The sequence below is a fragment of the Cyprinus carpio genome, chromosome A18 (assembly GCF_018340385.1).
Source record: "Cyprinus carpio isolate SPL01 chromosome A18, ASM1834038v1, whole genome shotgun sequence".
In the NCBI taxonomy this organism is placed as follows: Eukaryota; Metazoa; Chordata; class Actinopteri; order Cypriniformes; family Cyprinidae; genus Cyprinus; species Cyprinus carpio.
This window is the reverse complement of record NC_056589.1, coordinates 7,725,553-7,785,552: the sequence shown is the minus strand read 5'-3', so window position 1 is coordinate 7,785,552 and position 60,000 is coordinate 7,725,553. Positions and strand designations below refer to the sequence as shown.

Here is a 60,000-nt window from a genome sequence, read left to right as displayed (position 1 = left end):
TCTTCAGCTTTTTGAGTGTGTTTTTCATTTTACATGATGAATTCTTCCTTTAAAATAAGAGTTAACCAGTAAATCCTGTCCCCCCCCCGTTGTATTTGGGGTGTGTGTGGTGTAGTGTGTGTGTGTGTCGAGTGTGTCTGTATGAATTCAGAATCGCTCTCGTGTGGGCTGTGTGTGTCTGTGGGTGTGTGTTGTGTGGTGTAAAAAAGTGTAACATGTCGGTGTGTGTGTTTGTGTGTGCGTGTGGTAGAATTATTTATGTGTTGTAAAATGTTAATTTATATATTTGTGTCTGTGTGCGTAAATTAACATTATGTAGTGTGTGTGTGGTGAGAATAAAAACAGAGAATAATATGGTCTATTAGTATTAATAGGAAATTAAAGCAGTAATATTTGTTTTTTTGTTTGACCAAATTTACGAGGAGAGATGTGTGTGTGTGAATTGGTGCGAGTGGTTGTGTGTGGCTTCCCCCATCCCCAATTGTGTGTGTGTTTTTTTAGCATGTGAGTGTGTTTTGTGTGTGGTGTGTGTGTGACAGTGGGTGTGTGTGTAAAATCTGAATGTGATTTTGCCGTGGGAAAAATTAGTGTTTAACATACTTGTCACTGTAACTTGTGTAGTAGGTTCTGTGTGGTCGTAAGTGCAAAATGTGTCTGTGTGCAGGTGCGGGTGAAATGTTAGGAATTTGTGGTCTGGTGTGTGTGGTTGTTTAGTTCCCCCCCCTGTGCTGGTCTTGTGTGTGTGTAAAGTTTCTGTTACATTCCAGACAGTTTTTAAGTGTTTTGTGTTTCCCCATCAGAAAATTCCACCAAAAAAAAGTGTGTTCATAGCTCCCCAAGGTGGTGTTGTCACTCAAAATGTGTGTAGTGCCGTGCCAGTGTCACAAGATGGTTTCTTGAAAGGCCTTTGTTGTGATTTGTGCCAACTCCGTCCAAAGTGTGAGCTTGTGCGTGTCGTGTGTGGTGTGTCTGTTGTCTGTGTGAGTGTGTGTAGTGTGTGTGTTGTGTGTTCAGTGTGTGTGTGTGGTGTGTGTGTGAGCATGTGTGTGTATAGAGTCATGCAGGTTTTTTTTTTTTGAGCTGTGGCTCTGTGGCCTGTTGGCCAGTCTTTTGAAGCAGAGTCACAGGTTTTCACAGGAAGTAGCCTAAAAGGCCTCGCTCCTCTTTACAGAGCCATTACCTAATGATCCTCTCTGTTGGCAAAACTGGGCCTACCTCAGGACGCCAGTCAAATATCGATTCGTGTTACCAAGGACATCGGACTGAAGGAGGGACCGGTTTAGCTGCAGGACATCCAGTCCGCAGCTCCAAAGAGTGCCCTCAAGTCATACTATTTAAGGCAGGGTTAACGCTGCCACAACCAAACCACCTACTTAAACCTGCCACTAACCAACCCACTAACCGCTCAACTACCCACGCAAGTCCTGGGCCGCTCTTGACTCTTTCCTCTCGGACAGCCCTGTGTGGCACAGGGCACCGGCTGGTGGATCTGAAACATTGCAACTACCTCCACAAACACAAGAATTCTGTGGAAGTACCAAAAATAATTGCCAGCCCTTCATGAAAATCATAAACATGAGTATAATTTTATCGTGCCTGATTATTTGCCGATGTTACACGCGACAACGCTTTTTTTTTGAAAGGCACTTGGTTAATATATAAACATGTTTTGCGGCCCAAACTATAACTTTGAAATGCTCCCAGTATTTATTATTATTTTTTTTTATAAGAAGCTATTTTGGAATGAATGAAACTTGAATCTTTCAGTCATAGTGATCTGAATTAATTTGGCCGTTAAAATATTATAATAATTAAAACGCATAAAAATTTCCTTTTTCCTCCCTCCTAATTTTAAAAAAAAATAATAAAAAAAAAAACCAATTTGCCCCTTTATGCTTACAAGGATTTTTTCTCTTTTTAGTTCAGTACAGGCATCTGATGTGAAGCTTGTTCTGATGCATGACTTTTTTCACATAATTCACGAACTTATTCCCCCCCTCGCAGTTAAAAAAAAACAAGCTGACAAAATGTATTTTTTATTAAATATTCCAATAAATTCATACTTTTGCGAGATGTAAACTGGCACTTACAAGTTTTATAACTTAAAATTGCAAGATAATAACAGTTTGAGAAAAAACAATGATTAATTTGCAGAGATCATATAATTCTGATTGTCATAATTATTTTTTTCATTGTGACAGAAAAAAAACACTCAATTATGAAAATACTTATTAAAATTGGGAGGAAAGTCCAGTCAAGGAATCTAGTTTAAAAAACTATATTCTGAGGGGCAAACAAAGAAAGAAATCAGATTTGTAAACATTTGCATTACATTTTATTAGTATTTTATTATTTTTTCAATTACAAGAAACAGCTTCCATTGCATACATTTATCTTTTGCAAAACAAAACAATTGAATAAAAAAATAAAAAAAAAAAAAATCTTTATGAAATACTGATGTGTTTGTAAGCAGGTCAGAAGCTCACACTACCTCACATTACACTGTTACTCACTTCATAGATCTGTGTGAAATCAGTCCAGCTCAGAATTCAGCTTCACTTTGCAGAATTGAACCTGTGGCACTGACAATAGATCCGGTGTGAATACTCAGTTCCAGCTCAGAAAGTCAGCCCCATCACTTTTAACAGAATTGAACCTGTGATATTAAGAACAAAAATACAATGTGTGTACTCATGCACGAATGAATAAATAATGACAAAACATGACCAATTTAAGAAATTATATTTTGCATGAAGCCTCCAAATGCACATTAATTTAATGCTAATGGAAGGGTGTTTTGTAATTCTCATTAAATTGTAATTATTGTAATGCAATAATCTTTAACGAATCTCACTACGAATACTTGTTTGTATTAAAGAGATTTGGAGGGTTGTTTTTTATTTTATTTTACTCAACTTTGTTTGTACCAAATTCTGTAAAGTGTAACATACTGCAGCTGCTCACCTCTGGGCTTTTGTCATTATTCTTCATTTATTATTATTATTTTGTTTTTATTTTGTAATAGTACGTTTGAAATGCATCATTTGTATTGATGTGTTGTAGGCAGCATTTGCCAGATTTTAAGTTTTAGCCGTGTTGTTTTCCTTCGAGATGTTTTAGGTCCACGTTTGGTTTGATGTAAGCGTCATATATGAATTCTGTAAAAAACACTCTAACTAACATATACTCCGCAAAAATTTTAAATCATATTATGGGATTCCCTTAGTTTTTACTATTTTGAAAAAAAAAAAAAAAGGAAAAAAAAAATTACAAATTATTTTGCCCAGACTGCTTATATAATACTCCTCTATTAGCCCCAATACTTTTTTTTATTTTTACATTTCTGGAAATGTTTAAACTAATTCATGCATCTTACGCTTTAAACTCTGGTAATATTCACCAGTGACTCTGGATCTGTTCAATCCTGGGATTCACTGTGAAGCTGACAAACTGCCCAAAACTGACCACTGATGATAAAACAGAATAAAAGACTTCCATAAAATAAATCATTAGTCTCAATAATCAATCATCATAATTAATAATTAAACAATAAAACAGAATAAAAGACTTCCTGAGTCTCAATGAGTCGTCTTTTTAATCAATCAGCAGCCTTTGTTATTGTGTGTCATTATATTTGTGTAAATTATGATGTTCTCAGTCACTGAATGAAACACAACAGCAGAACATTAACATAAGATATCAAATTTATTCAAGTCAAAGTGTAATACAAATCATTAGTGAATTACAAATAAAAAATATACATTATATAAAAATTTAAAGATTTAAGACCGGCCAGGAGAAACCTGTTCCCAGAGCAGCTGCAGCTCAGATTTTCAGCTCAAAATCAAATGACAAAAACTGTATTATACTTTGCTCATGACAAAATGAACAAGTTTTAAAGATTATATATATATAGCTATAAAAAATATATAAATTAAAAAACTGATTCAATAAAAAAAAATAATGATACTAAATATATAGACTACAATTTTAATAGTTTAATATCAAATAAATTAAATTAAATACCACAAACAATATACTGTATTGCAGTAATCACAATTAGAATCAACATATGAGCAAATATATATAGAGAGAGAGAATAGATAAATAAATTAATGTAGAATATAGATAAATACATTTAAAAATAATAATAATAGAAAAATGAAAAAAAATTATCCTAAATGTAAAAATAAATTAAAATAAAATATATAAATATATAAATTGGACCTGAAAAATTTGTTCAATTAACCAACTTAAAACTTCCAGTACTATTGAATATACTAAAGAAAACTTAAAACTGAAAATAAATTATTAAAACTTATAAGAATATCATCAAAAAAATACTACTGAAAAAGAAAAAAAAACTGATGCAATTAAAAAAAAATATGTATGATAAATCTCCTCCTGTCATTGAAAATGTCAAAAATGCCACATTAAACTAAATACCATATATAAAATAAATGATATGAATAGTAAAGAAATAAAATTAAAATAAAAGATCCTAAAAATATATTTTTTAAAAATAGTAAAAAGTATAGGAAATCTTGAAAATGTCTCTGGTCTCCTTCATGCCCTTGACCTGCAATCCCTGCCTGTTGTGTTTCTGGAGGTCCTGCTTCAGCTTCATATAGAATGGTCTGTGTGTGGAGGGGAAACCTCCTGGCACATCAGTCTCCTCCACACAACTGCGCTCCGTCATGTCACAGGACCCTCTGGATCAATCACCTTTCTGCCCCCAGAAGCTTGTTCCTCGGCTTGGTACCGCTTGAAAGAAGTGTGAGAGAAGCGAAGAGACAGAAGTCACCAAGGACGGGTCAAGTCGATGTGAAATTTTAAACCCGCACGTCACAGAAGTGCATTTTCAGTTTTAGATTCAACTCTGAGTCATAGCTAAATGCCTTTTCCACCCGAGTGGCTCGGGCTCCAGCAACAGTACTCATCAACAGTACAGTAACGGTATGGATTCAGGGACACCACTACTACCATGATAATTATCGAAGTAAAACCATGGATAGGTGGGTGTACTTGGAATTCATGTTTCATGACAGGAAAAGGAACAGTAGTGGATCATAGTCATTCTTGCACAACGAGGAATTTAAAATTGCCTTATGGTTACGGTACTGTATTTCTTGAGAAACTGGACTCTCATTGAATCGGGGTTCTTTCTCTGAAACCTTGTGTTTATGGTTTGAATCAGGGTTATTATCATGACTAAATTAAAACCATACAATAAAAAAGTTTAATTACTTAAAACAAGGAGTAAAATAAACATTAAAATTAATTTTAAATATTAATATGATTTAAAAAACTAAAGGAAAAAAATGAGAAGAACTAAAATAACTAAAAACAAAAACCAAAAAAAAAAAAAAAAAAAAAAAACTAATAAATCATAAAAATAAAAAATAAAAAAAACAAAAAAAAAAAAAAAAAAATAAAAAAAAAAATACCTTAAAATAAAAATAAAAAAATTATATAAAAAAGAAATAACAAACTTTTATTTCCAGCTTATTTTATTTCTCTATTTTGGTTTAGTCTAGATTGAGGTACTAAAATTGAAAAACTAAAACATAAATAAAATAAAAAAAAAAACAAAAAACAAAATAAAAAAAAATACAAAAAAATAATAAAAATTATAAAAAATTATAAAAACACACAACAGAATTAGTAAAACTTTAACTAAAATTAAAATGAGAACAGAAAATATAAAATATAAATATATATAAAATAAACCATCTAGCTGAAATAAAATTGTATTACTTGTAAGTAAAATAAACATTAACCAAAAATAAAATATAAAAAAGTGAAAATAAGAAATTGCCTTTGCATCTAGCTGAAATAAGATGAATTATTAAAATAACTAAAATGACAAGAGTAATTACACTTCACGTTGCCAAGACAACATTTTTCTTTTTTTTTCACAAAAAAACAAAAAAAAAAAAAACAAAAAAAAACAAAAAAAATATAAAAAAAATATATAAAAAAAAAAAAAAAAAAATCAAAAACACAACAAGAAAATGACTTGAACAAAACTCACAAACTAAAGTTAAAATGGAAACAGAAAATATAGAAATAAAATCTAATTATGAACACTAGAGTTCAACAGTTTGGGGTGGGTATGATTTTTCTAATGTTTTTGAAAGAAGTCTCTTCTGCTCACTCTGCTGCATTTATTTGATCAAAAATACAGTAAAAATTGTGAATTATTATTATTATTTAAAATATCTGTTTTCTGTGTGAATCTCTGTTAAACTGTAATTTATTTTTGTGATGCACAGCTGTATTTTCAGCATCATTACTCCAGTCTTCAGTGCACATGATCTTCAGAAATCATTCTAATATGATGATCATGCTGCTCAAGAAACATTGCTGATTATTATCATGTTGAACACAGTCGTGCTGCACAATATTTGTGTGGAAACCTTGAATATATTTTATTTTTCATGATGCACAGATGAATAGAAAAGTTCATAAGAAACAGGCATTTATTTAAAATAATAACCTATTTGATTACATTATAAATGCTTTACTGTCACTTTTGAGCAATTTTAACGCATCCGTGATGATTAGAAAGTATTTTAAACAATATTTAAATTAGAGGTTCAGCTTAGTGAAATGAGGGTTGTGGTGGCACGGGGTCGGTGATGGGTTCTGTGTGGACTGTGACATCAAACCAACAGAATTAAAACAGAGATCTAATACAAAGTTAATTTAAATTAAATTAAAATTTAATGTTTATGCATGTTTTATATGTCCGTCATGTTTCCTTAAGATCATGTCTTTAGACTAACTTCATGATTCTTCCTCGTCTCGTGAGTACGAGAGTGTTCAGACAGGAAAAGGATTGTTTTTTTTTTTTCCCCACTAGCAATGATGTGATTCATTTCCCGAGTGAACTCCGCTCTTAAAATGTCCCTATTTATGAATCAATTTAAGTCTCTGAATCATAGCTATGATTTCGTCAACCTTGCATTGCTTGACCACAAATTAACCCCAATAATTGCCTCAAATTCGACAATCAGGGCGGCCCCGAAAAAAACCCTCGTATAATTGCTGGAGTGATTAAAGTGAAAGTTGAAAAAACAAAGTGAATGAAAAAAAAGTGATTATTGCAGAATTATATTTATATCTTGTTGCACAGGAATTTTTTTTGTTTGTTTGTTTTTTTTTTCCGAGTTTTAAGTTATTCACCATTATCAAGTTTATATTGTTACATGAATACTAGCTTTCTGTTAAAACCTTCTGCAGTCTAAAAAATGGCTTTTGTTGAAGATCTGAACCCCAGTTTTGGTCTATCAAGATCCACCCAATCATCCCGGACCCTCGCTGAACGAATCCACTCCCGAGAAGACTCGTCGTTCCGAGCCACATTAAAGATTAGTTCAAATGAACTGAAATACGAATCGTTCAAGATCGACAACCACTACAGGAAACAAACAGGATAGAATAGCTAGATTAATTAGCTAGATAGATAGATAGATGCAGAGTAAGCTTCATGGTTAGACAGCTCTGTGTCTCGGGTTATGTTGACTTATTAAGATAATAATGAATTCGGATCTGAGGAAACTGTCTGACCTTCAGCGCACGTGCAGGAGCCCCGCGGCTCTGAGGGTCTGACAGAGCTTCTGTCGCATCTCATCCGCAGACAAACTCTGCTCTTTACTCACAGGCACGATCGTTCGTGCTGATCGGATCGATCGATATTCGCAGCGTTAATCGATCAGAGACGCGCCGCGGTCCGCTCCTTAGGCAGCGGCGCGCCGCAGCGCTTTAAAAATCCCACACCGACACAACAAACCAACCTGTGTCGATCCGTCCTAATGAACGTAACACTCTCTCACGCTCTCTCATTGGCTGTTGTTGTCCGGCAGCTGGGTCAACCCACCGGAAAACCGGACTCTTTATGATCGCGTTCTGATGCTCCGATGCTCCCGTCGGCTCTAATTCAGGGTTTATTTAGTCATTTCCACAATATTCGCTTTGCGATCTTACAGTATTAGTATTTGTTTTAAACGAGGTATTTTTAGAATGTATATTTTCTGAAAAAAAAAAAGCGCCGACCGAGCGGACGTCATAACCGCGGTGGTGAGATGTGTTTACATGCTCCTCAGTGTTTATGAATATTAATATTCAATAACTGACCGCTCGGAGCTCTGATTATTAACGATGTCGGGGAGTTTTTACTTCGTTATGGTGGGTCATCATGATAACCCCGTGTTTGAGCTGGAGTTTCTCCCTCCGGGAAAGACCGAAGCGAAGGTGAGTCTGATGATGATGATGAAGAAGATGAAGAACATTACAGTTACAGCACTGCGCTGATGCTGACTGTGTGTGTGTGTGTGTGTGGTGTGTGTGTGTGGGTGTGTGTGTGTGTGTGTGTGTGGTGTGTGTCTGTGTGTATGTGTGTGTGTGTGTGTGGTGACAGGGAGGACCACAGACATCTGAACCAGTTCATCGCTCATGCTGCTCTGGATCTGGTGGATGAGAACATGTGGCAGTGGCAGTCCAGCAGCATGTACCTGAAGACCGTGGACAAATTCAACGAGTGGTTCGTGTCCGCCTTCGTCACTGCTGGCCATATCCTCATCAAACACACAATACACAGCCAAATAAATCAGTCTCTTTATTTCCCATTTGAATGTTTGTATACATTTTAATATATTTAATTTGAATATATATATTACATTTTAAATTTTTGTTAAGTACATTGTTTAATTAAATAAAATTAGAAATTTTGCCTTGGTGACTTTTTTTTTTTTTTGCTTGAGTAAAAAAAAAAAAAAAAAAAAAAAAAAATTAAACTATAAAACTGAGAAAATTTTTAGTAAATTCTGCTTTGCAATTTTAATTAAAACTGAAAAAAAAAATTAAAATTGAAAAATTAGATTTTCAATTAATTTTAATTCTAGTTAACTATAATAACTCTGATTTTCTGTAAATATTTTTTAACTCTATAAAACAGAAAATTCTAGGAAATTCTGCTTTACAATTTTAATTAAAACTGAAAAAAAATATTAAAATTGAAAAATTATATTTTCAATTAATTTTCATTTAACTATACTAACTCTGATTTTCTGTAAATATTTTTTAACTATAAAACTGAGAAAATTTTAGGAAAGCCTGCTTTGCAATTTTAATTCAAAGTGAAAAATATATTAAAATTGAAAAATCATATTTTCAATTAATTTTAATTTTAGTTAACTATAATAACTCTGATTTTCTGTAAATATTTTGTACTTTTATAAAACAGAAAATTCTAGGAAATTCTGCTTTGCAATTTTAATTAAAACTGAAAAATTTATTAAAAACAAAAAATATATATTTTCAATTAATTTTAATTAACTATAATAACTCTGATTTTCTGTAAATATTTTTTAACTCTATAAAAACTGAGAATATTCTAGGAAATTTTGCTTTTACAATTTTTATTACAATTTTAAAAATGGTATTTTCCACATTTTTATATTTATTTGCAATTGTTTTGTATAACAGAGTATCCCTGCTAGTCCGCTCATAACCATAAAGATTATTATTATTACAAGGCTAATAAATGTTTAACACAGACAGTACACAGACTCACCCATAATGAACAGATCCGTTTAATTCAGAATTCCTTAACTTTCCCTGCATACATATGAGATTCATTATGCTCCATGACGTCCGGCAAGAGGACGGAATCAAGAACTTCTTTAATGATGTTTATGATCTGTACATCAAGGTAAAAGCACATATTAATCCGTGTAGTGATATTTCAGTACCGTACGAATGCCCTGCATTTATCTAGAAAACATTTTGTGTGTGTTTTTACCCAGTTTGCCATGAATCCCTTCTACGAAGCCAACGCACCGATTCGCTCCACAGCTTTCGAGAGGAAAGTGCAGTTTCTTGGGAAGAAGCATCTGCTCAGTTGATTCATTTTGTACATGTACTCTTGTTTTTGCATTCTTGTCATGCAGAAATATACAGGCGTGTTGATTGTACTGTCAGATACATATTTAACGTTTCAGTTGTTTACGTTCACATTCTCACCTGCTGCTGTACGACAGATGTGTCTGAATAAAGATGTTTAAAGCATCACACAGCAATGCATTCTGCACAAATTACACACTAAACCTTTAAAATACAACATCTATAACCTGTGGTCAACTGCATGATGATTGTGTACATTACCGTCGTCCAGTAATAACCTTGAAACAATTAAACAATCTCATCAAGTATTGTTCAACACTTCTTTAATTTCAATTTAACAATCTACTATATTGAGATCTTAGTGCTTCTTTTCAAAGTACGAGCTTAAACCCTTCACCTCATCCATATTTTTAGTTTAAGTACTGTGTATATATTGGCACTCTCTACATAATTATGTTAATATATATATATTAGAAATGATCACATAGCGTATGAACGCCCCCCCAGAGCCGCCCTGCATAAGTTAATCACAGTTATAGGAAAAGAAAAATCACAAAACGCACACACGTGAGAAAAAAAAAAAAAAACTGCATGTCTTGTTTTTCCAGTTAAAAATATCTAAACATCCTTAAAACGAGATGCATTTACTTAAGAATCAAACAACATGTGATAGACCCGCTTTCACATAATGCATAATATATATATATATTTTTTTTTTTTTTTTTCTTTTTACTTAAAATGAAACTAAATGATTTGCCTATGAGGTAAGACAAATAAATTCAAAATATGTTAGTGGAAAATAAGTGCTACTGTCTTACACAGCTGCACTTCTCAAAAAAACTCCTATCGTTTTAAGGACGTTTAGATATTTTTAATGAAAAAAAAAGGCATGTTTTTGCATTTATTGCATTTGCTCTTCACTATTTAACTGCCATGCAAGACAAAATAATATCCGTCTATGCAGTAACCCGCTCAAATCCCATAAGACACACACACACACACACACACACACACACACACACACACATACATATATATATATAAGACATCTGAATGCACAGAATCATTTAAATTCAAGAAGTTCAGTTCAGATACAAGAAACCACCCAATTGAGAGCAAACCCAGTGTTTAGGAGGAAGTGCATGTATCCCAGTAAGTGCATGTTCAAATAAAACGCAGACGCTTCACTAATGGAGGTCGTTCTGGTCTGTTAACAGCACCGCGTGCTGCTGCGAGGCTTTCTGTGCAGGTTAACGGTGTCTGTTGGAATCAAATGCTCGTGTCGCTCCTCCAAAGCCAGAACTCTTCTGACGGCTTCCTCGAATGCAGCCGCGACGTTGGTGGCGTCTTTGGCGCTGGTCTCGAAGTCCGGGTATCCTCCGCTCTCCCTGCACCACTCCTGCACCTCGTCGCTGGGTCACCTGCCTCTCCGTCACGTCCAACCTTGTTGCCCCAGAACCACGAACGGGAAGCCGTCGGGCTCCTTGACGTCGGCGTAGTAGATGAACTCTTTCCTCCAGTTGTTGAGGTTGTGGAAGCTCTGGCTGTCGTCCACGCTGAAGGTCAGCAGGCAGCAGTCGGAAGCCGCGGCGGTTTAGAAGGGTGTCCGCAAGCTGCGGGGAATCGCTCCTGACCCGCCGTGTCCCAGATCTGCAGCGTGACCGTGCGGCCGTCCACCTGCAGGTCTTTATTGAGGAACTCCACGCCGATGGTGTGAAAGAGATGGGCGTCGAACTTGTTAGTGACGTAGCGGTTCATGAGCGAGCTCTTTCCCACTCCACCGTCGCCCAGGAGGATGACTTTAAGAAGAGATGATTGAGATGACATGGTGTTTGTGTTCCTCGTCCTGTGAACGGAAGTTCAGGGAGATTTTTAACACTATGTCTTTCATATTTCTGAAATAAGTCACGATTCTCCAAAATAAATTGGAAGTCTCTTCTGCTCACCAAAGCAGTTTTCACTTTTATTTAATAAAAAAATACAGCAGAAATTGTGAAAAATTATTACAATTTAAAATAGTCATTTTCTGTTTGAATATGAGTTAAAGTGTAATTTATTTCTGTGATGTGCAGCTGTATTTTCAGCATCATTACTCCAGTCTTCAGTGTCACATGATCTTCAGAAATTCATTCTAATATGATGATTTACCTGCTCAAGAAGAAAACAGGAAAAGTGACGTGATATTCAGCCAAGTATGGTGACCCCATACTCAGAATTCGTGCTCTGCATTTAACCCATCCGAAGTGCACACACACAGAGCAGGGAACACACACACACACTGTGAACACACACCCGGAGCAGTGGGCAGCCATTTTTATGCTGCGGCGCCCGGGTAGCATTTGGGGGTTCGATGCCTTGCTCAAGGGCACCTAAGTCGTGGTATTGAAGGTGGAGAGAGAAACTGTACATGCACTCCCCCCACCCACAATTCCTGCCGGCCCGAGACTCGAACTCACAACACTTCGATTGGGAGTCCGACTCTCTAACCAATTAGGCCACGACTTTCCCACATTTCTGATTATTATCAGTGTTATAAACAGTTGTGCTGCACAATATTTTTTGTGGAAACTGTGATGCATTTTATTTTTCAGGATTCACAGATGAACAGAAAGTTCAAAAGAACAGCATTTATTTGTAATAGAAATCTTTATAACATTATAAATGCCTTTACTGTCACTTTTGCTCAATTTAATGCATCCTTGGTGAATAAAAATTATAATTTTTATTTTTTGTAATCATACAGTCCCTAAACCTTTGAATAAAAATATAATTTTCCACAAAAATATTGTGCAGCACAACTGTTTTCAACACTGATAATAATCAGAAATGTTTCTTGAGCAGTAAATCATCATATTAGAATGATTTCTGAAGATCATGTGACACTGAAGACTGGAGTAATGATGCTGAAAATACAGCTGCGCATCACAGAAATAAATAATATTTTAACACATATTCACACAGAAAATCGTTATATTAAATTTCAATAATATGACAATTTTTTTTTTGGTTGAATAAAAAAAAAAGCCATTTTGGGGCTTTAGCGTTATGAATGTGAGTTACTGCAACATTTAGGAAAACGAGAGAGAAATGAGCTTACCTTTACTGCCTCACGTAATTCATCATTCAAAATCTAGAACAAAAAAAAAAAAAACACTGCTAAATATGAAATATTATCCCAAACATACGAGACCAGTCAAATTAAGATTTGCGCAATAGAGACTTAATATTGTAATGTGTTGTTTGCATAAATTATTCGATTTAATGGACATTTACAGTTTTTTATGCTGAAGTGAGTTGTGTTACAGAAATACTTTACATAGAGCACATTATATCTGTTATTATTATTATTATTGTCATGTAATTTGGAATCAGTAACAGATTACAATTAGTAAGTAATCTGCCCAGCTCTATATATATATAGCATAAGGAAAGCAAAGTATATAAAATACAACCAATATACTCATGTATTAAAATTCTAATTATTATAATATCATATTACTGTTACTGTATTGCTATTATTAATAATATATTATAATTTGTACACATCACGGTAATGATAATTTGTAATAATGGCATATTATATAAGTAACCATTTTGAGATGAAATATGACGTTTTTATGATATTCTGTTTATTTATTTACGGAACTGCACGCAAATGAAAGAGATTTTATGGAAAAACGTGTAACAAACAACGACGACGTCATTTCTAATAATGAAATTAAAATGAAAACCCACCGAAGTCATGAATGAGCGCTGAGTTGATGAACTTGAGACGAAACCGATACAAAGTGAATCAGTCAGAAGGAAATAAACAGATCTGTGTTTGTAATGCTGAGAACTGGAGCTTTAAACCCGAAGATTTGAGCTGAAAGCGACTCAGTCTCACCTGCAGCTGCTTCTGAACACATCGGGCTTCAGCGACCGGAAATCTCGATTCGAGAAAAAGAAACAAAACAAGCAATAAAGAGAAACATGACGAGTTTCGGGACTCTTCCTCTGCTCTCTGATGGAGCCGCACTCCTGCAATCCTATTGGCTGCGGAGTGTCATGTGACCCCGCTGGCTGATAGTCGATCACGTGACGTGTTGCTTCATAAACAGCAGAGTTCAGGTGCTTGAAGCTGATTCATATTCGTACTGTTAAAGTTGAAGACACTTTGAGGTAAGATGAATCCCTGAGAATCGGGACAGAAGTCTGCTGTAATTATTTAAATTAATTATAATTCATTAAGTTATTGACACAACATTTCAAACTTGTTCATTTTAGCCTATATGCCTTTTATTTCTATGATTAAATCTCTTAAATTAAAAATAGAGGCCTGTATATAAATCATAGTGTAATTTAGATCAACTACATTGTTAATGTGCATTTCCATAGAATATTTATTTTAGTATTTGACATTAATTAAACCTTTTTCAGATAAATAAATAATTCCTCCTCCTGAGAAACATCTGAATGCTGAGTAAATCCTTTTTAATCTGATTGTTTATTATTTTTATGACTGTGGTGTTGTAATGAAGTTTCCACTGCTGACAGAGACACGGCTGATTTAAACAAGCAAGTCCATTACATTCATTTATTCATTTATTGAGGAAACAGAAATAATCACTTCTCAGGGTTCACACTCAATGCATTTCCATGATTAAACCCTACTTATCATGACCACACATTTAACCTTTCATTACTAAAATCATATAATCACATTTTCTATTAATCAAAATCACTTTGTTCAGAATCTGAGTCGAACTTTTAAGTGTTTTCAGTGAGTCCCAGAGACTTTGTTCTGAGAATCAGATTTTTATGAACCATTTTAATCAAGTATTTCTATAGTAAGTATTTATATTTCATTCAACACTGATGTGGATTAAACATTTACATCAATGAACAAATGATCATTTAACTGAAATAAACAATTATTCTTTTAGCCTCATGATGAACAAATATTGAAATTGTGATATGGATTGAATATTGGAAACATGATGAGTGTAAAAGATGAAAGCAGGTGGATCCAGAACTACAGGAGTAACATTTACTGACTATTGAACGATAAGATCCTCAGAGAGGAACCACACCAGAAGAAAGGAAAGAGTGTGTGAGTGAAGGTGGTTGTGAATGTGTGTAGATGTGTGTTAGTTACAGGATCAGAGAATGACACTGTTCCTCTGTCATAGTCCAGATACACTCTCACACGCTCAAGCTTCTGATTAACACGAAAACCAAATTGATCAGACCATCCACCGTACCGCACACTCCAGACATCAGTGTTAAAGAAAACACGTCTCTTCCTCTGGTTTGATGCTGTAGTTACTCCAAGACTCCAGAATCGACTCTCTTTAACCTCCACATCCCAGCAGTGTGTTCCTGAGTTAAAACCCTCTGAACCCAGAACACAAGGATAATAGTCAAATCTCTCTGGATTATCAGGAAGAGGTTGATTGTTCCTGCTGTATCTCACACTGGTCAGATCATCAGACAGGATGAGACATGGATCTGCAGTGTTTGGATCCAGAATCACAGGAGCTGATGAGACACAATCAACAGCTGCTTTTATTCTGATGTTCATATAATGATCAAGAGTGAACCACACACAGATTATTATGAATTATGACCAGTGTTCATTTTGACAGGCATTTCTGATTTAGTCTTAGTCTTTATCTTGAGACCAAAATGCTTCATAGTCTTAGTCACATTTTAGTCATTTGAGTCTTTCATATTTTTAGTCGACGAAAAGTCATTGCATTTTTGTCAACTTTTAGTCAAACTGCAGTCACCAATATTTATTTTGGGAGCTATTTTATATGTAGTTTTCAAACAAAACTAGTCATTAATTATTCTCTCTAAGACCAAATCAATTAAGCTTATGAGAAATTTTAATCAAGGATTGAATTTAGAAAAACTTGATGACGATTTTCATTTTTGGATGAACTATTCCTTTAACAGTAGTGAAAAGGGAGAAACTAATAACAATTATAGTATATAATATATAATATAGATTATAAAAAATATAATTTATAAATTTTGAAAAAGAAGCACAATAAGGCAATAAGACAAATACAAAAGAGATACAAATTAAACTCATTTTTCAGATACAGTAGGTTTATTTTTTCTATTTTTTTCTATTTTAATATAGGCTACGATTGCGAACCTGTCGATTGCAATCGGCTGCTAGATCTGAGACTGTTTCTGTAAAATAATAATAAAATACATAGGCTAGAAAAATACATTATGCCTGATTAATGTTCAGTTTTTCAAGCACCTCTCTTCTTTGTTATATTTTACATTTAAAATATACGTTTAAAATAATAAATAATATTATTTTATTATTCATTTTTTTCTCCTTTCTTTTTTAAAACTTTTATTCAGCAATAATGTTAAATTGATAAGATTTCTATATTTTGAATAATAATCTGCCAAGATTCATCAATCAATCCTGTAAAAATATCACAGAATAATATTAAGCAGCACAATTGTTTCCGAGGTTGACAATACATTGAAGCATCATGCGTCAAAGAAGACTGGAGTAATGATGCTGAGAATTCAGAAATAAATATAAGGTATATTAAAATAGAAAACCATTATTTTAAATTGTAATGATATTTCACAATATTAACCAGACCCCACCCCCTTTCCATAAATAAATAAACAAAACCTTATATAAATATGATTCACCAATTTTATTTTATTTATTATTATTTTTTGTCGTGTCCTCAATCATTATCATTGAGAAAACCTAAGATAAGCTTATTTTAAGCTTCATGATCAGTGGATTATGTGTACCAAACAAGCAAAGATGAATCAAACAGGCTATATAAGGGTGTGCGATAGAGACAAAAATGATATCTCGATATTTTCTGGGATTTTTAGCCATAACCATAATCAGAGTATATTTTTCTGAGTGTGTTGCACTGCAGGACTGCCGTGGAGAAGCTGACTCCTAAAGTTATTGATATTCTTCACATTCTGCATAGTCAGTTCACAGCAGTGATAGAAATTCATATTTTCCAACAAAAGTTATTTTTACCCTTCATGGGCATTTTATATTTTTTCTAGAAGTGTGCATTATATTTTGCGTCAAATTGTTAAATTCAATCAATGAAGTGAATTAGAATAATAAGACATTCGGGGCTGTTACCAAACCAATAAACATCATTCTAAACAAAATGTATCTTTGCAATGCAGAGGAAACAAGCTGCATCTGAAGAGGCCTTTAGATGTATTTACACACTGTTTAATGCAGGACATGAATCCTTTAACCTGGAGTTACAAATGCAAAAATAATGTTTTGATATTTTAATCCTAAAACGTTGAATAGCCTACTGATATTTGAAATTATAAAGAAAAAAAATTAAAAGGTACTTTAAATGTGAAATTAAAACCGCCAATAGGTGGCAGCAAGTTACTATTAATAAGTGAGTCATTGATCATATAAACGGTTGATTAATTTGGGAACGAAACACTGTCATGTTCCTCAGAGACGCACAACAGCACCGTGGCTCTGTTTGGAATTAGCTATTTTTTATTGGTGAAATTTTTTTTTTTGGTGAAATAGAGCAAAAATAGACAATATGGTGTCTTAAAAGTCTGTTAATATTAATTTCTTGTTTATTTAACTGTTGTACAAAATCAATATCACATTTTTGATATTTTTCAAGAAAATAAAAATGTCACTCTTTGTGTGATATTAAATAAGTACAGGCTTTAGGCCAGTGGCGTAGCGTCTGGTATGAAGGTGCATAAGGGCCCGGGCAGTTTGGGGCCCGCCGAGCCCAGGGGAACTTTTAGTTGAAACGAGGGAACGAATAGAGCCCTGCACAGCTTATCAGAATTCTAGTCCCGAGTCTGACTGGATCCCCGTCTTTTTCTCTCTCTCTTCCCCATCTGATGTTGCAGCCATTACATTATTGCAGTTTTGTTTTTTAATGGCAAAGTGGTCAATTTTTTTTTTTTATTCTTTATTAAGTTAATTTAGAAATATGTTTGGAACACTCTATGTTTGTTAAATTCTAGTTGTTTTTTTTTTAATAAAAAATATAGAATGAGTATGCATAATAAAGCATGAATCAGTGTATTGGAAATGCAGACAAGACGCAGATGTTATGTTCAGTGAGACGAGTGCATGTTACAATGTCATATTAATGAGCTCGTCTGAACGCCATACAACAGTACCATAGCAGTACACGCATGCCTTCCGTCTTAAAGCAGAGCAGTCTCAAATCTGCCCCTATGGCTCTCAATTAGAGCACGCTGCAGTTCCACCTTTCAACCACAGGTTTTCGTTGCAAAATTGTGGGGCGCTGTTGAGCTCGGGAGCGCTCAGGCACCGTCTGCCCGCTTATATCATGTATACATGCCTGCTAAAGCCATGCGCGGGATTTAAATATATACTGCTTACTTTACGACTTAAAATAGTATAAAAAATCTGAAAAATATTTGTTGCAGAATGCTGAACACGTTTACAATTTATAATTTTTTCAGTTTATGTTGTAGATGAATATAGACGAGCAGCGCCTGATCATATATTAGTTTTAGCTTGTCAACATCTCGTCTTCATTGACGAAATTAACACTGATTATGACACTCGTGCTATTGATAAAACACATCAGACATTCTCCTCTGATCACTGTCAGTGTTTGTTACAGTAAATATTTTAGATTTGCCGATCAATCAAACTGAACTGAGATCTGCTGTATCACTGTAACTGTAAATATCATGTGGACCAAAGTTGTTCTTCTCTTGTTTTGGGCTCATTTTGGTGTAGCAGCTCATCTGGTTATTCACACATAATGCTGAAATCTGTAATATTTCCTCATGCGTCATTTCCAGTGTGTGTGTAACAGCACAGATCTTCTCCAGACTCACTGTTTTGGACGATGTCCTGCATCTTCTTCCAGACTCTGAAGGGCAGGTTGCCCAAGTAACGCGACACATGAATCAAAGCTCCAGAAGGCGTCTGTGGATCCGGCTGTGATGAGATCTGGACTCTGGAAGAACATTCAGGATCAGAAACTGCAGTGGGTTTTTGGATCAGAAGCAGAGAGAGCAGAGACACCAGCAGATCACTCACCTTTCCATCGAGACTGGAAACTCCTGCAGAACAAACACACCATTGATCATCAAGAACTCAATCAATCATCAATCAATCAATCATCAATCAATCAATCAACGGATGATCTGAAATCAGACCTTCAGAAAGCAGACGTGACTGGCTTTCATCATCTCCTCCGTGTCTTTGATTGTGTGTGAAAGAGCTGAGATGTGTCTGTTCATCTCCTCCAGCTTCTCCTTCATCATCTGCTTCTTCTGCTCCTCTTCCTCCCTCAGTGCAGTGATTGTAGCTTCTTCTTCATCTCTGAGAAACTGATGAAGCTTCTCAAACTGCTGTTTAATCTGACGCTCTGTGTGCTCAGCTTGAGATTGAAATCAAATCCACATTCACTTCAATCATCTCCATCAACACCACATCAACACATCACATCATTCAGATCCCAGAGAAACTCAGACACCGACATATAACAGATCCAGAAGCAGACTGCTGCTCGTCATTTACAAAAATAATCAACTGGAATCATTATATTAAATAAAACACATCATAATTGTGTTTAGTGATGCTACAGCTGTACTGAAAATGACTCTTGATTCTGTTTCCTCACCTTGATGTGTTCAACTGTTTTCTCAAACTCTCCTTTAATGTTTTCATTGTGTTTAAGTTTCTTCTGTAAGGACTTCAGTGATTTATTGACCTCCTCCTAGAATTGGACAAAATAAAAATACATAAAACACCAGATTACAGTTAAGAGAAGAGAATACAGTGATCATCATACAGTGCTATGAAAAAGTATACCAGAAATTATGACAAAGAAGGTGATTGGAATACATCAGTCTGGAAGGGTTACAAAGTGAGTTTAAAGGCTCTTGGACTCAAAGAATCACAGTGAGAGCCATTATCTCCAAATGAAAACAACTCAGCACAGTAGCAATCTCTCACAGAAGTGGCTCAGTATGAGGGCAAATACTTTTTTTACACAGCAGAGTTTATGTCATATGAAGTTGATTAAAACAGCAGAGAGAAATACTGAGTGCAGGAATGTGATAATATCGGTGTTTATGATGTTTATTGTTCTTTACATATGAAACAAGAGACATTTGTCCTACCTTATATGAAGGAACAACTTCACTGATGGGTCTGAATGTGTGACTGACGTGTTTCTGTGAAGTAAAGCACACTACACACACCGGCTGTTTGTCCTCCAGACAGAAGAGTGTAAACTGCAGATCTCCTCAGAACATCACCAAAGACCCTCATTAACCACCCTCATTAACCACCCACACAAACTACTCAAACAAATATTGAAATGCAAGGTTAAATACACAGAGGATTATCTTTTGAGGATCTTCTCCTGCAGACAGGACACTCCTGAGTTTCCTTGGTTCTCCAGAACTGTTGAAGACACTCTTTACAGACACTGTGACTACATGATAAAAGAACAGGAGTCTTGAAGATTTCACAGCACACGGGACAATTATAGTCATATTCAGCTGATGAAGCCATTTTCACTGTTTGAGCTCCAGCAACCTAAACTTTACTTTCTCTTTCTGAACGACGGTTTCAAACATGAATAACCTCGAGAATCACAAAGATCTGCTGTCTGTTCTGAAAGACAAAAATAATTCTCAAAGAAGCGTCAGCGTTTTTCTCTTTATTTTTGCTTTTGTCAAAAAAAGAAGAAAATCAGAAAGGAGAAATAAGAAGACAGTCTCTTCCTGGTAAGTGTTGTTAAAGGGTGGAGATTCACCTTTGGTCTGAAGACAACATCAGGATATCTTCAGGTTACATATTAATAAAATGCATTAAAATCTTCACATGCTGAAGTCAGTGATAAACACACGTTTGCTTTTGCTGATTGTCTGTGTTTGGAGAAGCGAGCAAAGGTGGACAGAGCAACCAAAAACTGTACTCAAGTAAAATTACACATATTTACAGTAATAATTATTCAAGTAATTGTATTAATTACTTGGAGTGGGGGTCACATATTTCTTTTGAGAGAAGAAGAAAATCCATATATGCATCACAGAAGTAATAGAACTATGGAACTAATTAAGGGGGTTAATAGCAGCTTTTTTAGTAATATGCTATTTACACTGCAAATAAATAGCTCCATTCCATTTATACACATAGGCATAGTTTGACCTTTGAGCTTGGGGTGGGGGGCATCTAGCTTCATCTGTCTTTATTTTGGTTAGGTTCAGATTCTTCTGCAGGTGTGAATACAGCAATCGAACTCGAGTGTGGACCAAACAACCGCACCAAGACCCCGCTGAAGAGGTGTTCTCAGTCCGGTTCCATACGAACTCCGGTACACTTGAGAATTTCTGGATGACCTTAGTACACGTGGTTCACTTGCAAAAAGGGCAGTGTCAAATTAAACCGACAAAAAAAAAAAAAAAAAAAAAAATCAACATTGTATTTGGTCCAGACCAAAGCAAGTGAACATGTCACTTTAATTCTTAACCACTGTTATGATTACAAAGGTAAAAACTGGCAGAATGGTAAATTCAGGCAAACAAAAAAAAGACAAAATAAGCAGCTAAACATGAAATATAAAAACATAATTCAATCAGGCAAAGCTTTAAGCACAAAAAGTATATAAATAGTATATAAATCATCAATTGATTAAAAACAATTATCAGGAATGTCATGCAAATAGAAATGATTGGTTTTAACATAATAAAAATATATATAAAATATCAATTGATTTTTTTTTTAAATGTCATACAAATACTAAAATATTTATTTAAAAGATTACAAAAAATTACTGATTGATTTTTAAAAATCTTGGAAATATCACACAAATAGGAAAATATCGATCTGAATGATTAACAACAACAACAACAACAACAAAAATAAATAAATAAATAAATAAATAAATAAATAGATTAAAAAAATAGTAAAATATTGATTTAATGTTTTTTGTAACAAAAAAAATATATATAAATTATTGATAAAAAAAATCTTGGAAATGTCATACAAATAGAAAAATGTTGATTAAAAAAATTATAACAGAAAAAAATATATAAATTATTTAAAAAAATAAACTAGAAAATACAAACAGTAAAATATTGATATCATAATCTTTAATTAGTCAGCTAAAATGTATAAATTATAAAAGTTTCAGTAAAAATGTTGATTTTCAGATAGACATGTTGTATATATCTATAATTTGATGTTGGATTTTTTTATTTTATTATTTTCTAGTAAAACACATACTGCAATATTTTGTTTACATACTGAATAAAAGTTTTTTTCAGTATCTATCTGTATATCTATAAATAGATATAAAATGATTTAATATAGTGGTTTAAATTAAATAGTGTGTAAATATATATATAGTTTAAAATAAATGAAATATGGTGTAGACACTTTTCAAAATTTGGTGTAGGATTTACTTTGAAATAATTTTCACTCATAAATTGCAACAAAAACCTCCAAATAAACCGCAAGTAACATATTTAATGTAACATTCTGAAGTAGAAAGACAGATAAAATCATTTCAAATCAGCGTTTATTTATATACTGTTATTATATAAGAGTAAACACACAAACAGTTCCTGTAAGTAAGAGACAGATGGAGAATGTGTGAGCGTGTGAGTGTGTGTGCACGTGTGAGTGTGTGTGTGTTTGCGCATGTGTGTGAGTGTGCGCGTGTGAGGTGTGTGTGCGCGTGTGTGTGAGGTGTGTGCGTGTGTGTGTGTGTGTGAGGTGTGTGTGTGTGTGCGTGTGTGTGAGTGTGTGTGTCTGAGGTGTGTGTGAGTGTGTGTGCGCTCGTGAGTGTGAGTGTGCGTGAGGTGTGTGTGCGCGTGTGTGTGAGGTGTGTGTGCGCGTGTGTGTGAGGTGTGTGTGCACGCTGATCAGATCATAGAGACAGAACAACAACAACCGGACTCTGTTTTAATCATTCTCGGGGACTTTAATAAAGCAAATCTCTCCCATGAACTGCCAAAATACAGACAGCACATCACACGTCCCACCAGAGACAGTAATATATTGGATCGCTGTTACACCACAATAAAGGATGTATATCACTCTGTTCCACGAGCAGCTTTGGGACTCTCTGATCACTGTTTGGTTCATCTTATACCGACCTACAGGCAGAAACTAAAATCAGCTAAACCTGTATTAAGGACTGTAAAAATATGGACTAATGAAGCAGAGCAGGATTTACAATCTTGTTTTGACCTCACTGATTGGAGTGTTTTTGAAACTGCTGCCACCGATCTGGATGAGCTCACAGAGACTGTAACATCTTATATCAGTTTCTGTGAGGATATGTGTATTCCTAGCAGGTTTGAAAGAACACCCCACACCCGCCCTGAACACCTCTCCAAACAACCGTTCACACCCAAACTAACTCAGCTCTCCGTGCCCACCTCCGTCTGTCAGTGGATCAACAGCTTCCTGACAGATAGGCAGCAGCTAGTGAGGCTGGGAAAATACACATCCAGGCGCGCTGGAAGCTGTTTCATGCGGGGGGGCTGAGGGCTGGGTTGGAAAATATGTGACGTCATTATGTTGTGACTGACGACATGAAATTTCTCTACTAGTCTTCTCCCCTGGCGTGATTGTTACTGTTTTATACACAAAAATTGTACTTGATGTACTTGTACTTTGATGTTTAATAAAAATAAATAAATAAAAAAATTAAAAAAAAATCTCTGTACTGTTTAGGCTATGTGTTGTAGCCATTAAAGAAAACATATTTGGTTTCATATTTGTTTAAATATTATAGGCTAATGTAATTTTTTTATTTATTTAATCAATGTTTATTATGAAAGTGAGCATGCAGCATGAGAAAGATATGATACATCATGCGCAATAGCCTATGAGACATGGAGTGGGTAAGACATGATTTTAACCACTTTATTGAGTTTTGTTTTGTAGAAAGACTCTGTTTAAAAGATTTTCGTTTTGTATAAATTGTATCTTAATTTTGATCAATATTTTATCAAACCCATTGCCTGTATTTAATAAACAAGCAAATATATTAGCAGACAATGTAATAAGGTGCCGGCACATCACTTGTATTGCACGTGAACTGGAGGGCGCAGAAACTCAGCTTGTGCCTCACAGACAGTTTTGAGAAATATAGGCTATCTATTATAGAAAGCTTAAAAATGTCTACTTTTAAACGAAAATATTCAAAACGAAAAGAAATAGGCTACTCTCTGAATATGTCGGCCTAATCCATATGAAATGTGCATTTCTCTCTGGCGTTCATGGCGAGTCCGCATCGTCTTTGCAGCGACACAGAAATATTAAAATAATTAATCATTAGTTTATATCTTATACACTATATCTTAATCCCACATTAAACACATTGTTATGTCTGTTTTTTATTTTTTTTATTTTTTTTTTTTTTCACGTTTTTAAGTACAATATTAGGTTAGTCCACAGCCCCCCACCAGGGGGGGCTGATGCTATGACGGGGGGGGGCTGCAGCCCCCGCAGCACCCCCCTTCCCGCGCCATTGTACACATCCATCTCCTGTATAACCAGCACTGGAGCTCCTCAGGGCTGCGTTCTCTCCCCACTGCTCTTCTCCCTGTACACCAACGACTGCACATCTAAAGACCCCTCTGTCAAGCTCCTGAAGTTTGCTGACGACACCACAATCATCACGAGTCTGCTTACAGACAGGCGGTTAAAGAGCTGGTGCCTGGTGCAGTCTTAACAACCTGGAGTTGAACACGCTCAAAATAGTGGAGAAGATCGTACTTCAGGAGAAAGATGAAAAAAAATAAATACCCCCCCCCCTGTTCTCCCCCCACTGCAGTGAAGTCATTCAGGTTCCTGTGAACCACCATCTCTCAGGACCTGAAGTGGGACATTCACATTGACTCCATTGTGAAAAAAGGCCCAGCAGAGGTTGTACTTCCTTCGCCAGCTGAGGAAATTCAACCTACCACAAGAGCTGCTGAAACAGTTCTACTCCGCCATCATTGAATCCATCCTCTGCACTTCAGTAACTGTCTGGTTCAGCTCAGCTTCTAAATCTGACCTCAGAAGACTACAGAGGATAGTCCGGACTGCTGAGAGAATCATTGGTACAACCCTCCCTTCTATTCAAGAGTTTTCTTGGTTCTCCAGAACTGTTGAAGACACTCTTTACAGACACTGTGACTACATGATAAAATAGCAGGAGTCTTGAAGATTTCACAGCACACGGGACAATTATATTCATATTCAGCCGATGAAGCCATTTTCACTGTTTGAGCTCCAGCAACCTAAACTTTACTTTCTCTTTCTGAACAACGATTTCAAACATGAATAACAATGAGAATCACGAAGATCTGCTGTCTGTTCAGAAAGACAAAATAATTCTCAAAAAAAGCGTCAGCGTTTTTCTCTTTATTTTTGCTTTTGTCAAAAAAGAAGAAAATCAGAAAGGAGAAATAAGAAGACAGTCTCTTCCTGGTAAGTGTTGTTAAAGGGTGGAGATTCACCTTTGGTCTGAAGACAACATCAGGATATCTTCAGGTTACATATTAATAAAATGCATTAAAATCTTCACATGCTGAAGTCAGTGATAAACACACGTCTGCTTTTGCTGGTTGTCTGTGTTTGGAGAAGCGAGCAAAGGTGGACAGAGCAACCAAAAACTGTACTCAAGTAAAATTACACATATTCACAATAATAATTATTCAAGTAATTGTATTAATTACTTGGGGTGGGGAGTCACATATTTCTTTTGAGAGAAGTATTATTTTTTTTATGGATTGGCCATTACTGAGCACTATAGACACAGGTAATGTCTGTTTCATTCATACTGGAAGCCGGAGGGTGACCTTGAGCAGAAAATCCATATATGCATCACAGAAGTAATAGAACCAATGACACTCCAGGAAATCCCTAATAAGGACAAATCCACCCAGCTATGCTGTGACTGAATAAAATGATAGAAATGTTTTGAATAATGAAGCATTAAGACAATAAACCATCAACTTCGATATAGGACCACATATGGAAGTGGCACAAATCAGAAAACAAATATCAGATTCTATGTGGTTTGTGTTGTTCACACTGTCATGAAAAACAACAATCTGAGTTTAAAAAATAAAAAAATAAAAAAAAAACACCTTTTGGCCACATTTTCCTGCATTCTGACCATTGCTATTCCTATATTGGACTAGATTGGCCTGTGTGTGTGTCTCTAGGGACTAGGATTCGGACTGCCTTTAGACCCATAATCATCTATTATTCTCTCATGGCTGGACTGCAGAAACATGTAGAAATGGATCTAAACATAGCAGTTTTATTAACTGAAATCAAAACTAAACAAAACACCCAGGAGCAAACTCAAGGCAGGAACAGAACAAACAAGCAACATAACAATAAAAGTCAACTGAACTGAATACATAGAGTTTAAACAGAGCAAACTAATCACTTAGGGTTTATTCATATGGTCTTGTTTGGTTCGACTGAATCAATCTCAAGTTCGTTTCTCCCCTTGGTGCAGATCTTTTGGGCAGGTGTGAATACAGCAATCGCACTCGAGTGTGGACCAAACAACCGCACCAAGACCTCGCTGAAGAGGTGTTCTCAGTCCGGTTCCATTCGAACTCCGGTACGCTTGAGAATTTCTGGATGACCTTAGTACACGTGGTTCACTTGCAAAAAGGGCAGTGTCAAATTAAACCACACCAAAAAAAAAGAAAAATGTAAAAAAAATTAAAAAAATTAACATTGTATTTGGTCCAGACCAAAGCAAGTGAACATGTCACTTTAATTCTTAACCACTGTTATGATTACAAAGGTAAAAACTAGCAGAATGGAAAATTCAGGCAAAAAAAAAGAAAAAAAGAAGACAAAATAAGCAGCTAAACATGAAATATAAAAACATAATTCAATCAGGCAAAGCTTTAAGCACAAATAGTATATAAATATATATAAATCATCAATTGATTAAAAACAATTATCAGGAATGTCATGCAAATAGAAATTATTGATTTTTAACATAATAAAAATATCTAAAAATAATCAATAGATTTTTATTTTTTTTTAATGTCATACAAATTACAAGATTACAAAAAAATTACCGATTGATTTTTAAAAATCTTGGAAATATCACACAAACGCTTAAAAAATTAAAATAATTATTAACAACAACAACAACAAAAATAAATAAATAAATAAATTGATTAAAAAAATATCAAATGTCACACAAGTAGTAAAATATTGATTTTAATGTTTTTTTGTAACACAAAAAAAATTATATATATATATTACTGATTAAAAAATCTTGGAAATGTCATACAAATAGAAAAATGTTGATTTAAAAAACTTATAACAGAAAAAAATAAATTATAAAAAAAACTAGAAAATACAAACAGTAAAATATTAATTTCATACTCTTTAATTAGTCACCTAAAACGTATAAATTATAAAAGTTTCAGTAAAAATGTTGATTTTCAGATAGACATGTTGTATATATCTATAATTTGATGTTTGATTTTTTTATTTTATTTTATTATTTTCTAGTAAAACACGTACTGCAATATTTTTGGTTTTATATATAACTTCAAAAATTATTTTTTTTCAGTATCTGTATATATATAAATATATATAAAATGATTTAAATATAGTGGTTTAAATTAAATAGTCTGTAAATATATACAGTTTAAAATAAATGAAATATGGTGTAGACACTTTTCAAAATTTGGTGTAGGATTTACTTTGAAATAATTTTCACTCATAAATTGCAACAAAAACCTGTCCGAAATCGCTCACTCGTTCACTATATAGTTCACTATGTAGTCCCTATATAGTGTATGGCAGTTGAGTACACTATATCAGAAAGGAGTGAACAAATAAGTGAACGGATTCGGACGGTGACGTATACACTGCCCACAAAACTACTAACATACCCAAAAATATCGCCATATGTACTTTTATATTACATGTACCTTATTTTAGAAAATAATATTAATAGCAGTAATCCTTAAAATGACTTTATATTGCAATTATACATACCTCCGTTTCGCTTTGTGGTTTCATCGATGGTATATCATTCTTTTTTTTTTTTCTTTTTTTTAATGCTTTTATGTTCATAATCATTAAATTATATTAAAATACTGAGAACAAAAATAAACACACATTAACACGTTCATCATTTTTTGTATTTATTATTTTTAGTATCCTGACACTCGCTCAAGCAGCGTTTTGAGCTCAGATAAGATGGTTGTAGAGCGTCGTCAGGCGACCGTTAATTTTACATCAGAACATTTTTAAAGTATCCACCGAATTATCATCATTTTTGTAAGTTAACAACGATGCCACCTCAGTAAATTAGTTATTGTCTACATAACATATTTTAATATAAATAATGTATGAAAAATTTTTGAAACAGAAATAATATAGATGTAAACGGCATCTCTCATTCAAACTTGCTCGCTCCCGCTCTTGCTTCCAGCTCGCCGGTTCTCCGCATTGGATTGTGGGAAATAGTGCTTCAGCCAGTGTACATCGGTTGTACACTCGAAATCAGAATGAATTGTGGGTAAAAAGTAGTGGACGAATGTAGAGAATGAAGTCGTTCACTCAGAATTTGGACAGCACTGCAAAATGGCTGACACCTGATATAGTGCACTATATAGTGGATAGGGAGCGGTTTCGGACACAGCTTTAGTCTTTATCTTGAGACGAAAATGCTTAATAGTCTTAGTCACATTTTAGCCATTTGAGTCTTTCATAGTTTTAGTCGACGGAAAGTCATTGCATTTTTGTCAACTTTTAGTCATTATTTTAGTCAAACTGCAGTTACCAATATTTCTTTTGGTAGCTATTTTTCAAACAAAACTATTCATTAATTCTTCTCTCTTAAGACCAAATCAATTAAGCTTATGAGAAATTTGAGTCAAGGATTGTATTTGGAAAAACTTGAATAAATGTTGACAATTTTCATTTTTGTATGAACTATCCCTTTCACAGTAGTGAAAAGGGAGAAACTAATAAAAAATTATAGTTGTTCATACATAATATAGATTATAAAAAATATAATTTATACATTTTGAAAAAAAGAAGCATAATAGGGCAATGAGACAAATATGAAAGAGATACAAATTAAACTAATTTTTCAGATACAGAAGGTTTACTTAACATTTGTACATTTATTTAACATCTTTTGTTGGTTAACATTAATGAGACGGAGAGGTACTTAACTTAGGAATACTGTCCCTTTAAGACGGAAGGCATGCGTGTACTGCTATGGTACTGACACACGTTCAGTTTTCACCCACCTGTTTAAGTTCACTTAATCGATAACCGACTGTTTTTTCGTGGGATAGTCTACAAGATAGACATTTGCACTGCTGTGTGTGTATTTGAACCCTGAGAACTGATCGCGCGCTGTATATGAGAACTGAAAACGTGGAGCGTGCGCGTGCACGAGAGAGAGAGAGAGCACTTCTATCAGCGCGATTCCGCCTATCCTTTAAGTTCATTTACAAATTGTGACTCCCAGTAAAAACGGGACGTCTGGTCACTTTACCCCTTCGGGTGCTGAGGCCAGGGGCGGACTTACCCAGTAGGCAGGGTAGGCGACTGCCTTGGGCCCCCAAAAGCCAAGGGGCCCCCTAAAATGCTTTTCATATACGAGATGCGCATTAAGCGCGGACACGCGCACGGTTGCTGTTTACGGTGTTTATTACCAGACAACCGTCTGCGTGTCCGAGTTGAACGTGCTTCTTGTGTATCCTGCTTGTAGCAAATGAAAATATGATGCATCTGAATCTAACTGCCGCACGAGCGCGAGGTCTCTCTTTCCCAGCGCGCGCGCACACTTCTCTTTCTCTGCGTCTGCTTTGTTCAGCGCGCGGCTGAAAGGAGCTGCGCTTTCAGTTAAAGCACAGATATGTTGCTTCTCTAATTTGACATACAGAATAGCCGAAATCACAGCACAGCTATTGTCTTTATCTTGTCTGTAGAATATTTGATTTTATCAGACGACGGCACGATTATAAATCAGGACTTCTGTGCAGATTAACATCTCGGAAGGGAGAGCTGGTTAGTCTTAATGGATCGCGTTTCAGTCACTATTTCATATTCATCCCGTTGTCTGACAACAAACAGTCAAATATATCAATGAAAACAGTTTCTAGAATTTAGCTGCATCAAAATACAGAATGTGGCACAGAGAGGCAAACAAATGTAATAATAAATAACAAATGTACATTTTGCATGTTCAGAAGAAGTGAGCTGCCCTGTCTTGCGGAAATACAAACAGGTTGTGTACTGTAAGTAAATTGCTCAGTGCACAGAAAGAGAAGTAATAAGAACGTGGTATTTCTGTTTTTTCTCCATGTGTCTAATAGACATGAACAAGTTCTTTGAAAAACATCTATGACCTATGAAACTACTCTAGTCTACTTCTCATGCTCTGTTAACTATGGTTTCACTAATAATAAAAATATATTACATAAAGCATCCATATATGCCCATGTTGATTAGATTAAAAACTTGGCCTGGTTTCACAAACGGGTCTTATCTTAAGCCAGGACTAGGCCTTAGTTAAATTAAGATATTTAAGCAACTTTTACAAAAATGCCATATAATACAAAATAACATATTTTAATCTTGACACAGAACAAATACACTCACATAATACAAATAAATAAAAAAGAAATATATTTCAATTTGAGAAAAATAAAACATGTATTTTAGTCTGGGACTAGTTTAAGCCTTGTCTGTGAAACCGGGGGGAAAAGTATTAATTTAAGGTACATTTAGAACAGATAAAAATGTTATTAAATTGAGATTATTCACGAGTTAACTCATGATAATCATGCGATAAATCATAATTATATATTTTAATTGATTGACAGCCCTAAGTTAAAATGACTAAAATTAAATGTAGGCTTACGCTGGTAACTCATCAGTGGACTTTCCTCGTCAATATAGGCTATATTTTTTCACACTTTTCTCATTCCTACTAACTCAAGTTTTTATATGAATGAACCTCGGAAGGGAACTGGATGTCTTCATAAAAGTTTTGATCACATTTTCATTTTACCTGATTAAGTGTCATTTATGAGCTGAGCTGCTTTGTTTACAGCCATTAAAGGGGAAACCACTATATTTCCGATGTTCCAAAAGCACCTCCTACTGGCAGAGAATGAATGTGCATTTTCAATTATCCAGTCTGCAGTTTTTGTTCAGAACAATGTGAAAATCCACCCACAGAAATCCGTTTTAAATGATATAATAATTTAGACTTCAGATTCATCCCTTTTCTTAAAAAAGGGGTTAAAGGTTCAGTTGTGAGGTTTATCATTTTATAATTTATTTAGTTTTTTGTTAAAACTTGTATCTCAATGGTAAATCAGTTACTATTCGTGGTCTACAACACAAAATAATAAAAGTGTCTGCTAAATGAATAAATGTAAATGTAAATGAAAGAATCCAATTATAACATGTACATAATTTTTTTTTTAGAAACATTGGACACAACAATGTGGCACTATTGTGCAGCAGCAAGCATCACAACAAAAAAGGAACCTCAAGGTTGATCTAGGTAAATGTGTGCAAATGTATAGGGCCCCTTTCCTATATTTTCCTGGGGCCCCCAATTCACTAAATCCGCCCCTGGCTGAGGCCACTGTTTCAGATAGTTTGTGTTTTGGTCGTCTATCCATCCATACTGAGACTAGATATGCAAACGCCCCTTCTGAAGGACAAGACAGTAACCTTTAGGATGTATTTTGAATGTCCAGTAGTCCTCAGATTACATTACACTCCCGTTTCATCTTATTAGCGAAGACATAATTTTTATCATCAGATACAGTAGCGGCTCCTGACCGTACATTTAGGTGGGGCAGATTTTGGGTCATAGCACTAATACATGAAAAACATTTTGTAAAGTTTATATTCTAATCTCTGAACACATGCAGACAAAATGTTGTCAGAGATGTCCTTGCGTGATCCTGTGGCTGGCACGCTAATGTCAGGCTCGGAGAACACGCATTAAATGCTGTATCATAATTGACTTAATATAGCATTTATCACCTCCAAATATTGATTTAGAATGTTACAAGTTATGGAGCAATTCGGGTGAGGAAAGACGATCACATGTCTATTCTCAGAATAATAATAAAACAAACACAATATAACCATATAAAGGCTATTCGTGTGAGCACATTTAAACTAAAGGATTTATACTTTGTTAATTTGATCCACTACTCCACATAGGAAAAAAAACAGACATGCCAACTAGTTACTGACCTGATGCGGACACAGAGCTGAAGTGAGGTTCACATAAGGTAACGTAACGTAACAAAAATCCGAAAAAAAAATTATCCATAACACAAAACACAACAACAATACAATCTATTCTTTTTTCAGTTTATGTTGTGGATGAATATAGACGAGCCGCGCCTGATCATATATTAGTTTTAGCTTGTCAACATCTCATCTTCATTGATGAAATTAACACTGATTATGACACTCGTGCTATTGATCAAACACATCAGACATTCTCCTCTGATCACTGTCAGTGTTTGTTACAGTAAATATTTTAGATTTGCCGATCAATCAAACTGAACTGAGATCTGCTGTATCACTGTAACTGTAAATATCATGTGGACCAAAGTTGTTCTTCTCTTGTTTTTCGGCTCATTTTGGTGTAGCAGCTCATCTGGTTATTCACACATAATGCTGAAATCTGTAAATATTCCCTCATGCGTCATTTCCAGTGTGTGTGTAACAGCACAGATCTTCTCCAGACTCACTGTTTTGGACGATGTCCTGCATCTTCTTCCAGACTCTGAAGGGCAGGTTGCCCAAGTAACGCGGCACATGAATCAAAGCTCCAGAAGGCGTCTGTGGATCCGGCTGTGATGAGATCTGGACTCTGGAAGAACATTCGGGATCAGAACTGCAGTGGCTTTGGATCAGAAGCAGAGAGAGCAGAGACACCAGCAGATCACTCACCTTTCCATCGTGACTGGAAACTCCTGCAGAACAAACACACCATTTATCATCAAGAACTCAATCAATCATCAATCAATCAATCAATGGATGATCTGAAATCAGACCTCCATAAAGCAGACGTCACTGGCTTTCATCATCTCCTCTGTGTCTTTGATTGTGTGTGAAAGAGCTGAGATGTGTCTGTTCATCTCCTCCAGCTTCTCCTTCATCATCTGCTTCTTCTGCTCCTCTTCCTCCCTCAGTGCAGTGATTGTAGCTTCTTCTTCATCTCTGAGAAACTGATGAAGCTTCTCAAACTGCTGTTTAATCTGACGCTCTGTGTGCTCAGCTTGAGATTGAAATCAAATCACATTCACTTCAATCATCTCAATCAACACACATCAACACATCACATCATTCAGATCCCAGAGAAACTCAGACACCGACATATAACAGATCCAGAAGCAGACTGCTGCTCGTCATTTACAAAAATATTCAACTGGAATCATTATATTAAATATAACGAATCATAATTGTGTTTAGTACCCTTCGTGAAATTAACGTGATTGTCTTTTTCTTTGATATTGTTTTCTGAAAGCACTTTAGACTCTGCTTGGGCTGATTCGAAAATTCTAGAAACAGTTAATGCTCTTTCCAACGTAAGCCCTTCTTCCTGCAAGAGTCTCTTAATCGTCTATGTGCACATTTCTCCACGAGTTGATCTCGTATCATATCATGTTCAAAAGCTCCAAACTCACAAGATTTGGCTGGGTCCCTTAACGCGTTTACAAATGCGTCAATCGTTTCATCTTGTAGTTGAGATCTCAGTCGGAATTTGTGTCTTTCCAGCACAACATTTTTCCATGGAGTAAAGTAAGCATCCAGTGCATTTACAGTCTCCATATGAATCTTTGGGACCCGGGAGATTCGCGAAAATCCTCTGCACTGGAGCACCAATACAATGCAACAAAGTAACGCATCGTACCGAATAGGCAACATAGATAGTTTCACTGGCCAACTCAAAGAAACTGTAAGAGTCTTTCCATGTTTTGTATTCTGCATACAAATCCGAAACTCTAAGGTTCAATGGAAAAGGCGGCGATAACTAAGCCTGTATGACATGTATCGGCGGTGCTCGTGCTATGGCCTCTTCGCCCTCCATGCCAGCTCCATCAGTCTTTCAGATCCAGATGTCGTTTCCAGCAAAAGTGATACGGCAATCCTGATCGTTCTTTTATGTGTTCATCATCGTTGCCATTTATGTTGTGTTGTTTGTCTCAGTAACCAGTCTGTATCGTTGTTATTTCAAGATTATTAACACACTCTCAACTACATGATTGCGCTTTCAACTCTCGCGATCACTTTCCTCTGTTCTGGCGATATCACTAGACTACAAAATCAATAATACAATAATAAGGATTTTAGTGAAAAAACAATGTGTTACATTCAAATTGTATTCACTATAGCGGGGTTTACCCAGTCTAGAAAGATCTAGAATCTGTGGGGAAAAAGCGCGAAAGAAGCAGCAATTGAATTTCTGACTCGTCGTCAGTGACAGACAAGCTCCGTTAATTCTCAGATTTACGTTTCTTTACACACGGCTTTGTCTTGTGGTTGTATTTATTCTGTTTTCGTCTTTGTGTTGATTTCTTTAACTTTTTGCCTGAGAGGAATTCAGCGAAACCGTTTCCGTGAGAGCTCCGACGGAGACGTTTTCACAGCCTTTAACGTTAATGTATTTTTCCCACCCGTGGCCTCTGCCGGAGTTTCCATCTTGGAATCGCAGATCCTTCACCAACTGCTTATCGGGACTTCCAGAAAATCAGTAAGTAACTTTACCATCACTACTAGGAGCAAAAAAAAAAAAAAAGTTAAGTGCCACACCCTTGTCAGGCTGTAGAAAATTTTCATTTTGAGGTGACCTAACTTAATTATTTAATGCACTACTTCGAAGATATGTATGCTCCCTGCCCTGTTTTTACGAAAATCTTTTATAGAATGTATTGCTATGAAATATAATTTTTGTGATGACTCTTGTCTTTACTAAGGAGAGACAATCCTGACTGCAAAAAAATGGATGCTGTCGATCGAGGGGAGGGTCGCATGGCGGACTCCACTGCCTTGGCCGCTCTCTTCGCCTGTTACTATGTATTCAACCTAGAGTATCAGGTGGAAGCCAGCACAACACTGGAGTTTGTTCAGAGGTATTTTTTATCTTAAATAGTTTGATTGCGGTGTAAAAGCAAATTGACAATTGAAAAGCTGTTCAAAATCATCTTCTCCCTTTAAAATTAGGGGTGTGAACTGACACTGGTCTCACGGTTCGGTTCGATTATCATGTCATCGATTCAGTTCAATTCGATATCACAATGCATCGCGATGCACCGCATTCTCAATTTTAAATTTTTCTTCAAAAGTGATGTGTGCGCGCGTGTGTGTGCTCGCCTGTTCAAACAGTGACATTCCAGTTTGTAAAGCTTGTTTATGCCATTAAGAAAAGGAAAATCTGTCATATAAATTGTTTTAAAGAAATGTTCATTTAAGAGCAGCGATCATTAATCAGTGTATTATGTTACCATTAAAGATGTGTGCATCAACCGTCGCCAAATCCGCTGTTGAAGGTTACGATCATCCATTTATAATCACGCATAACAACACAGAATAATTGTAATTTGACCATCGGGTGCGGATACTTAAGTCAGAGAAAATTATTGGGGTGGGTGGATGATTTATTTTTGGCTGTGGATTCGGCGTTGGAGCTCATCTGCGCATCTCTAAAAGCAGTCAGACTCTGCCAGGCATTAACAGCTCGGTGTGAAAACGGCTAACGTGGTTTATCAAGTTAGTGGTATTACCTCCTGCATATTCTATTTGTGCGTGACATGAGCGCACACAGCGCGTCTTCTGCAGGTCGTGCTTACCAGGTTGTTCATAAAAGCCGAAATGTGCCCAGATGTAGGCTTTAAAAGTAGTTTGTATGCCATTGTATGCTACCGCCAAAGCACATACGCGACAAATGACGTCAGAAAAGTGTCAGTACATTATAATCGGTTATGGTCTATTACTGAACTGATACCGAATCGTCCTCGTCTGCATCGTAGAAATGATACATTTTGACACCCTTATTTAAAATGTTATGTAATTGAGCTGGGCGATATGGCTGAAAACTGTATCACGATATAAGTGTTTCATATTGGTCGATATCGATAATTATTTATATTTTTATGACCTATTTAAAATAAGGACCAGGAGAAAAATCTATTACATTTAAACATTTTTATTTTAAACTTAAAGGATTAGTTCACCTCAAAATGAAAATTTCCTAATAATTTACTCACCCCAATGCCATCCAAGATATCCATGTCTTTCTTTCTTCAGTGGAAAAAAAATTAAGTTTTTTGAGGAAACAATAGCAACCAACTGAGTTAGTTGCCATTGAAGTCCATTATATGAAGAAAAAAATCCTGAAATGTTTTCCTCAAAAAACTTAATTTCTTTTCCACTGAAGAAAGAAAGACATGAATATCTTGGGTTGCATTGGGGTGAGTAAATGATTAGGAAATTTTCATTTTGGGGTGAACTAATCCTTTAACCTTCCTCTGATTCATAGGTGTGATTGGCAAAGGACAAAAAAGCAGGAAAATATAAGGCGCTATCATGACACGGCGACAGCAGTGTGATTATCGGGTAGTTAGGATATCGCACAAGATTTGTGTCCACACAGAAAACATTTAATCACTGGATAGGTTTTGTTCGTTTATTTAAAGTGTGCTTTATGTTAGCTGAATGTGCGGCATGCTTTTCAGAGAAGATAAGGCAACGTTATTTTAGTACAATTCACACCCAGCGATAATTCAGGGAAAAAAATCTCCGAATGCTTCACGTGAAACTTCGGTCTTCTGACCTATCATCGTGTCAATTCTCAATTGATTCTGATGGTAATATTAATTTTGATTAATATGCGCGAGGGAGGGAGGGAGAGCAAGACAGTTAATGTGAGAGTGCGCGAGGGAGGAGAGGAATTGGCGCGAGCAGAGCAACGGCAATTCGACAGTTTTCGACGAATTCGTACGACTGTGCCAGTACGTATTTTACGCGCAACATTTCGTATGAATTTGTACGCCGGTCAGGGGTCTAGGCAAATCGGAAAATCGGGCGAGTGAGGTCAGTACAAATTCGTTATCTAGCCACCTCGTAAAATCGTACGAATTGGTCGTGAGATAGCGTTGGTCAGTCTCTTATCTACATCACTCATCGAACAAATAAGGCTTTCCACTTATCACTCCACGCCGGTTCTGTTACTGAAGAATCCATCACGAGACAACGATATGGTGCAACTAAACTGTTACATGATTGGCTGGTAGCGTGTTACTCCCTACGTTGCTAGGTTACCAGAGAGTGAGTCCCTTTGTTCATGCAACCAAACTTGCTTTGCAACCTCTGGTTTCTTCCAACGAAGAAAAAAAAAAAAATATATCGAACGTTTTATCGAACGCATTTTTTATTGATATTGATTACGTTTATCGCGATACATATTGTTAATGTTTTATCGCCCAGCCCTATTATGTAAATTATCTGAGTATCTAAATAGTGTAGGTTGAAGCCTCCTTACAACTTGAATGCTTTAGCAGGACTGTTGGGCATGTACACACTATATTCATTTTTACATAAAACCTTTTGGGAGAAATTAAGCTCTTAATTCGTCATTTTTTTCAGGCCATCTGATGTTAAGAATATGTCTTAGGCAGTGGTTGAAGAATTGTAGCTTGTTCAGGAGGTTCTTTGTTGTTTTCTACGCCTCAGATCTTTAAAGGAGTATGGTATTAATGCTTGAGTCGAATAGCCGTAGTTTGGTCTTGAGTGTGATGTTACGTGCTCTTCATTTGGGCCCCATCATGCCAAATGCAGGTCTTGCCTTTTCTTGTGGTTAACCATCAAGCTGGCCAGTGTCTTTCTGTTTGCACTTTGGTCGTTGTACTAATGTAGAGACCTGTCTCAGCTGACTTCTGTTCTACCCCTCTCAATTTCTCTTGCATTTGTTGGTGTTTTTGGGACAGTAATGTGATATAATCTGCAAAGTCTAGGTTGTCCAGTTATGTAAATGGGTCCATTGGATCCCTTTGCGCCTGTTGTCAGTGGCTTGCCGCATAATCTAGTTGGCCCTTGGCCGCATGATCTAGTCGACCTTCGAAGAGGAATGGTAATCGAGAAAGTAGGCCGCCTTGACTAACTCCTGTTGAGATGTGAAATGCCTCTGTCATCTGGCCTTTATGTATGATTCTACATTGCTCACTGCACTTACAGTTATTCATTAATGTGTACATATTGTCCCATCCCCTAACTCCTATACTCATGTTCATAGGTTTTTAGTCAGGATTAATCCTGACTCCAAAAAGTGCACTGCCAAGGAGCAGATGAGCAAGACGACTGGGAGAGTGGTGAAGCGGAAGACTTCTTACATGAACCCCCATGTAATCTCCTTCATCAGGGACTTCACGGAGTTCTATTTGCTAACTGACTAGATACAGGTGAGGTTCTGATAATAGCTTTAATAATAATTATAATATAATTAATAATATAGGTATATGTGGGTATAATATAATTAATCATAATTTGATAATAATAATAATTATTTGGGATGCACCAATACCGGTATCGATATCGGGCCGATACTGAGCTCAATGTACTCGTACTCGTAAAAATTAGTCTATGAAGTAAATCTATCTTACTAGTGGAATATTAAACGAAATATAGTAAGACAAAATTGCTTTGGTGCGCGAGCTGATAAGAGAAAAACGTGTGATCGATCAACCGTACAGACGCACAGACGCGTGAGCTGGTCGAGCGCATCCGTTTAACCATACGTCATTGGAAAGTTAGTAGTTCAGTCAGATGTAAATGGCAAAGAAAGTCAAACAAGACAATGTAGCTTATCAACGTTAACTGACGAGAGAGAGAGAGACTTGTTGATTGCTCTTGATTGACTAAATCATATATGCAAGTAAAACATAAACTGTTACCTTATTTATTAGGGCTGGGTAAAAAAATATAGATTTTTTTTATTTTAATCGATTCTCATTTTTACAAAACTGATATTGATTCTTAAACATTTTCATCGAGACATCAGTAGCTATATTATTAATATCAGTGATACATGCCTTCATTCATAAAAATATTCCATTAACATATAGGGCTGGGTAGGGGTAGGTACCGAAAGCCGGTATTAAACGGGCCCCGGGGCTGAATTTTGAAAGACCGCTGTAACGGTAAGCTCGGACGTTATCGGTTCTGCTGTCGTTACTTGGAAAAATACACATAATGTTATTATTGCTATAACGACGTTTTATCTTGGCAGCCATTTCTATATACCATAATATTAAACCATTTGTCTGTGATGCATTTTTGCTATTCACAGTCCGAGAGAGAGAGATCTCCACAGCGCGCACAATATGACAGCCCTAATGAGTAACGACAGAGGACAGAACTAAACATTGAAACATAGCCTGGTTACACTTCAGATTTGTGATTAGTCTGATTTTATTTTAGATTTTGGCTTCCAAAGATTATAATAATAATATATCTGAGGTAAACCCATTAAAAACTATAGCTGCATTCTGTATAGGGCAACTTAATTCCCTTTGCAGCAGTAGGCTACGCTCTCATTTTTTCCCTAAAACTCAAACGTAACGAAAGAATCAGATTCAGCATTCAGTGATTGTTGTAAAATGCAGTCTAGCTACTGTTGCTAAATTGCGGGACGCGTTTAATAATAAAAAGAGCTATTAATAGCACAAAAATATGCTCATGAGATGCCGTTCCCAAGGCGGCGCACGCAACGAGATAAGCAAATTATACTTTCAGTTTCATGTGCGCGTCTAAACGATCAAATGTACACAAAAATATGTATAAAATGGAAGTAGTTATGGAAATAGTTGGGAGAAAATATAGTGCATCAGTCGCCTATTAGATCTGCACTTGGTCTTAAAGAGGCAGTGTCTAATAAACATGCTGACGATTGCGCCATTACTGTGAATTAAACAACAAAAGGCAAAGAGGAAATCACTCACAGCTCTTGAATGAATAACTTCAGCTTTAATAAGCATTAATCTATCTATGATAAACTATGCAGCGTTATTTTACATTTGATCACTTTACTAGAATTCTGTTTAGACCATACCTGAACAGTAGTAGACCTTCCTGAAATTAAAAGCACTGTGTAGGCCTATATAATGTGTATCTTTGTTAATTGTTTATCTTTTGAATCAAAAAGTACTGACAAGAATACCGTATATATATTTATATATATATATATATATATATATCAAAAAGTACTGACAAGAATACCGTTAAAGTACCGGATCGATCGATCGAAGTGTCGGTAAGAGTAGTAATGCCATTAAAAACTTAACGATTCAGATGTTCCAATTCGATTTCGATTCGCAAGCTTTCGATTCTCGATTTTAAATTAATAAAAAGAAATCAAGAGCCACAAACCTGTATATTAAACTCTTTTTATTTTAGGTACACTTGGGTACATTAAAACAGAACCCAACTCTATATTTCAAATGAATAGACAGGATTTTTATGAAAGTCAGAACAGTCGCTTGCCTTGATCAAACATGATCAGGTTATTTTATGTTTAAGATTAAATATACATAAAATCTCACAGCATTAGCTGTAACATGGAGGCTGCAAGCCTATGAACAGTGTAGGAAAACTAATACCGGCTTTTGGGTGATAGATAAATATCAGGGCCTGAATTTCTGTGATATTTTTTGTTGATTTTAAAATGAATCAATGTTTGCAGGAATTTACCGCATTATAAGTGGGAGACCAACGGGAATGATTAAAATGATGCGCAAAATACCACGCCGAAATTAGAGCCCTGAATATGGAAAAAATCGATTTGTGGTCCCTAATAATCGATTTTAAATCGACCACATTTTAAAAAACGATTAATTGAAAAATCTATTTTTTTTTGCCCAGCCCTATTAACATACAGCCGTAAAACTTGAAAATCAGTGTTTCCCACACATAGACTAATTCGTGAAATGTGCGCCACAGAATCAACACCGGCTGCCTGCCACATTGCGTTTCGTTATTCATTTAAAAAAAAATAAATAGTGTTAAAAGAAAATGAATAACTCTCCCTCCATTTCTCTCAGCTGCCAAAACAAATTTTTGTCCCGCTACAGCCATTTGAACGCTGTGATGTAGATGACTGCACTTGTGACAGTGCGCATGTTACTGATAGAACGAGCAGAGAGAGAGAGAGCCCTGGCCGTGCGCGCACTCTCACAGTCGTCAAACTGTCTTGCTCTCTCTCGCTCCCTCAGGCATATTAATCAAAATCAATTGAGAATTGACACGATGGTAAAAGATCGGAAGACCAAAGTTCATGTCAAGCATTCAGAGATTTTGTTTTCCCTGAATTACCGCTGGGTGTGAATTGTGCTAAAGAAACGTTGCCTTATGTACTCTGAAAATTGTTCCGCATCAGCTGAAATAAAATCACTTTTCAATAAACCAAAATAAAAAACTATCCAGTGATGTTTCCTGTGTTGACAAAAATCTTGTGCAATGTCCTAAACTCCCGGGATAATAAAACGCGTGCCATAGTGCGCTAATGACACGTCTGATTCTCGAACTAATGACTCCTTTGAACCGATTACATTTAATGAATGGTTAAAACAACTGATCTGTCCAACACTGAACTCACAAGTCGTCTGAATCGGTGTATAACAAATTGGTAACACTTTACAATATGGTTCCATTTATTAAACTCTAGTTAACTACATTAGTTAACATTAACTATTAATAAACTGCACTTCTACCAGCATTTATTAATCTTTCTAAATGTTAATTTCACCATTTACTAGTAGCCTCCATTATTTAAATAAAAAGTTGTATTTTGTTAAAAGAACACTACACTTTTTTTTGGAAATAGGCTCATTTTACAACTTTAAACAGTTGAGTTTTACTGTTTTCGAAACCATTCAGCCGATCTAATGTGTTTTTCTTCTTTAATTTCAGGGCTCCAACTAGGATTCTAGGTCTCCAAGGGTCAGGGCATGCAAGAGGCCATAGACCTTTGTCAAGCGGCAGGGGAAGTTTATTTTCCTTTCTGTTTTAAATGTTCATGCAAATGTTAAATATTAAATTTTTTAATGTTCAATGTTTTATTTTATTTCAATATTGCCAGTGTTATTATTGCTCTTTAGAATGTGGTAATAATCAGTTATTTGCACAGCTTTAAAGTAGTTCAATTTTTTGACCATATTGTATCAATTTGCATTATTGTTCCGTCATAGCAACCAGTCATGTGGAACTAGTGAATGAACTAGTAACAGTTTGCTCTCTGTAACTTTACAAAACTTGTAATGAAATAGCCTCTTTTGTAAAAATTTTCTTCAGTCGTAAATTAAATTTAGCAACAGTAGAATAAGTGGATAATAGACTTCACGCCATTAGAAATTACAAACATAGAATGTGTGTTAACTTTGGGATGCGTATAATGGCATGTTGTCCAACCTGTTTTTGTCATTCCTGTACAACAAATGTTTTTAAATAAATAACTTAATTTTCTTATTGTCTGCAGTTGATTGCAATGTTTTAGAATATGGGTGATTCTTTTAATGATGGCTAATATTAAATCACAGTGATACAGTATTTAAATTATACAGTGAGAAACTGAATGAATATTACAGTGATTAACTGTTATCTACTGTTTATATAGTACTGTATGCATACAATACATAAAAAACAGTTGCTAAACAACTGTTTTTTGTATGTAAATGCAATTGAAATCACAGTATTTATTTTTTTTCTTCTACAGTAAAACAATCAATACTTTAAATACAACTAAAATCACAGTGTTTAATTGTTTTTTTATTTTACAGTGAATACACAAACTACTGTAAATGGAAAGTACAGTATCCAACTTACTGTAAAACGTATTATCCACAGTAACTTACTGGCAACAATTAGCCAGAAGTTTTACTGTAAATACAACTAAAATCACAGTATTTAATTGTTTTGATTTCAACAGTGTATACATAAAATACGGTAATTGGAAGTACAAGTATCCTACTGTAAAACGTATCACAGTCAACTTACTGGCAACAATTAGCAGTAAGTATTTTACAATTTAACAAAAATGTATTAAAAATGTATGATATATTTGGGCCCTATGAAATATGTTTTTTTTTTTTCAATTTTTCAAGTTTTCTAACCTTTTGTATTTACCAAATTATGTTTTCAGTTTAATTTTTCTGGATTCCTTTGTAATGGCTTAATTACATTTTACTAACTTATTATTATTAATATTTACAATAAACATTTTTTGTTTATTTGTTTGTTTTTTAAACAGTGTTTCTGGTGACCAAACGAAGGTATAAAACATTAATTTAATTCATTTTATAATCAAATGAAAATTAAACAAACTCTCTTTTTTGTCAAATAAAGTGCTGCACAAACAGAGGTTTACTGTTTAAAATTAAAATATGGAAGAAAACTGTGTGATTATTATTTTTTTTTTAAAGATTTATTTATGGGCTTTTTATGCCTTTATTGGAAAGGACAGTGTAGAGTAGACAGGAAAGTGTTTTTTGGTGAAGAGAGAGGGGAGCGGGATCGGCAAAGGACCACGAGCCGGGACTCAAACCCGGGTCGCCATCAGCACAGTTGCGGCTGTATATGTTGGCGCACTAAACGCAAGGCTATTGGCGCTGACAAACTGTGTGATTATTCACAGTTTTAGTAGTATTATGACATTAAGATATACATTCTACTGTAAAAAAAACACAAATTTTTATTCAAACCGAACTTTTATTTTGACGGGTTGCTGTGAAGACCTTTACGGTTCTCTGTGTGAATGAAACAGTGAAATGCTGATGAAGTGACTCTCAGAGCAGTTCTGGAGATGTTGCTCGTGTGTTTATGTCCTCGTGCAGTGAGACGCAGACGCTGAACACACGTGCGCTTCAGTTTGACTGTAGTAAATGAAACCGAACAGCTCACCTTCTCTCCAGGTAGACCGGATCTCCTGCCTCTGAACCTGGTCCCTTATTGAAAACACACAGATTTCAGAACCGTGACAGTTCACACAGATTGGCTAGAAAAAAGACCTACATCCTGAATAATATATGGGTTTTACTCACATGGCTTCAATACCATCTGAGCCCAAAAAGTCCTTCCCTTCCTTTTCTCTCCACGCAAACCCCGTTGGTGGATCAGACTTTGGCTGTAAATAATCATCCTTCAGTGTGACTGTACGTGTTTAAACAGGATGCACAGTGGAGGATCCTGACTGGACCCTGGGTCCTGGACGTCCTGGTGGGACCTGGCTAGTCTGGCTGCAGTCGCACACCCTCTTCAGTCTCAGTGTAGGGCTCACGGTCCAGAGGACGCTAGTAAGACCGGCATAAACTGCTTTCACATAAATCCTTTCAGATGACAGTAGATTCATCATCGAGAGCAACAGTCAAACACTAACTTACCCTGCTCATCAACCTGTAAGACAACAAGGAGAATAAGAAGAAAGCATTTGTCCAGATCTGTCTGCAGACTGTAGATCCAATCAAGACTTTTAGCTTGCAGTCTCTCACAGAAATACTTTCAGCTGCATTGCTTCTGAAAGTACCCGTGCCCTATGCATTTCTTTTTAATACAGAGTCTTGAATCAAATCAGCCAAATTAGAGATGAATATATGTATATGGAGGCCTGTTTCCACTGCAGGATTTAAATAATAATAATAATAATACACCAACTGGATTAAACATTAACCAAGACTTTTTATCTCATAATTCTGAATTTGATCTCACACTTGATAATATTTTAACATCACTTAGGTAATTGCAACATTTTATTTCATTATTCTCTAGATAGAAAAAAAATATATATATATATCATTTTTTTTTTTTTTTTTTTTTTTTTACCCATCTAAATTGTTAAATAAAATGCTGCAATTACCTAATTGTTGTTATACCACGGCAGAAACCGAAGTATGGTAAATGACACTTAAAATGAAAATGTGCATAAAAAAAGGGAAATCTAAATAAAAGCTTAGCAGGTTTATTAGCTGCCATTAACTGTGGAAATGAATCATCACAGTCTGTGAAAAGGGTCCATCATGGAAATATCGAGATCTGTGACCCCTGGAGCATAAAACCAGTCATATGGGATACCTTTTCGAAATTGAGATGTATACATCATCTGAAAGCTGAATAAATAATCTCCATTGATGTATGGTTTATTATGATAGGACAATATTTGTCTGAGATACAACCATTTGAAAAATCTGAATCTGATAACATATGCAACCATTGTTCAGATGAAGTTCTAGTAATGCATTACTAATCAAAAATTAAGTTTTGATATATATTTACGGTAGGAATTTACTAAATATCTTCATGGAATTGCTGACCTTTACTTAATATCCAACATTTTGCATAAAAAGAAAATCATTGACCTATACAATGTATTATTGTCTATTGCTACAAATATCCCTGTGCTACTGATGACTGCTTCTGTGTTGTAGACACATATTTAAATCTTTCAAAATAAAATATAGAAGTGATCAGACTTGTGGCCATTATGTCATTTATCCTCTGTTTTTTTTTATTTGATTTATTTATTTATTTTTTTTGCTTATTATTAATAAGACTGGAGCTCATGGCTCGTCTGTTGTGCTCAAGTACCTGCATTACTTTATAAAAAGATTGTATATATAGTGTATTGAGATATTTAACTAGTTTTTCCAGTTTTAAATAAGAAATTATTAATTAAGTCCTGCCTTGCGTTTGTTTTTCTTACCCACAGAGTAGATCCTGCTAACATGCTGTCTCTCTCTCTCTTTGCTGGCTGGGTCGCGAGTAAAGCCCTCAGCGCTCTCTGGATTGATCTGGTCTCGTGGAGGGTCAATCAGAAACAAAGAAAAAAACAACCCAACAACAGCCATTCAGCAATGACTCTAGCTGCCAGCAACATCCAGTGTTCAGTTATGCTACAGGGAAGCTACTTACAGGAAGTGTATCGTCAGAGCCAGAGCGTTTGGAGATCTGAGTCTTCCCGTTGATGAAGATGGGCACCACAGCATCCAGCCTCATCCTGGATCTACATGGTCATCCAGAAAAACAGGAGACACGTCTGGAGTCTAACCAGAACCTTCAGCTGGTGCCAGCTTCCACCAAAAGAAGAGAGCCTGCGGGGGCGTTCAGACTCCTGAGAAAAGGAGCTGTGCTGATTCAAAATGCATTAAAAAGACAAATAACGTCTAAAGGTGTGCACAAAAAATTAATTTAATTGGACGTGAAATGTCACAAGAGTCTTATGATAATTTTCCAAAACAAGCTGTTCTACGTGTGAATAATGGGAGCGTGATGGAGCGAAAAACGGCCTCTTAGCAAGAAAAACAACACACGAAACTACTTGGTATTTGGCAGTACAGATAAAAAAGAAGATACTGGAATTAGGTACAAGATGAAAAGTGCTTGAACAGGGGAGATGAAAACATTTCTGAGAATGTGTGTATTAAGTTTATAAGTGAGGAGTAGTATAGTGGAAAAGTCGCTGGAAGTTTTGAACAGGAAATTACACAAAAATAGCCCAAGTCACAGTTTTAAGAAAGGGAATTGTGTCATAAAGCAGCTTATTTCTACATTCTGCTGTCTAAACAGCTGGTAATGGTTCAAGAAAGCCGACTTCTGTTTTAAGTAGATCTGTTGGTGATTGAGTGTAGCGGATATTTCACAACAAATGCTGCTCTTGTAAAATTAGCACAAAAAAAATAGCAGCAAATAATATGCAGATTAAAGGAAAAATATTCCACCAGCTGCTGGAAGATTTCCACTCACACCCAGTGCCTTGTGTGCATCAAAAAGCAACCTATCTGCTCCCTCATTAACCTGCGTGGTTGTGGAAGTGAAGATGACAGATTTGTGCAGTCCGTTGAGAGTGTGACGGCCTCTGAATCTGTCCTGCCTTTAGACAGGACCCTCCACAGGTCCAGCTTTTCCCTCGCTTGAAGACCCTTCTACAGCCTCCAGAGTCGGCCACAAACACATAGGAGGAGGAAGCCCTTCAGGGAAAAAATCTCCCCTTAAACAAATTTAAAACAGATGAAATTACATTTCACAATGAAAAACAAATAATACATTTTGGGAGCTCTAGAAAGTGATTTAAAGTTTAAGAATCACTCAGTAATTTGTACATTAAACACATATTAAATATTTATGGATTAGGATTAAAACCAGCCACAGTGTATTTCTGCAATGTCAGTGTTCTTGTCCAGCAGATACGCTGCCTCTGACAGCTAATGAGCCCCAGATCTTCTTAGCCTTCCTGATGGATCTTCAGGCCCACGATCAGCTCAAGTCAAACTCTCATCACGAGAAGCCAACACAATAAACGTGTGGGGCAAACAGATTCTGCATGAGAACATATTAAACACTCACAATATCAAAAACAAAAAAACACACATTGCATCATAAGCTTCCAAAACCAGCATTTTTTTTTTTTTTACATTTGATATTACAGATATCATTTGGTAGTAAAATTTAAGACATTCTGTTGACTAACTACTTTGCAAGGTGCATGTACTATTTTTACTAATCCTAACCCTAGTCTATTACTACTCTAATACTCTGAAATGCGTTGCCGTGGGGGTTAGTGTTGCTTTAGTCAACGCAATGTATAAGGGGACCAATTTAAATAACGTGTAACCAAAACTCAAAGTGTTGCACGTGTAATTGGAAGGACATTTGCAATGCCTTTTTATACACTTAAGCGAAGCACCGCAAATTGAAACTGTAACTTGTTATACTGGGACTAAACAGATATTTAGACGTGGGCAAAGATTTCGAAAATTTGCAAAAGGTTAAGGTTTGAAAACAATGTGTAACATATCTCCCTACTTGAGTACCATTGTTTGTCGGTACCAGTTTGACAACTCTGTGCACACCGAACCATTCTGTGGCAAACGATGGCAGGTGTGAGGCTTTGATAATTACTTTTCGTTTGCGGAGAAGGAAACTACACGCCACTGCTCACCTAGTGAACAGCTCTCACTGTGAACAAAACCAGAGCCGGCAAGATGCTTATGGTTGGGCAAGTGAGCAAAGCCAACATATCTCGGTTCCTGTTATTCCAGATTCCCTAAACAGCAAGTTCCTCCCTGCCATGGCCATCATGCCGCTGGTTTGGCCTCGAGCTTTGTGGCTTTCCCTGTCAGCGGGCATGAATGGACCTGTGGGAGTTTTGGTGGTTCACTGATAGAACTGCCACGCCCAGCAGTGGACATTGTTAATGCGGCATATGTTTATGGGTAGGCTCACACGCATGCGGGGACTCTCACCCCTCACACAGCTTCTGTTCCATAGCATCACGGATACCGCGGTCTCGATATTGGTGTAGTCATCTGCCTACAGCACGTATTCACCCTCTGGCTTGTTGGCGATGGGTCACCAGCTCTGATGTGTGTGATCTCCGTCCCGACGCCCAACCGAAAAACACTTTATCCCTTGATGCTCGTGCCTCCACGCTGGCGTCCATAACATCAGTTTCCTGCGACTTTCCTATCAGTCACCCCCGACAGCAATTTTGCGGTTCTTCACTTCACTTCGTTGCGACGATTGCAAGACGTGGTTCCACGGCAAAACCTGATGGCCAACGGCCCAGTCTGTGTGTTGGCCGCTCAATAGCCCTGATGTCCTCAATGGCTTGAATGAGATCTTGAGTGGTCTTGTGGAGACCGAGAGAGGGATTTCAAAAAAAAAAAACCTTGGGGGGTCACTGTATTGTACTACACCCCCCTGCGGAGTAGTTGTGAACTCACGTCGAAGCCACTGGTGACACGAGAGCCTGAAACCAAACCAGCGCTTGGCTGTTTCCACAAATCATCACTTCCCACACTCCAGGAGCTCGTCAATGATTGTAGATCAGGTCATTCAACAGCAGTTGGCGCAAGCCTGCAGAACGAGGACAAGAACTGGGCTAGAAACTGAATGTCACACAGAGAGGGACAGTATCACCTCGATAGAGCACAAAATGGTTACTTTTCCTAATATTTTCATATTACGTTTTTGATTCCAATATGTGTCATATCTGGATCTTTCATGTGCATTATACTACATTCTGACATATGGGGTTACATCTTGGAAGAACTTGGCATGTTGCTAAACTAAAATTGCAAAATACACTTAAAACTACAACATAGATGCACAAATATTGGTAAAAATAGTAAAAAAAGAAAAGAAAAAAATATAAGACGTGAACTATTTTTAACAATACTTTTTTGAATATTGCCAACATTCACTCTATTTGTTTGCCATTTTCAGTTTAGATTTTGTCACTACAAAGCTCAATTGAAAATGCATTAAGGGATTTGGATTATCTCGTGAAAGAATACATGCATTTGCTCAGCCAAAAGTATCTCTCCTGTTGGAGCATCCTTTACAGTTTTGGACCACAAGTATAATGCTTTTAAAATGCTGCCTATTGTGGCACCTCACTAGGTTTTGAAAACCTTAAAGTCATCATGAAACCGACAATTGCAAATCAACTCTCCTTATTTGTGGCTTATATTTGAAACGGCTTCTCAAACAAGATCTGAAGAAATGTAAGTTATGCGAATGACATGCTGTGCTGCGAGGTGAGAAAGAGAATATTGCCCAGTTCATTGTGAGGGAAGGGAGATGTTTTTATTAAACCTTACGAGGGCACATTCATAAAAAAAAAAAGAAATATGTGCAAAGGGAATAATTTGATAATTCACCACATTCTATTTAAAAATATGACATTGGCTATTTCTTAGTTGACTTTCAGTCTTCTAAATACATCAGAGTGGCATTGCTCAAAAGGTTAATAAAACTGTCAGTACCTGCTCGGATATCAATCGTCCTCTGCGGCTGTGCGAGTACAACAACAAGAGCAGTGCCGGGAAGAACTCTTGAAATCCACAACATTCCCAAACCAAACTTCCGGTCCTTTCCCTAAAAGTCAATCTTTCAGAAGCCCTGTTAAATGAAGAGAAATTTTAAAAAACAAAAAAAATGTGTTTGTTTGGATAATATCTATATTGATTCAGTTACGAAGTCAGATTTGCTTTACATAATTACTCAAAGATGGCTTGTTTCATTTGATTATACCTTCTTGGTGTTACACACCTCACTTAAGCCTAATCAGAGTCAGTGGCACAGTTGTTCACAGGGGTTGTTGTTAAAGATGCGTTTCTCAGAAAAACAACTCAAAGTAATCACTTCTGAGATTAAGCATTTTACTACAGAATAATGGAAAGGCCTATTGCGTTCTATCATCGTGAGGCGGTTTGACCCATGTTTCTGAAAAACCAACCTAACCATGTTTTCTAAACTAAAGATTTCTGTTGACATTATGATGCCAAAAAAAAGAAGCAGCATACTTGAAAATCATCATCAGCAAATTATTAGTGGTCTATTCATTATTCTAGCATCATATAGATTTTGAATGTGAGCTCTTTTAACTCCATACAGTACACTCTCAGAAAAAGGTACAAAAGCTGTCACTGGAGCGTTACCTTTTCAAAAGGTTAAATTTTGGGACACTTTAAGGTACCAATTCTGGACTCTTTAGGTAACAAAGATGTGCCTTTTGAAAAGGTACCGGCACAGTGAAAGTTTTTTTTGTACCTTTTTATCTGAAAGTGCTAAGAAACCAAAACCAACGTGACCCGAGATATTAAATCATCAATGCTAGCGTTGCTTGCTGGTCACAGGCTTCTACCAGAACAAAAATTTTACCTATAACAGCTTGCACTGAGGCGAGTGCCCCTTTAGAGGACAAGTTTGTACCTTAGTCTACCCCTAAAAATATGCATTTGAGTACCTAGAGTAATACTATGAATCGTAGAAGTGGTAAACTACAGGGTAAATAATTGAACACTTTAAACGTATTGTCCAATGGAAAAGGATGTTGTACACTTCTAAAGTTACAGCCTCATATTTTCTGCAAATATATATATACTAATTTAACCTAAAAACTCTACCCCAAATTTTACTTTCCTCTATAAACTCCTCAGCCAGACACACACCTAAATAATATGCATACATTTATATAAATAAAACAACATGTGTCAGGCTGTTTGCTAGGGTTTCAGTTGAGCCAAGCAACGGCTCTCTATAACTTTACAGACCTAACGACAATTCCTTTTTATCTTAACCATATAAAAAGTCTCTTGGTAAGAGGGACGTTTTGCTTGGTACCAAACGACAATGTGGTCTTATTTTCTCGCTTTGCTTCAGTGATGTCTACCAAGCTCTCATTTAGCATAAATACGACTGCCCAGCAGACCACAGGCTGCAGCGAAGAAAAGAATAACAACGTATGCAAAAAAACCTGGGTGCACACAAATGGAAATAAACATGGCCATGTACTGGGATTATGAGACAATGCCCGACACTGCACACAAACCTATACTTACAGAAAACACTATGTAGTTCGTCATTCATCAATGCCTCAAAAAAATGTCGTTAAATCATGTTTATTTAGCTGTGCAAAAAGTGTAAAAGTGTACAAAAACATGGCATGTTGGGATTAGTTTAATGTGGCATGTTAGAATATGTCAAACAGCCAGTCTTTCAAAACACATATTGCACAAAGTGTTCGTCTGCTTTACAAGGGTTATTCTGAGGAAAAGCACGCTTGACCGAGGCGAAAGACATTGTCCACAGCAAACCACAAAACACAGGGAATCACATCCCGATAGTAGAGCGCTGTCCAATAAAACCATAATGAAATGTTAGAGACATTGACACTAGCCTTGAGAAACATTGTGTCAGGCCATAGGTAACCTTTTGTTTGTGACTGTGGCTGGGTCCACTGCGATACTCCGTGATGACACGAGACATTCAAAGACACTGTCATGAGTATGTGAGGAATGCTAATGCTGAGATGTTACTTGGATTGAAGGATAGTGAAACAGAGAAGAAAACCAGCAGAGTCGAGGTTTTACATGGGAATTGTGTGCTGTGGTTAAACTGACACTCAGGAGTCAAGAATCTCACATCGCTTGTAAATTGCTCATCACTTTCAACAAGTTCCCATGTTCCTGGGGTCTGACTATTAAACGTATTTTGGGGGGTACTAGTGTTCAGTCCATCCATTCCAAAACTCAAAAAACAGCTACCAGATTCACATTTGAATTAGTCTGAACTCTGATTTCCTGCAAACAGCATCAGTGGGCTAATGAGTGCATCAGCACTAGTTAACTGATTGGATAAAGAGCGTGTTTGCGTGTGGTTTGGATCACGCTCTGAGTCCTCTGATGAGCCCCTTCATCAGTCAGGACCTTGTGATTGTGCCTCAGATTGGGAAGGCCTGGTATTTCCCTCCACCAGATGTGATGCGCTATAACGCAGCCTTTCATGTTGTTCAGTGTGGAAGAGGACATTTCTACAAGATTGCTTCAATAAGAGAAATGCAGCATCTCTGTGACAAGGTGTATGCTATGCTTCTTAACAGTCCAGTCCCAAACCTATTTGGGTGTTTCACTCTATTTATACCTTGATGCATTTTATTTTATTATTTTATCAGTAACCTTTAAGAAAGAAAATCCTTAAATTTTGTCAAACACAAATAATAAATAATAAAACATTTGTGCTGTGTGTGTGCGTGTGGAGTGTGTGTGTGTGTGTGTGTGTGTGTGTGTGTGTGTGTGTGTGTGCATTACAATCTTTGAGCCTACATTCAGTAAAAACCCCCCACTTAAGTTACTGTGTGAAAATCAGACCATACTCTAAGGCCTTGTTCACAGACGGGGCTTAGACTAAGCTTGGATTAGCCCTCATCAGTTCAATTAAGACATTCTAAGCAATTTTTTATAAACGTGCTTAAAAAAACATTACAGGTGTGTCATCTTTAGACAAAAACAAAGGCATTGATATATTTTAAGATCAGTCAATTCAAGTTTCTTTTCAGGATTTGAAACAGCTCAGACTTACATTGTAGTCTAGGACTAGGCTTAAAGCCTTGTCTGTGAAACTGGGGGTTAGACTCTTTATTCAACAGTCGTTTTGTAATTGGTGACTTGTAACCTAATGCAATGGGGAGGTCATTTTCAATTTCACTGTAAGGGAGTATCGGGGACTTTGCGCGGACTCAAGGGGAGGCTGGTTTTGTCAGTTTGCCCCTTTACACCTCTGATGTATACTGTATACTTTCAAATGTGGAACGATGTATTATGAGGTGTCACGTAGGCGATTTAAAATCAAACTTTGCAAAAATGCTAATTGTCTCAGTTGTAGCACGATCCTGTCCCATTATTCGCAAATGTGGCACAAAACAGGCAGGTTACTTCCCATTATACACTCGAACGGCTTCCTTTTTCCTACTCTGACCCCCCCACCGAGATGCCTTCCGTTGCGCACTGAAAAGTTCACGCATATCCACTCAGAAATCACCTGCATGTGTGTATATACACAACTAAAGCATTGCGTCGTTCTGTCAGAAACCTGAATAAGTTTGTGGATTTTTATTTTCGTATGTTATGCGCGAGTGTTTTATGGATGTGTATGCGCGCATCGAGTTTGGTATTTATGTGCGAGTGTTTATCGGTGTATATGCATGAATCAAGTTTATAGTATATGCGAGTATTATAGGTTGTGTCTGCATGCCCGAGTTATACATATGTGTGTGTGTTGTGGTACTATGCACGGATCGGTGTATAAGTACTGTAGAAGCGAGTGTGTCTATAGGTGCATGCATGCCGTCATATATGTATACACAAATTATTCACAAGTGTAGCCTATATGCATTCATTACTAACATAAGATGTATTGGTATGGATTTCATATTAGTGTGCACGTGTATTGTCATATATATTTTTGAATATCCAATACGTATACCATGTGTATATGTTAGTAATTTATAGATTTATATGCATGTAATCGTACTTGATAAGCGAAGTTTTTATTCTTCAACTCCTGCGTGGCACCTCATATTGCACTATTTTAACAACATTTCTCAAGTGATATTTGAGACAAAACTGGCTCCCTCGTGTTTTGTTTCTTTGTATTTCATACAATGGAATTCAATGTTAACCCAAACTTTTCTTGGTAACCAAAATAATATTATTTTGTGTTATGCAGAAGTAATACAGGGTTTGGCATGGCATGCGTGGGGAATAACTAATGACAGAAACTGTAATTTCTATCCTGAGTGAACAAGACCATTGTCTCTAATACCCGTTACCTATGTTCATTTGTCATGTCTGTTCCTGTTTTATATTATAAAAAAAAATGAGACTATTCTATTTCAAGGAAAGCAAGTTTGAGAGACTAAGCTAAATACCCTTCAGTAAAACCAAAACTGAGAACATTTGGCTCATTTCGAAAGAGCATTAAAATCCTCCAGGCTGTGCACTCTCTGAAATATGAAATCAGATGGATCTACGTATGAAATGTTGTGCTAACATGGCCATCAGGCAGCTCCCCTGATCAATAAAGCGCACTGACCGCATCAGACCGATAGAAGCTCTTCGTCAGGCACACACAGTTGTGGCTCTCTGCATATTTATGTTCTGTGTGACTGAATCCCGGTCCTGATCCCAGCTAAGAAGGTATGTTCTACTCTACTGAGCGTGGCCGTTGCAATTTTAGTAAGCAATAAACCAACCGCTTGCCACAAACTCACTGACCCCCCAGGATAACCGCAAACGTATGAACTCAGACTGCTTGCATGCATCCCTGGCTGGCAGCAAAGGACAACATCCCGGGTAGATAGTCTCCCACAGTTATTTCAAAAGACTGTGAGAAGCCCCTTAAAGCAGGCCCATTTAAGCCAGGGGAACAAAAACAACCATATAGAAAGGGAAACCACACAAGTACATCACTAACATGCAGACTTACAATTACCATGCCTTCTCCCCTTTATAAACAGCAATGCACCAGCATTCACTGAAGCTTATAAAGTCAATTTTTTGATAGAACAAAAGGTGTTAGGTGTTACTTCCTAACGAGAAGCATAATTCACAGCAGTATGCATACTATATGAATAATAGCATCCACTCTGCTCTCGTGTTTCAGCTAGTTGCAACAGTGACACAGAATGCTAAAATACATGCTGGAATATAAAACGCCCTAGGCTTCAGTCAGAAGAGGTTTTATACGCACTTTTTTACTCAGAATATCACAACAAAAGGAACTAAAATAGACCGAGCTATGTTAAAATTTCACAGATTTTCACTCTGCACTCTTCGTAAGTACAGGTTTTGCTCCCTCCATAAAGAACGCTCCTGTGCTTCTCCTCTGCTCAATCCACACCACCCTTTAACAAACCCTGTTGCCCACTGTTTCCTCTGCTCTTTTAGTATTTGGAACGCTACAGTTGATCTGCACACTAATAACAATAAATAGTAATAAAATAACAATAATGATAATAACATACAGTGCCAGACAAAAGAGAGCAATAGTGTGTTGAGTTTTGTGTGGATCACCTGTCCTACAGAGGGCGTCGTCTGTGTGTCCCTCAAATATTTTACTAGTTATAGTATAACTTCATAATAAGTGGATTTAAATACAGGGCTGTAATTAATAATTAGTATAGTTTTACATCCAATTCAGAGATAAGGGTATGTTAGGATGATAAAAAATATATTAAATACAGTGGATCAAACATCTCATGCACTTTAATTAATATTAAAAACGACAAAAAAAGGTTTTGTGACTAAATGTTAAATAAGTTTATTAGTCTAAACCAACACAGAGATAAATGTATGCACAGTTAACTTAATGTTGGGTCTTACCTCCTCTTTTAAGATTGCCTCCCACAGAAACATGAATGGCTTGATTTGTAAAGGTGATAAATCATTGCATGACTCAGATAAGTGCTCTGTGTGTCTCCCACACTGGAGGAGCCATAGTTGCCACTCACCTGCTTATACAATCCAGAACCTGGTGACGTCAGAGGGACACGCCCCCAACAACCCTGAGCCAAAAACGTTGCCTTCATGACTCTTCTTTATACTGTTATTGGGGATTGTTGCTGTGTGCCCAAATGCATGCACCTTTTTTACTATATTGCAGTTAAATTGATTTTAATATAAGTATGAATAGAGAAATCTACACTAAACTGTGTCAAATGAAAAATGCAGGATAAACGAGATCAGAAGTAAGATTATTGCACAGCATCGATGGACCTGAGAGCTTATAGCAGAACAAGAAGGGAAATGTTCTTAACATCACAGCATTGACAGCTTCCACACTCTTCTGCACACCCATCCACCACAAATCCTATTTGTGATCAAATCTCCAGTCTGTGCCATTTCTCGACTGAGGATTGTAACAGGCCTAAACACTGCTTTAACACGGTGTGTGAGCTGACAGCGACTGAGTTAATTATTCATATACAGATTTAAACTGCGTGCTGACACTCTGATTAAAAAAATGCTCTGCTGTTGGTAGCTAATCAAAATGAAGGCTTCTTCAAAAGAAGCGATAAACCTAGGTCTCTTTATCTCAGAATTACCAGCAAGTGCCCGGGACATGCCAGACAGCACTGCTATTGTCAGGCCCACAACCTTAGGCTGAGTTTAGAACACCTGGCTGTACCTCAACAGAGTGAAAGGAGGGGGGGGGGGGGGGGGGGGGGGGGGGGGGGGGGGGGGGGGGGGGGGTTGCTGGCTTTACTGACCACCTACCGACGGAATCATGACTGCTTGCACGTGTGTTTTATGATGCATCTGGCAGACGAACTCCTCCAAATGAATGCTTAATCGCAGTGAAAACGATACTAATGGCCACTTACATGATCATTTAATCATCAAAAGCATTTACAGTATCATTTCATTACTACTTTCCTGTCTCATATACTATATACCGGACTAATTCGCACAAACTACTTCTGCATTCTATCTACGTACAGTTTGTGAGGTTTCCACCCCAGTGTTTAGTGCACTTTAGGCCTAGATACCAGACAGTAAGTGCATCCCAAATCACGTACTTATGCACTTATTCGCGTGGTGGTTTGTAGTATAAACAGTGCGAGTAGTGAAACATTCCAATAAGAAAAAGTGCACTTTAATACCCATGATGATGCACTTAACCTGAATAACGAAGTGTAGAATGATTGGACAACTTCATGACTCTGATTATGAATGACAAAAATAACCTTATATAATTCATAGTCCTCATGAGTTGAAGATACATAGTGCATAAGTACGTAGTGTACATCAATGCACAGTGTATAGTGCGTCATTTAGTTCCTCATGAGAAGGCAGATTATTGCTCCGGTTTAGGGCTGGCAGTTTTTTGTAAACAATTAATCAAATTCTCTGCGTTTACATGAATTATCTTCAACCTGCTGAAATTTTCCCTATAAATATATTTCCCTTCCAAATGTGCGTTCTGTATTATAAATAAATATATTAATTAAATTATAAATATATTAATTAAATTAGTTATTAATATACTAAAAATATTAATAACAGCATTTTTCTCTTCCTGATCAATGTTTCATACCTTTGAATTTACAGTTTTAATAAATCGGACTGAAAAAACACCCTTACAAAAATCAATAAAAGTGTACCATTTGTATAACACACATTCTACTTCAAATACCATGGTTAAGGTATGATTAGTGTATAAACCCGGGTTAATTTGTGGTTTGACTATGTTTAACTACAATTGCATTTTTTGTTTTTATTTGTAGTAAAACCATGGCTAATTTTCATACATTTTGTGTGCGTTGCGCTCTTATTCCAGTGACTGAATGAATGTGTTCGGTAACTGTCCCTTAAAGAACTTAACGATGTTAAACGTTTTTCATTAATTTTTTAACCAGCTACTGACTTTACACCACTAGCAACTGCTTTGCGAATTCCCATCATATTTTGTCGCATTACAGAATTCAGTGAAAATGATTCGTGAATGAAACAAATACAAGACAATACTGAACCACACTGGCCAAACCTCTTCAGCTTCCTCTCCCCCCTTGAAAACCCAACTCGGAAGTAGAACTGAAACTACTACACTTCATGCAGCCTGGCCCGCCATACAGAGGCTGGCCGCAGAAGGAGAGTCAATCCCATGTTAAAAACCCCAACTTTACAGCAGAAAAAAAAAATGTTTACAGCCTGGTACAAAAAATGGTTTTTGGTGTATCTGTAGCATCATGACAGTCTGTTTAAATTATATTAAGTTCTGCATGAATTTAACTAAGGGCGTGTTGGCCACTTGAGTGAACAGGGTGGGATTGCCGCTGCTGTCACTGCTAGATGTTTTGATGACATTTTTTTATTCTGGATTATTTCATACAGTTATCAAATTAATATGGCTTGCTGTTGTAGTTAATTGTACTAACAGACTGTTCCAGAACGTGCTGGGCTCCATTTTTTCCACTGAGAAAAATCCATTTTATTTTATGGCAACATTAATTTAATTTATTTAAATAATGGTATTTAGTATTTTTAAAGTCTATCTAAAACTTTACTACACTCCAGAAACACTCCGATCATCCGAGACTGTGATTAGCTGTAGGCTGAAAGCATAGACCTGCGTACAGCTATAAAACAGTGCCATATATAGGCATGTAGCCTCCTTAGCCTGACGCTAACTTGATCACGTTTGAGCGAGATGGGCGTGGGCTTCAGACAAACAGGCACCTCAGCTCCACCCACACCACCGGGAGGGTCTTTGACCATCTTTCGATTATAGCTGGCTGCCGCCCACTTGTGGGCTTCAAAAAAGTGCTCTTCAGAAACAGGTGACATCACAGACTCCGTACGTGCATGTGTTTTTATACAGTCTTGTGAGTAGTGACTATTTATATTTACTATTTAATAGGTGTTTGAAGTCCTTTAAACAGCCTGAGCCCACTGCAGAGGGGTTGGCTTCATCCCTAATTAAACACACCTGATAATGAAGAAACAAGTCCTTCATGCTTATTAAAACCACTACGGGTAGGATTGTGTCGACTAAACGCTGCATGGCTTCCAGCCGCCAGGAACCGATGTCTGCAGCCCGGCATACACACACTGAAAATACTCATAACGGGAACAACTGACGGGTATTAGTCAAACAAATTGCGGCACGGCTACCAGTAATGCACGCGGTAAGCTAGAGGTAGACAGCTATGGCCAACTGGTACCTCAACCATCAAGACTGCAGATTAGTTCTGTCAACGGAAACCACAGTAATGACTGGATGGCATTAGTGTAAGGCTCGGGTTTAGGGTTGGGGTAAGTGTAGTGTTTAATAAAACACTATCTAATAGGCAGCATTTTAATGGATTGTTCTAGCCAGGCCAACCAAGCAACAAGTCCACTCGTCTTCTTCTTCTTAAAAATAAATAAATACAGGAATCAAACCAGAGGTCATTTAATCATTTCAGATGGGCAATAGTGTGAGCTCAGGATGCAATGAAATGTTAACTTCAAGGCTCGTAAAACAACACTGAACAACATTGCTTAGAGACACGCATTCAAACACGATCCAAGCTCTCCCTAAAATAAACCAAAACAAGTAAACAAAATGAATTAATCCTATCAAGTGAGCTAATAGGCAGAAAGCAAATTCTCCTGCAGAGATGTGAACAGAAACACAGCGACAGCAGGTGGTGATGGCATAGGTCAGAGTTCATTTGTCTTTCAGGCTACCATGTTTTACTTAGAATGTTAACAATGACAGATTTTGTTTTGGAATATACAAACACAGATATCTCTCATATAATCATAAAACATCTCTCTCTCTGACTGTGCTCAGTGGAAAGGTTTGCAGTATGTACTTGAAGAGGAAAGGGCAAGTGTCCATTTTCTGTCACAAAGTTTAGTGTGTTAAAGGAAATCTTTGTCTGAAACGTTATTCTCATATGTTTATTTGTGGCATCTTTTCTTGGAAGTTAAAAGCCCTGCACGTATTGATTGTTCTGATGGTGTTTTCTGTTCTCCAGTCAGTGTTGCTCTCTGTGCTAATGTGATCCACTTACAGTCCAGATTCAGGTTGTGTGTGTGTGTGTGTGTGTGTGTGGTTGTGGGTGTGTGTGGTGGAGTGTGTTTCAGCCTCTCCATGAAGAGAATCAAGAAGCCCGATGAAGGGCGACTCTTACTGTGCACGTGTGCTGACTATGAGATTCAGATGCCATTAGTGTGATGAGGAAAGAGAAGGGTTAA

The 60,000-nt window shown here is 36.5% G+C and overlaps 2 protein-coding genes and 2 pseudogenes across 2 annotated transcripts; 1 reads left to right on the top strand and 3 right to left on the bottom strand.

Annotated features, from left to right (window-relative positions):
- Window positions 1-8,065: 8,065 nt before the first annotated feature.
- On the top strand, window positions 8,066-10,212 carry LOC109096937 (trafficking protein particle complex subunit 2-like). The gene is made up of 4 exons (XM_019110632.2): window positions 8,066-8,256; window positions 8,424-8,574; window positions 9,630-9,715; window positions 9,810-10,212. Exons 1-4 carry the CDS (start codon window positions 8,164-8,166, stop codon window positions 9,906-9,908), a joined length of 429 nt encoding a protein of 142 aa, XP_018966177.2. The 5' UTR covers window positions 8,066-8,163; the 3' UTR covers window positions 9,909-10,212.
- Window positions 10,213-10,609: 397 nt separating this feature from the next.
- On the bottom strand, window positions 10,610-14,294 carry LOC122134055 (annotated as a pseudogene).
- Window positions 14,295-14,477: 183 nt separating this feature from the next.
- On the bottom strand, window positions 14,478-21,152 carry LOC109096451 (annotated as a pseudogene).
- An 11,129-nt stretch (window positions 21,153-32,281) lies between these two features.
- On the bottom strand, window positions 32,282-33,239 carry LOC122148557 (E3 ubiquitin-protein ligase TRIM35-like). The gene is made up of 3 exons (XM_042774943.1): window positions 32,989-33,239; window positions 32,885-32,907; window positions 32,282-32,804 (listed from the first exon to the last, which is right to left on the bottom strand). Exons 1-3 carry the CDS (start codon window positions 33,094-33,096, stop codon window positions 32,630-32,632), a joined length of 306 nt encoding a protein of 101 aa, XP_042630877.1. The 5' UTR covers window positions 33,097-33,239; the 3' UTR covers window positions 32,282-32,629.
- Between the last annotated feature and the right edge of the window lie 26,761 nt (window positions 33,240-60,000).

Excerpts from the sequence above, each read along its gene's own strand:
- LOC109096937 (XM_019110632.2), top strand. The coding sequence starts at position 8,164 with ATGTCGGGGAGTTTTTACTTCGTTATGGTGGGTCATCATGATAACCCC. Across the intron at positions 8,257-8,423 it reads CGGGAAAGACCGAAGCGAAG|GAGGACCACAGACATCTGAA; the intron begins GTGAGTCTGATG and ends TGTGGTGACAGG. Across the intron at positions 8,575-9,629 it reads CGCCTTCGTCACTGCTGGCC|ATATGAGATTCATTATGCTC; the intron begins ATATCCTCATCA and ends TTCCCTGCATAC.
- LOC122148557 (XM_042774943.1), bottom strand. The coding sequence starts at position 33,096 with ATGATGAAGGAGAAGCTGGAGGAGATGAACAGACACATCTCAGCTCTT. Across the intron at positions 32,908-32,988 it reads GTGACGTCTGCTTTATGGAG|GAGTTTCCAGTCACGATGGA; the intron begins GTCTGATTTCAG and ends TTTGTTCTGCAG. Across the intron at positions 32,805-32,884 it reads TTTCCAGTCACGATGGAAAG|AGTCCAGATCTCATCACAGC; the intron begins GTGAGTGATCTG and ends ATGTTCTTCCAG.